Source organism: Eleutherodactylus coqui, chromosome 4 (assembly GCF_035609145.1).
Source record: "Eleutherodactylus coqui strain aEleCoq1 chromosome 4, aEleCoq1.hap1, whole genome shotgun sequence".
Lineage (NCBI taxonomy): Eukaryota > Metazoa > Chordata > Amphibia > Anura > Eleutherodactylidae > Eleutherodactylus > Eleutherodactylus coqui.
The window spans coordinates 137,332,920-137,405,008 of record NC_089840.1 but is presented as its reverse complement, the minus strand read 5'-3'; the positions used below and the strand labels follow the sequence as shown (position 1 = coordinate 137,405,008).

At 44.3% G+C, this 72,089-nt stretch overlaps 1 protein-coding gene across 3 annotated transcripts; it reads left to right on the top strand.

Moving 5' to 3' along the window:
• The first annotated feature begins 23,399 nt into the window (after positions 1–23,399).
• Positions 23,400–67,541, top strand: SLC45A3 (solute carrier family 45 member 3). Of its 3 annotated transcripts, XM_066600177.1 has the most exons (7): positions 23,400–23,473; positions 38,420–38,471; positions 42,573–42,684; positions 55,915–56,304; positions 59,661–60,479; positions 60,570–60,835; positions 66,795–67,541. In XM_066600177.1, exons 4-7 carry the CDS (start codon positions 56,133–56,135, stop codon positions 67,179–67,181), a joined length of 1,644 nt encoding a protein of 547 aa, XP_066456274.1. In that variant the 5' UTR covers positions 23,400–23,473; positions 38,420–38,471; positions 42,573–42,684; positions 55,915–56,132; the 3' UTR covers positions 67,182–67,541. The 3 variants fall into 3 exon arrangements, with proteins under 3 accessions (XP_066456274.1, XP_066456273.1, XP_066456275.1); XM_066600176.1 differs by lacking the exon at positions 42,573–42,684; XM_066600178.1 differs by lacking the exons at positions 38,420–38,471; positions 42,573–42,684 and having other exon boundaries at positions 23,411–23,473.
• The last annotated feature ends 4,548 nt before the right edge of the window (positions 67,542–72,089 follow it).

Genomic DNA, 72,089 nt, shown 5'->3' with positions numbered 1-72,089 from the left:
CAGTGTTCAGGCTGTGATGAATGTAAAATGTGTGATGCAGATATTGACTGGGGATAAAAGTCCCCCCCCCATGCATAAGACCTTACTTTGTTTCGATGTGGATGGGCAGACTGTGGAGTTTGAATGAAGGTGTGAAAATAGACGCAAGCGGCCGGTATCAAGGGGGTGGAGCTAGATGATGTAAAAGTGCGTAATGGATCATCCTTCTTTTGTCCACAAAGGAGGGGGTGAGAATCTTGAGCGGCCAGTAAAAGTTTTTTTTTTCCCCCACACATTTTATAAGACATTGCAGGCAGGATCAGATTAATAATGAATTTGCTTAAAGGATATCACATTTCAAATATTAGTAGATGTTTGTAGATTATTCTGCCCCGATGTAACTCATGTCTCTGTTATTGGTGCTAACATCTTACAGGCCTTATCTGCATCCATCAAATTTTTTTTTCCAATGTTGTACTACCCTGGTTCAAAGGGGGGGAGGAGAAGGCATAGATGATCTAGGTATTGCAAATCAGCCATTTTTAAATTTTTGCAACAAGGTTCTGATCTTTTTGAAATAGAATATCAGCCTGATTGTCAAGCAGTGATGCAACAAGAAAATTTAAGTTTTAAAAAGTTACTGAAAGCCCTTGTTAACAATGCATATTTTGAGTTGTTTTTTATAGATGGTACCAGGGGTGATTGACGACTCCACACTGGATATGCAGTGGTCACACAACAAGATGTCCTAAAAGCGGAAGCTCTGCCTCCGCATGTCTCAGCACAAGAAGCGGAACTGAAGGCCCTCACTGAGGCGTGTAGAGTGGCAGAAGGTAAGACGGCAAACATTTACACTGACTCCCGGTATGCATTTGGCATAGCTCATGATTACGGCCCAACATGGAAGGCCAGACAGTTTTTTTACCTCAGCAGGACAGCCAATTAAGAATGGTGCAGCGGTGCAGAGTCTCATGGGGGCCCTACTTCTACCTAACAAAGTGGAAAGCTCACACCAATTCCTACACCGGAGAAGCAAGAGGCAATGCCATCACAGACCACAAAGCAAAGGCAGCGGCCCTCAAACCGTGGAAGAAAAGAAGAACTGAACAATAACTTTGGGCTTTGACTAAAAACTTTGGACTTTGATAAAAAATTTGGACTTTGATATGCTAAAGACTTTACAGTTACAAGCCAGAAAGGAAGAAAAGGAAAAAGGGAATAAAAAGGGATGGCGTATGGCGAACAGTCAACAGAACTTGCCTACCACGGTTCCTGTGCCCCATGATGGCCCAGCTGATGCACGGAAAGACGCACCTCTCAAAGCAGCAATGATGTCGACGCTTGAACGAGGACGGGTGGCTCCTGGGTTTTCTGTAGCTGCTGCATCATTTGTCCAGTTTAACATGATCTATGCCATGGGTGAGACAGGGCAGAAGTAAATTTGCCACATAACACTTGCCGGGGCCACTCTACCCATTTCAAGGATTGCAAATTGGCTACACTCAGCTTCCACTTGTTGGGAAGTATGAATATGTGCTTGTTGTTGTTGTTGATGTTTTTCAGGTTGGAGACCTACTCTGCTGCCAAAGTAAATAAGCAGGTAACCACACAGAAGCTCATGAACGAGGTAATCTGCAGATATGGGGCACCGGAAGTGATTGAGTCAAACAAAGGTACACACTTCATAGGTGAAATAATGCAACACATCATGTCTGCTTGGGTATATTCCAGGCTTTTCACACACCCTACCATCCACGGAGTAGTGGGGAAGTAGATACAAAAGGCAATGGAGGAAATGGGCAAATCTTGAATTGAGTGCCTTCCATTAGTTTTTTTTTTCAGGTGGATACATACCATAGTAGCAGATCCCTGTATGTTTTTCCAATTAAAAAAAAGGAATTTATTATCCCGGATCAGAGTCTGATATCCCTAGGAGCGCGGACAGTCGTTTTTTCTTCCTCGTGGAGAGTTTGGGGAATGATTTTCTTGTTAATTTTGTCATAGGTCTCTCCAAAAAATTGTCAATAACGCATTCTGCAGTCTCTGCTTTTCTCCCAGGTCCTACAGACGAGTGTCACAATCTGAAACCAGGTGACAGGGTCTATGTGAAAAAGTTTGAGAGAGAAACACCATTTGAAGGTCCTTACCAGATGTTGCTCACCACCCCAACTACAGTCAAGCTCAAAGGAAAGCCCACTTGGATCCATACCTCGCACTGCAAAAAGGCCCTGGGTCCCAGAGCACAGAACTCATGATCCTGCATATCCTTTACATGCTATAATGTGGTACAATTCCTCTAACACACACCTTTGACTACTGTACACTAGCCCCCATTTCAGGGATCAGAACAAATTAATACAATCAAATGTGCAATATGAAGACTACACTGAGGGTAAGAATCTTACACCGCATCGTGCTAAGAGAGAAGTTCACGCTCCAGGTGGTAACTTTGATCCACATGTATATATAGATGCAATAGGAGTGCCAAGGGGGGTGCCAGATGAATTTAATTCTATAGATCAGGTTAAAGCAGGTTTTGAGTCCTTATTTGCTATTGTCACTGTTAATAATAATGTAGATTGGATGAATTATATCTATTACAATCAGCAGAGGTTTGTAAACTACACCAGGGATGCTTTGCAAGGGTTAGCTGACCAGTTAGGGCCCACTGCATCCATGGTGTTCCAAAATAGAGTGGCCCTGGATATGATTTTAGCAGAAAGAGGTAGGGTATGTAACTTCCTGTACGTGTATAATCCCTTTGATCAAAAAGAGTATGAGTAAGGGACTGGACAATGAGACACCAACGTTTCCATTATTTGAAAAAGATGAAGAGCCAGTTCCGATAATGCCAACCACGTACGTTACCAGAAGAATGGAGAAATGTACTAGTACTGCGCCTGCCGCAATCTCCTAAGATGGATTGTCAGTGGAATTCCCATTTGCCTAGGGATAGTGCAGAAGACCTTAGGTTCCGTCGAGGGCGCACCCTGTGGGGTGTTAACTTGTACAGATAGAGGGTATGGATGCCAGGAAATGAGCCCAGGGAATCCATGGCCTCCTTCTGAGGTGAGGTAGGGATCCCCCCTTTTAGGAGCAGGGACTTACGGGCAGTGGGGAAACCCTGACGCAAGGGAGAGGCGACCGAGGAAGAGTGCAAGGTCTGGTGCTTGATCTCCATATTAAGTTTTTAGGGGGGTTTGTGAGGGTATATGTATATATTGCCATATGTTTTTTATGCTTTTATACCTGTATGCAAGTTCTATTCAAAGTTAAAATGAGAAAAACTTAATCTGTCGCCTTACATCAGATAGTCCAAAGGCCTTGCAAGGCGAAGACAAAATGTATCTTAAACACTGCAAGGAAGAACCGGATACGAAGGCCGTGTGCTTGGCTGTTTTCCCAGAAGCGCCGTATCTAGATAACGACTGTTCAACTACGTATATAACTTTCACTCTCTCAGGCGGAAATCCGGACTTCACATATATGGTTATGCGGTGAATTTGAGCCAATGAGACCATTACCCATTCCTGGTGATGTGACCAAAGGGTATAAGATCCCATGTAATCTGTAATAAAGTGTGCAGTCATGTCCCCGTGTGAGGAACTATACCAGACCTCCGTGTGTGGTGTCTCTTCTTTACTGCCGGCAGCGGGGCATTGGGGTGGGCCTGATTTGTGCTGTACGCAGAAATTTCCCTGACAGCAGGACAAGCAGGCAGCTAGCTGGGTGACAGAAGGGGTAAAAGGGAAGAGCGAGGGAGGCTAGTCCTGAACTGGCATACCCCAATAAGTTTGCAAAGTTGGCAGATGAATGGAATGCCATTACAGAGCCACCATCGCTGCAGCACAACATGTCCTCTGAACGCCAGAGAGATGACTGCTCCAGTAAGCGGATCCCAGGTGTCCGGGTCCGGATTGGAGCTTGCAAGACAAGTACGTATCTTGGAGAGTACCTCTTATTACGTGGTGCTGCTGTGACTTGTGTGTATACTCACTTGCTCCAGTAAAAGGGGAGCGCAGGGCAGGCTAGACAGGTCCTAGTGGTGGGGGACTCAATTATAAGGGGGACAGACAGGGCAATCTGCCACAAAGACCGGGATCGTTGAACAGTGTGTTGTCTTCCTGGCGCTCGAGTTCGACACATCGCGGATCGTGTTGACAGATTACTACGAGGGGCTGGTGAGAATCCAGTGGTCAACAAAGTTAGTGGTCAATGGAGAACCCTCAAAAATGATTTCAGGGACCTAGGAAATAAGCTTAGGATGAGGACCAAGGTTGTTTTCTCAGAAATACTACCTGTACTATGAGCCACATCAGAAAGGCAGCGGGAGCTCAGGGAGGTAAACAAGTGGCTTCAGAGTTGATGTAAAAAGGTTTGCTCTTGGATACAGGCTCTACAGTAGGGATGGCTGCATCTCAATGGGGGAAGTGCAGCTGTGCTGGCGGAGAAGATGGATAGAAGGTTGGAGGAGTGTTTAAACTAGGGACTGGGGATGAGGGCAAAAAGAATAATAGGGGGGAGGCAACGTAGACAGTGACTTAGGACCAAGTAATGGGAATAGGGATCGAGTGGGGGAGAGGTTAGTACAGTTAGAACTGATACAACAGCTAATAGGACCATAAGTAGCATAATGAATACAAAGAATAGCAACAACTGTATAAGTTGTATGGCAACAAATGAAGAAGTCTGATAGTAAAGTGGGTGAGCTTGAAATAAGAATGTCTGAAGAAAATTACGACATAGTAGGAATAACGGAAACATGGCTCGTTAATAAGTGCAATTGGGCAGGGAATTTACAGGGTTACAATCTCTTCAGAAGAGACTGTGGTAAACAGAAAGGGGGAGGGGTATGTCTGCACATTAAATCCTTCTTAATGCCAAAGCTATGGGAGGCTATAGGTGTAGGAGATGAACACGTGGAATCTCTGTGGGTAGAAATACAGGGAGGGAAAAATAACAAAATCCTGATAGGGGTTTTCTATAGGCCACCAAAAATAACAGAAGAAACTGAAAACGTATTAATAAGGCAAATTGAAGAGGTGTCAAACCGCAATGAAGTAATTATTATGGGAGACTTTAATTATCCAGATATAATATGGCAGGACGAAACCTGTAAATCTCACAAGGGTGATAAATTCTAGACAAAAATTAAAGATAACTACCTTACCCAACTTGTATGTGAGCCAACTAGAGGGAAGGCCATCCTAGACTTTTTATTAACTAACAAACCGGACAGAATCACGGTGGTGCAGGTTGAGGGAGACGTGGGAAATAGTGACCACAATATAATTAATTTCCAGCTGCTATTCAATAAGAAACCTTATAAGGGAGCAACAAAAAAACTAGACTTTAGTAAAGCAAAATTTGATCAGCTCAGAACTACTATTGGTAACATTAATTGGAATAACATCCTCAAAAGGAATAGTACAGACAACAAATGGGAGAAGTTTAAAAAATATCCTAATTACCTCATGTGAGCTGTTCATACCCTTTAAAAACAAAAGAACTACAAATAGAAGAAAACCAATGTGGTTCGGCAAGACTGTAAAGGGGTCAATAAACGAAAAAAAGAAAGCGTTTAAACCACGAAATTTAAGGGAGCAATAAAAAAACTAAACTTTAGTAAAGCAAAATTTGATCAGCTCAGAACTATTATCGGTAACATTAATTGGGACAATGTCCTCAAAAATAACAGTAGAGGAGGCAGATAACAGGTTACCACAGGAGGTGGTGAGTTCTTCTTCAATGGAAGTGTTCAAACAAAGGCTGGACAAATATCTGTCTGGGATAATTTAGTAAATCCTGCACTGAGCAGAGGTTGGACCAGATGACCCTGGAGGCTCCTTCCAACTCTACCATTCTATGATTCAAATGGGAGAAGTTTAAAAACATCCTAATTACCTCATGTGAGCAGTTCATATCTTTTAAAATTAAAAGAACTACAAGTAAAAGGAAACCAATGTGGCTCGACAAGACTGTAAAGGGGGGCAATAAGCAAAAAAAAAAGAAAGCGTTTAAATTATTAACACAAGAGGGCAGTGAAGATGCGCTAAAAACATACAGGGAAAAAAATAATTATGTAAGGAAAAGATAAAAACTGCAAAGGAGGAGGCAGAAAGATTGATTGCCAAAGAGAGCAAAAATAACCCCAAACAATTTTTCAATTATACAAACGGTAAAAGGATTTGCAATGAGAGCACTGGCCCTTTAACAAATAATGCAGGAGAAATTATAAAAGATGATGGGGGAAGTCAAATTTATTAAATAGTTTTTCCTCAAGTGTATTCACGAAGGAAGAAAAAATGTCACACAACATGCAGGGGGATAAAATGAACCCCCTACAAAATATCACCTACCTAACTCAGCAGGAAGTGCAGAGTCGGTTCAAAAAAAGATTAAAATCGACAAATCGCCGGGCCAAGATGGAATACACCCGAGGGTTCTAAAGGAATTAAGTGATGTGGTCAACAGAGCGCTACTTCTTATATTTAGGGACACTATTGAGACCAGGGTTGAACTACTGGATTAGCGTATTGCCAATGTGGTTCCACTATACAAAAAGGGGTCAAGAAGGGAGCCTGGTAACTACAGGCGGTAAGTCTCATTTCAATAATTAGAAAATATTCAAGTGGTTTCTGATAGACGCCATCCTAGAATACCCAAAGGAAAACGACTGTATAACTCCCCATCAGCATGGGTTCATGAGGGGTCGATCATGTCAGACCAATTTGATCAGCTTCTACAATGAAGTAAGTTCTAGGCTGGACTTGGGAGAGTCTATTGATCTTGTATATCTGGAATTTTTCTAAAGAATTCTATACCGTGCCGCATAATAGGTTATATATAAAATGAGACAGCTCGGTCTGGGCGAAAACGTGTGTATCTGGCTAAAGAACTGGCTCAGGCTTCTTTCCCATGAGCGTATATCAGCCGGCCGTTTTCACAGCCAGCTGATATACGCTGTGATCTGATGCATTGTTTTTTAATGCAGCAGATCACATGGCCATATTCCTGAGACATAAAAGCGCCTGGCCAGGCCAATATAGCACAAAGCATTTTTACATTGGGCCCACAAGATGGTCCTGGAACTATCTTTTGGGCCAGAATACAACGGCCGCTGCATGGGCTCCTATGGGAGCCCATGGCAGCGGCCTCAGGTGGGAAGGAGTTTAGCAGCGTGGCTGCTAAACTACCTCCCTCTGCTCTCCTCCCCCCCGTGCAGGCTCACCTGTCCTCTCCTCCCCGCTGGCTCTTTGCAATGGGAGGGGGCGGGATGGGGTGGTGCTAAACATCAGCCTGTCCTGCCTCCTCCCATTGCTGGCTGTGGAAAGGGGGCGAGACGTGGGCAGAGCTAAGCGCCTGCCCTCTCCCCGCCCCTTGTCCATAGCCATTAATGGGAGGAGGTGGGATGGGCCGACGCTTAGCCCCGCCCCTCACATTGCAAAGAATGAGCGGGGAGAAGAGGACAGGTGAGCCTGCGATGGGGAGGGAAGGAAAAGGGGCGAAGGCATGAAAGTCTCGGCGTATATGCGCCCGGACCCATGCTGTTTGAACGGGCGCACAAATGCTTGATTTGTGCGCCGGTTCACCAGTTTTAACTCTCCCAATGTCGTGAAATCAGTAGCAGATATACGCTCGTGGGAAAGAAGCCCCCGAGATAGAAAGCAGAGGGTGGTAATAATTGGATGGTACTCTGATTGGGCCATTGTTGCTAGTGGGGTGCTGCAGGGTTCAGTATTAGGCCCCATTCTGTTCAATATATTTATTAATGACCTGATAGAAGTTCAGTGTTGATAAATGTAAGGTTATGCACATGGCCAGGAGAAATGGATGTCACCAATATACACTAAATGGGGTACTGCTAGGGAAAAGTGAGATGGAAAAAGACCTGGGAGTACCAGTTAATTGTAGACTTAACTGGAGCAATCAATGCCAGTCAGCTGCCGCAAAAGCAAATAAAGTCTTGGGGTGCATTAAAAGAGGCATAGGAGCGAGAACATTATTCTTCCACTATATGAGGCACTTGTCAGACCTTACATGGAATACTATGTACAGTTCTGGACACCGGTGCTCAGGAAGGATGTTGCAGTGCTTGAGGGGGTTCAAAGAAGGGCGACTAAATTAATAAACGGAATGAGAAGACTGGAATACTCAGAGAGGGTATGAGAATACTCATCAAAAGTGGAATTATTTACCCTGGAAAAAAAGATTAGGAGGCGACCAAATAACTATGTATAAATACATTAGGGGACAATACAAGGGTCTCTCCCATTATCTGTTTATATTCAGGACTGGGATGGTAACATGACTGCCATTATAGAGCTGGGAACGAATGAGGCTAATTGTCTTCTGCCTCATTGGTTTTTTTTAGCCGTCCTCTGGATCAACAAGAGGAGGTGGAAACAGACTGAACTAGATGGACATTGTCTCCCTTCAGAATACTATGTCTTCTTTTCTGAGCACTGGACGCAAGTAAACTCCCTCACCCTCCCTTTTTTTTCCAGCTCCCATAGGAGTCTATGGGAGCTTCCTGCGTTTTTCGCTGACACAGCAAGAAAAATAGGTGACCAAAAACGGCAATTTGACATTTTGCCATGCTATTTTTTTCATGCGCCCAAAAATCACCCATGTGAACGAATACATTGGAATCTAATGCTTCAGATGGTCGCGATTTTCGGCCAATGATTTTATGCGGCTAAACAGCCACGTAAAAACGCCTGTGTGAATGAGGCCTAACTTCTACTTCGATGGCTTTTATGAAGTCATCATTGTTTTTTTATTATAAGGGTTTTTTTAGTTAGTTTTGCTGGCAGCCTCGTTATGATTTACAACAAATTTATAACAGTGTCGTATGCTGAAGGGCTCTTTCACACGGGCATATTTTTCATCAGTATTTTGTGAGCTAAAACCAGGAGCAGAACTTAGAGAGAGAAAGTAGAATGGAAAGATTTGCATTTCTACCAGATTTAAGACCCGTTCCTGGTTTTGGCTCACAAAATACTGCTGAAAAATATGCCCATGTGAAAGAGCCCAAAGACAAATTAGTCGTATCTTTTAATTTGTCTATAGATTTTGTAGTCACTTTTTACATCACCCATCCACTGGAGTGAGATTGTGATAGATTTGGCAATGTTTAAATCTGTCTAAAAACCTTGCACAAACCACGCCTGCCATTTCTCTCCAGTTTAAAAGTGAAGCTTAAACCAGCAAAGTTAATTTTTGAACAAAACAATTTTGCAACTTTTTGGTGACAGAAAACTAAACTACTGTTCTAAAGTTTTAGAACACATTAATTTTTCATTTTTTTTAATTAACACAGTTCAAGTTCAGCAAAGAAAGTGATATGGTTCAAAAGTCAGGTAAAAACATAAAAATATTATGAAATTTTACGGCTTATTGAGACAGGCGTATATCGGTCAGGTTTTCACGGCCGGGCCGATATATGCTGCCCCTCTCTGCAAGGGGAGGAGACGGGACGGGCTAGGAGCTAGTGCACTTATATACCGCCCTCCTCTGTTGGTAGTACTTTGCCCCTTCACATGTGCCATTAGGCCGGTGTCACATGGGTGTAAGCACACATTTACATGTGCATTTGTGCCATGAAATTACACAATGGGCATTGCATTTTTGCGCACCCGCATACTTTACTGTACTTTTAGCACGCTCAAATAATTACGCAAGTATGCTCCCATTCATTGAAATGGGCTATTAAGTTAATTAGTTTATTATGTGCTATTTTCCTGCACAAATACGCTGTGCGACACAGGCCTTAGGGCTTTTACACAGAAATGCATTGGTGTATTGGGCACACAAGATTTGCACACGGAATACACATTGAATTGACCCAATTGATTTTAATGGGTTTGTTCACATGAGCGTATATTGTGTGTGCAAAAAATACGCAGCATGTTCTATTTTGCTTCACATTGCGCATATTAAACTAATTGTTCATTGAACTCAAATGGAAGAATGCTTATTTTTTTGCACGACATGCGCACACAAAAAATACAGTAAAACAAGCACAGGCGCACGCAAAAAGGCACCGCTCATCATGCAAATGCACGCATAAATGCGCTTACAGCCGTGTGAAGCCTGGCTTATTCTATTTATGGGCTCAGTATGGTTGAAGCCTGATTTGGCCACCAGATTTACACAAGGGTATTTGCGCGCAAATTTATATGTAGAAAATAGAACCCATTGATTCCAATGAGCTCATTCACATAAGTTTATTTTCTGCGCACATTTCGTTTGCAAAAAAAGTACGCACAATGCTCTATTTTCCGCATATGCGCAGGGAAAGATCAAATATTGAACTAATTACACTAATTGCACATTTCAGGGAAAGGCTGTGTTGTTTTTTTTTGCATGTACAAACAGTATAGTAAAATACGCTAATGCACTTACAAATACACCACGCCCATTTCAAAAAAATGTGTGCAAATACGCTTACCCTGGTGTGAATCCAGCCTAAACACTCCTCCAGCATTTCAGTGCGGTACTATAGAGTAACAGAATGCCACAACTTTGATGCTTTCCGTGCTGTTGGTCATATTGTTCGCGGACAGAGCGAGCTTTATCTCGTGCGCAGCTATGTGGACAGGTGTGCTGGTGAAAGAGCTCATTGAGCTAACGTGAGCGGCTTCCAAGCCGTATACCAGGAGCTCCATTGTGTGGGACGGAGCTGATGGACAATGTATGAACAATGCACAATGCAGCCATCTGTAAGAATGATAGGAATTATATATATCAAATGATGAAAGATAACGAGAAGAAAATACATGGAACATCGTAAAAACCAAGTTGTGAGGATAGAACACAAATGTCCTCTGATGTTCCTGCAGGTACATACACTTACGGGGGATAACAAGAGTATAGGTAGAAACAATATATCTAACTATATAATTATATGTTGTGTAGCTGAGAACTGGATAGCAAAACTGTGCGCAGGTTTAACGCAGTTTGAGGGTTTAAACAGATGGGAGCATGCGCTAATACACTCACCGCTACAGAGCATATTAAACAAATGAGGGCATGCGCTAATACACTCACCTCTACAGAACGTATTAAACAGATGGGGGCATGCGCTAATACACTTACCTCTACAGATGGTATTAAACAGATGGGGGCATGCGCTAATACACTCACCGCTACAGAGCGTATTAAACAAATGAGGGCATGCGCTAATACACTCACCGCTACAGAGCGTATTAAACAAATGAGGGCATGCGCTAATACACTCACCTCTACAGAACGTATTAAACAGATGGGGGCATGCGCTAATACACTTACCTCTACAGATGGTATTAAACAGATGGGGGCATGCGCTAATACACTCACCTCTACAGAGCGTATTAAACAAATGAGGGCATGCGCTAATACACTCACCTCTACAGATAGTATCAAACAGGTGGAGGCATGCACTAATACACTCACCTCTACAGATAGTATTAAACAGATAGGGGCATGCGCTAATACACTCACCTCTACAGAGTGTATTAAACAGATGGGGGCATGCGCTAATACACTTCCCGCTACAGATCGTATTAAACAGATGGGGCATGCGCTCATACACTCACCGCTACAGATCGTATTAAACAGATGGGGGCATGCGCTCATACACTTGCTGCTTAGGAGCTTATTAGCACATGGACCAGTTTTTTAATGACTATTCAAACTCTGCGTGAGTATGAAAAAAAAGGTGAGAAGTTAGGTCCGGCCCTAGAAAAACTACATGTGAGAAACCTAGGGCAAGTTTTATTTTTTTCTCACACAAAGTATTAACGTGGGAGAATAAGGCTAGTGAGAATGAAACCATTAAAATCAATGGTTTCGTTTTGTACCAGTTTGTGCAGATGCCTGAAAATTGCAGGTTTACGTGTGCGATATTGAATTTTCTTGGACCAATATCACATTCATCTGTGTAAATAAAGCCTTAGGCTAACTTCACACAGGCGAGCGCGATATGGGGTCGTGAATCCCACCCCCATATAGCGCTCGCCCTTCCATTTTATGGCATACAGCCTTGCATCACTGCAGGAATCCTCCAGCACGGCTGTCACAGCCGCGGCAGAGGTTCGCGGAGTTTCTCCCCTTGCTTTCAATGAGGCCAGTGATGCTGCCACTAGCTCCTTTAAAAAAAAGGGCGCTGCGATGCGAGATCACGCAGCCAGATAGGACATGCTGCGTTTTGTTTCCCGCATCACATCGCGGTGCCATGCAGGAAAGCATTGCTCATTTGTATGAACCCATTCAAAAGAATGGGGTTCATATTTGTGCGAGATTTGTGCATCTCGCAGCTCACAAATAAATACAAATCACACGATTGTGACTCCCGTGTGAAGCCGGCCTCAGACATGCACCAATCTACGCCATTTGAATCACAAATACATGTATAAGACACCAGTCATCACATCCCAAGAAGACCCCAGCCCTGTTAACCCCTCAGTGACTGTCCCATTGCCTTTTTACGTCCTGGCTTTGTGGGCTTTAATCCTCAGGGCTGTAAAAGCACGTTCACCATAAGGATTAAAGCCGCGGGGCCATGAACGTGACAGCTCCATGCTGTCGGCTGCCGGAGGTAGCTGACAACCTGGAGCTGTCATGGGGGCCATGGTGAGAGACCCACCGTGCTGAAATGAAAGTAAATAGAAAGTAAAATAGAGTTAACCCCTTAATGACGAGGCCCTTTTTTTCCTCTCCATTTTCGTTTTTTCCTCCCCACTTATAAAAAAATCGTAGCTCCCTTATTTATCCATCAACGTCATTGTATGGTGGCTTGTTTTTTGTGGGACGAGTTGTACTTTTCAATGGTGATATTTAATGTACCATTTAATGTACTGAAAAACGTTTTAAAAATGTGGAGTAAAATGGAAAAAAAAAAAAAGACATTCCGCCATCTTTCAGTGCGTCTTTTTTCTACGGCACGCAAACTGCACTTTATTCTTTGGGTCAGTACAGTTACTACAATACCAAACTTTTATAGTTTTTTCTTTGCTGTACTACTTTTAGTTTTTTACAAAGACATTTAATTTTTTAAAATTATTTTCTGCCGCCATTTTCTACTCGCAATAATTTTAAAATTTTTCCGTTGACTTAGTTGTGCGAGGGCTCATTTTTTGTAGTTTACGTCAGTACTAGAGATGAGCGAACGTACTCGGTGGGGCTGATTTCGCAATCGAGCACCGCGATTTTCGAGTACTTCACTACTCGGGTGAAAAGATTCGGGGGTCGCCGGGGGGCGTGGCGTGGCGGAGCGGGGGGGTAGCAGCGCGGAACAGGGGGGAGCTCTCTCTCTCTCCCTCTCCCTCCCCCCCACTCCCCTCTGCAACCCCCCGCTCACCCACGGCGCCCCCCGAATCGTTTCACCCGAGTAGTGAAGTACTCGAAAATCGCGGTGCTCGATTGTGAAATCGGCCTTACCGAGTACGTTCGCTCATCTCTAGTGGGTACCATTTTGGAATACATATGATTTTTTTTATCACTTTTATTGCATTTTTTCTGGGAGACAGGGTGACTGAATAAGTGCATTTCTAGCGTTATTTAATTTAATTTTTTTTTTCGGTCTGACTTATACCACGTCTGGTTAATAGCATGCTACTTTGGTAGAGCAGACTTTTATGGAAGCGGCGATATGAAATAAGTATTTTTGTTTTATGATTAAGATTTTTATTATTATTTATATGGCAAAAGGGGGGGGGGGGTGATTTAAACTTTTATTACTTTTTTTTTTTAACAATTAGTAAAACTTTATTGATCTGATTTTTACTTTTTCTTTTTAGTCCCCCTGGGTGACATAATTGTCAATGGTACTTTCTAATGTTAAAATCGCATCGCACAAAAATCGCAAAGTACAAACTTGCAATGCGTTTTTAACTTTAGAAAGTCCCATTGACAATCGCATTTAAAAAACGCAGCGATATCGCAGCGTTAAAAAAACGCAAGTGTGCAGGGGCCCTTAAAGTCACACATGTCAGATTTCAAAAATTTGGCTTGGTCATTAAGGCGCAAACAGGCTTGGTCACTAGTGGGTTAAAAGAATTACGTGGTGTTGAAAGAGACTCCTGCTTTAGGGCTTATTTCCACGAGCGTATATCGGCTGGCGTTTTCAAGGCCGGCCAATATACAGATAGTCCCCGACTTGCGAACGTTTAATTTACGAACTTTGCAAAATGCGAACAATCTGTCCTGCACAGTATGATGTAATGCTATGGCATTACATCATGCTGTGCAGGGACCAGAGAGGCTTCTATCAAGCCTGATAGAAGCCTGTCCGGTCAGATCGAGGGACACTGTGCGATTGCTAGGCACCCGGGGGCCTTCTGAAAGGCCCCAGGGCTGCTTATGCAGAGTGCCTATCAAGCCGTGCTGACAGCGGTATTTAAAGTGTTAACAGTTCCGACGAGCATTGCGGCTTGACGGAACTACTGCCTCCGGGTGTCCGCTGTAAGAACAGCCTGCACCAGACGTATGGAGCGAGATCCACCCGCGATCCCCTTCTTACAACCATTTGTTCGGCCTTGCGAACAGGCTCCTGGAACGGAACCTGTTCGCAAGTGGGGACTATCTGTACGCTACCATCTGGGGCGTAGAAGCTTGTGAAAGGGGGCACAAATCTAAGATTTGTGCGCCCGTTCACACGGCATGGGCCCCGGCGCATATATGCCAAGGTCACCATGCCGTCGCCCCTTTCCCCTCCCCCTTGCAGGCTCACCTCTGCTCTCCTCCCCGCTCGTTCTTTGCAATGAGAGGGGTCTGGGCGGGGGTGGAGCTAAGCACCACCCCATCCCGCCTCCTCCCATTGCTGGCTGCAAACAATGGGCAGAGAGGGGGTGGAGCCTAGCTAGCCCTGCCCCCGCCCATTGCAAAGAGCAAGCCGGGAGGAGAGCAGAGGTGAGCCTGCGGGCGGGGGGGGGGAGCAGAGGGAGGGCGTTTAGCAGCCACGCTGCTAAACTCCCTCCCACCTCCGGCCGCTGTCATTGGCTCCCATAGGAGCCCATGCAGCAGCTGACGTATTCTGGCCCAGAAGATAGTTCCAGGACTATCTTTTAGGCCCGACGTAAAAATGCCCGGCGATATATGGGCCTGACTGGGCACTTTTACGTCTCAGGAATACGGTCATGTGATCTGATGCATTGGAATCCAATGCATCAAATCACAGCGTATATCAGCCGGCCGTGAAAACAGCTGGATCATATACGCGCGTGGGAATAAAGTCTTAGAGAGCCTTTTGCTGCTTAGACTCTATTTTGCTTTATTTGTTCATAAGAGACTCCCGTTGTTGAGAGACTTTTTCATGTTTCTGGACTTTGTTTTTCCCCTTTATTGCCCAAAGGACTTTAAAGTTATTTTGTTTCCCAACAATGTTTATTTTACTTGCATAATATATTAATGTTGATAAGCATAACTTAGTATTGCTCATTAAAGTTAAGAGTAGCATTTAAATGTTTAAGGTATTGTGCAGGAGGATGTGTATAAAGTAAAACATTGCATAGCTTATGTACGATTCTTTGAGTGAGACAATAGGTCTAGACATTACACTCTACTAATCAACAAAAAGCTCCAGTGTCTGTCTGCAGTTCTTATCTGTCTCAGGAAAATGCAGACTTGTTATGATTTTTCTCTTTAGTCAGCTTGGCTGAGGGTATAGACTTCAAGTTACCGCCCTTCATGAGGTCTCTGGGAAGTGATGGTCATTCCAATTACCCTTCATTGTTCTTACCTCCCAATCACCTTCTCTCTATTTTATGTGTAGTCACAGGGATGTAGTCCTTTTGTTTGTCTTTGGGGAGAAGAATTATGTAAAGGCCCCATAGCTCATATTAGTGTATCCTAGATTCCATGCAGCCTAACAACACTAGTCTCAAAATGGTATAGCCATACCACTATTTTCATACACGCTGTCATGTACTACACTGCACATAGAAAGTGACGTCTTAGGTAGCCTGAGTACACCAGGATGGGTAAAGCTCTGAGTAGCAACCAAAAGGGGGAGTTTGTGTTTACAGGTTTTGCCTTGCACACTCCGTGATTGTGTAGATATCTCAAAATGCTAATAAGTTGAACACTGAGGTATTTCTACTCCAGAACACACACTCCGTGTTAAGAGCCGCTGGGGTCGGCTTATTCTTAAATAGGGGGGAACTGTAGTGTACAAAAGTTAGTACACAGAAGATTCTAGATGTTTCTGAGTGATCTATGTATGTTTTGTGCTTATATATTGTCAGTGTCTTCTATGTGAGTGCATTTGATGGGTATTGCATAACTGCAGCACTGTATCTTTTTGTGTGTCATGTGACCTTGTTTTATATATGTGGTTTAAAGGTGCATGAAAGAGGTCTGTCTTTTCAGTCTCTCCTTGTTGTGTGAGTTGGAGAGCCTGCCTGCACACAGACACCTTCAGTCTGTGTGTAGTGAAGATGGAAGAAGCAAAGTGATTGCTATGTGTGTGTCCTGGGCCCAATCTACCCAGGCCTCTATGCTAAAGACTTGGAAAACCGCAGGTATGCGGGAGCCCATCGTGCAGCGCTGAGTGCCTATCCTGGAGCATGAGTGTGTACTGGTAGAGAGCTAGAGAAAGAGAATAAGAGTGGCCGGGAACAGAACCCTGCAGATAACTTGGGCTGTGGATTCATCTGTCATCCCATGATTCATTCCTGTCACACCACAAGTCCTCCTGTACTAGTGCACTGCCGGTGGATGTAAATTGCTTTGGACTGTTGTTCAAGTTATTCTTCAAGTAAACAGGCTTTACCGACCGTTCTCGGTTCAACCTTGAAATGTTAACCCTGTGTGTGTGGACTCTTTATTAACCTCTTCGGGATTTCACTGCAGAGGACGGAACGATGGCGTCACCTGTGACAAAGACTGAAGGTAAACCACAGTTGGATTAGCCCATTTAATAGCCTGCCCTTGGTTCCTGGAATGGGTCCCCTCGCTACCATCAGGGTGGGAGATGGTAGAGCCCCGTGACAAGACCCAAACTCTACCCTCTGTGTCCTAGGCTGTGGGCCTGCACCTTGGACGCTGCAATGGGAGTTTAGATTTTCACGGAAGTGGGGCGTAGAAACACTAAACGTTGTAGATAGTCAGCAAAAAAAATAAATGTGGAAGTGATTCACAGTAAATACACTAAAGCTCACATTAGTACTTATCTTTGACTCCTTAAGACCACTTTTTAGTGATTTTACCCATGTGGTTGTTTTAAGTCCCTATTTTTTTTTCTTGGGCTGCCAAATTTATTTTTGCTATGTTTTTTTTCTTTTCTTTGTGACATACAGGGCTGTTTTTAATACCTTTTTTCACAGATTTTTTTTCAATTTAAAAAAAAAATTGTTTTATTAGGGGGTAATGTGTACAAACAGTAAAAAAAAAGTTTTAAAATGTATAGCTCTTTATTTTTAATTAAGTAAGCAATGCGTTTGCTATTTTGTGTCAGACATTTTGATATATCATTTTTAAAGCCTTGGATTACAGGACAAATATGGCGATGCTTTTGGTTGTCATGAGCTGCTTTCTTTTCTTTGTAAATGTATTTGTATTTTATTCTGTACCTTTTTTTATATATATCTTTGTCCCCAATGATGTCATATAAGACCTCTGGGGATCATTCGCAATGTTATTTTTTTAAATTTCACTGTTTTCCACTGTAGCTGGGAAACTGCATTCATAGGAGCCTCAGTTACAGGGGAAAACATGCCCCCGGTAGTAACAGTAGTCACTGCAAAAGCTGGACTTGAGTCTGCTAAGACCCTGCAGCTCTGACATGCCAGGGGTAGCCGCAATCACATGATCACTGGGTCCCATAAAGAAAACAGAATTTCCATTTCCACTATATTCTAAATAGCTCTCATTGAGCGCTATGTAGCCTGTAAAAGAGAAGGCAGAAGCAGTCAAAAACCGCTTCTGTCTTCTCCATTGAGTCCTTGGCTGTCTCTGACAGCTGATAACCTGACCTGCTCCAGCTTGATTGCAGTACTAGGAGCTTTAATCTCATACAATAAATTTACTATTGCGTGGAATTAATGCCCATGACCAAGCGCCGTATATATTAACGGCACTTGGTCCTTAATGGGTTATTTTTGGTTTTCCAGTTGGTTGGTAAAATTAGGTCTGCCCATGAATTTGGGTTAGGGCTCATTCACACTTGTGTATTACGGATCTCTGCTCATTGAAAAATACATTCAAATGGTTTTATTCACCTTTCAGTTTTTTTGAACAAGTGCGTTTTTTATGCTTGTGGCGTTTTTCCAATAAGCATATTCCAACTGATCTGTGTTGGTACCATTTTTATCCCAAAGACCTCAATAAATTGAATTTAAAAACGTATATTCCATTTTGGCATAATTCAATTTTGCATGCTTGCGTCAGATTTTTGTTATCATCTATACTTCAGCAATATTAGAGAAGCAGCAAAACATAAAATACGGTGCAAATACAGATGAAAAATAGCTACATCAAAACACAAAATGAAACAAAAACGGACACAACGTGGAAGCAAAAATAGAACCATTGTAAACGAAAAAGTTGTGTATTGTGTATCTGTATTTGATCCGTATTTTCAAACGTGTGAAGAAGCCCTAGAGAAATAGACAAATTCAGGCTGGCAACCTCAGCATAAATCACAGTATATGTTTTTGGTAGGGAGACTCTTTCTATGGATGAGTTAGTTATCCAGGGACCATGGAAAGTCATTTGTATAACCCATGCACATGGTTATGGCTGCCTTCTCCTCAGGACATGCCATTACTCTAAGAGCTGAATATCACACTTTGTGCCCCAGATATTTCTTGGTGACATGTAATAACATAATTAAGTCCATATTCCAATGGGAGTGTTAAAAAAAAGCATTAATTGTGGGTTACGTCACCTGTTGGTTAATTTTAGAGCATGTAAATCTGGCTGGAATGTGCAGCTTGTAGTCTGGGAGTTACACAGTTCCTCGTGTGCAAGTTCGTGTAGTAGATGCAAGAAAAGGTGCAAGCAGCAGGCAATACAAATGGAAGTCATGCGTCAAGGAGGACTCCACTTGTACAGCATTATAAATATAGGTCATTTTTTGTGGGCTCTTCTATCACACTCTCAGTGCTTTGTATAAACTATAGAACAGTCATGTATGTATTGAAAGCATGTTGTATGATGTTTAAACTACTTTTAAGAATGGACGTCCATGTGATTCCAACCCCCATTCCAGATTACAAACCACAGCACAGACCCCTTGTTCTCACAGCTCCCAGTATACAGACCCCAGAAGGTTTGGGGTTTATATAAAGATCTGGTTTGGAGTCTGTGTACAAGGAGGTTAAACTACTTAGTCTTCAAACCAGACATTCAGATACTCATCTCTCCTCATTCCAGCACTTTCCTCCTTTCTCAGTGCCACCATAGACAACGGTACTTCAGAGCAGAGGGGACAGCAGCCGGAAAGTTTTCCAACTGACTGAGAAATCTTCAGGAGAGTTCGAAATTATGCAGAAATATGACTGCAAATTGTGGAAGCAGAGGTGTAACTTGAAGCTCCTGAACCCAAATGCAAAATATGTAACAGGATCCCCAACTATAATAGTACTGGGCTCTAGAGATGAGGGAGCATACTCGCTAAGGGCAATTACTCGAGTGAGTATTGTCCTTAGCGAGTACCTGCCCGCTCGGAAGAAAAGATTCAGGTGCCGGCGCGGGTGAGCGGTGAGTTGCGGGAGTGAGCAGGGGGGAGCTGGACGGAGAGAGGGAGAGAGAAATCTCCCCTCCATTCCCCCTGCAGTCCCCCGCCACTCAATGCTCCCCGCTGGCACCTGAATCTTTTCTTCCGAGCGGGCAGGTACTCGCTAAGGGCAATGCTCGCTCGAGTAATTGCCCTTAGTGAGTATGCTCGCTCATCTCTACTGGGCTCCCTATATGGAGAGGAGAGGCCTCATGGGTCCTCTAAGGTTCCTGGGCCTGGGAGCAACGACATTCCCTGCATCCCCATTAGTTACGCCTGTGTGTGTGGAAGAATAGGATCTTAGGGTGCTTTATGTTCAATTCAGTAGAAACTAATTTTTTACAGTATTTGCCCCTGGTTTTTTTTTGGAATGTTTTACGCCTAAATAATGTGCAATCTGTGGTGGGACACATATATAATCCATTTGTGGCAGAATTTAGAACCATTTGCACTATGTCCATGAGTTTCTAAAAATGGAGTGAAAAGTGGGTGTGGGGTGCTGCTTGGCCATTATTTAGACACGTCTGTGAATGCAACTGTTTAAAAAAGTCAAAAAATAGTCACATTTCTACTCTACACAGACCCTGGTGTAGAAAAGTAGTGTCCTTTTAGCCAGTTAATATATACTGTGACAGTTTATTCAAAGAAGGAACCTTCAGCCATACACACAGTATATCAGTAAACATACAACATACATCAGTAAAGTAGTCTAGCTTTAAATGTGCTTATATGATAGCCAGTGTAAGGCCGGCTGCACACGGCCAGATTTGCATTGTGGAATCCTGAGCGTGCGTCTGCTTCCGGATTCCGCAGCAAATACCGTCCATAAAATGCTATGGAAAAGAAGGGGTTTAAAAAGAAAAATCTATACTGCGCATGTCCCAAGACAAGCCGTTCGGACCGCAGTACAGAACAGGCGCTGGACGTACACAGGGTCGGATTCCACTGTGGGCTCCCGCATGTGGAATCCGACCCGGCCATGTGCAGCCCGCTTAATAACTAGCAAAAATTATATTTACTTGGTTTGCCTAAAATGACACTTTTGTGCTGAAAAATGACTCCCAACTGCTGTCCACTATGGTTCTCTCTTCCTCCTTAAAGGTAAAGTCCCCTGGTGCAAGCACCGAGTTATGACTGACTCCTAGGGTGACATCACATCGTGATGTTTTCTTGGTAGACTGTTTTTTGCAGAGTGGTTTGCCATTGCCTTCCCCAAAACAGATCAGGTTCCACCGAGAACTCGGATGGCTGGATTCAGAGTCCAGAGTGCTAACCATTACACAATGGAACCACACAAAGCTAAAGTCCCCTGCTGCAAGCACTGAGTCATAACTGACGTCTAAGGCGATGTGATATCATGACGTTCTCTTGGCAGACTGTTTTTGCGGGGTGGTTTGCCATTGCCTTCTCCAGTCATCTTTTACCCCCAGCGAGCTAGATACTCCTTACTTGTTGTCAAATGTCTGCTCTCTAATGACTGACAGGAAATGCTAAGACAGCAGAGCAGTGTGTGTGTAGGGGGGGGGGGGGGGGGGGAAGAATCATCCTGCCTATTGAACTATATGAGAGCAGTAAGAAGGAGGAAGGAGAAACACACAAGGATATAGTGAAAGAGCCAATGATGAGTTATCTGCTGCTTATTCACATCTCCACTGCTCAGTAATGGTGCACATGCCTACATGATAATGTTGTACATCTCTGTGAGTGTTACATACAGAAAGCAGGTTCTGCAGTTTTCTGCACAGTCTATACAACACAGGACAACAGCCAGGCTCCTCCCAGCAGTCCTGAGAAGACAGAGAATCAGATGTACACCCTGCAGAGAGGGGAAATAGGGAAAAACACAGGATACAAGTCATATAATGACCAGAGTGTTATTGCTCATATACACGTTATAAACATGTTACTGTGTGTCATCAATATTATATGTCATTGTTTTTACTTTCTTCTGAGCAAATACTCATCTGAATTTGGCCAATAGAAAATAATATCAATATGGAGGCACAAATGAAAAAAAACAAAACGACCGTGAAAAACTAGTTATGTGAATAGGGAGAAATATATTGGCTGCTTATTATGGTCCCCAAAAGATGGGTCAAATATGAAGCTAAAATACGCACGTCTGAAAGTAGCCTAAATGCAGCTATACAATATGCTCTCCTGAAAGAGACCTAGCACTGTTATGTGATTACTGTATTAGCCTGGGGCCCGCATGTAGCACTGGGCATGAGTACAGGCCCACCCTAAAACTAGAAATACTTTTCTGTAGAAGAAGAAGCTACTCTTCTTCTTTTTACTACGACCCAACCACTTTATTTAAAAAGTGGGTGGAGCTTTTCAGGAGGGGGCATGGCCACCAGACTAACAGATTTATGTATAATAATAAGCCTAACAGAGGGCTTAGTCCAATTTCCCCCTGTGCACTGAATATGTGCAGAAGCACGCTCCTTTATCTATTGAGCGCATCCCAGAACCTCTGTGCGCCTTCGCAGACATGTACACCAGGTCCTGCGCAGCATACATTTCTGGTATATTTTTTGCCAGTTTCTGTCATAAATCTGTTGGTCTGGGGTGACCACGCCGTTTCCTGAAATTCCCACCCACTTTTCTTTTTTAAGTGCGGTGGCCGACACAAGAAGAAGAGTAGCAATTTTTTTTTTGTCTACTTTTAGGGTGGCCCTCTACTCATCAGCCAGTGCTGCGTGCGGACCCCCCAGGCTAAAATTATCCTGCCAGCCCTGGCTTCTATCAGTGCTATTTACTATGGTGATGGGAAGGTGTTTGCACATCTGTGCTCTCCGAACATGTCCTGCTGATGGCGCCCTGCAGCAGTTGACCGCACATATAGCTGCTCTGCGGTCTCTAAGGCTACAGCTAATAGTCAAGCAAGGCCTTGCAAGGGTTACTAACATATGTGATGTTATGTGTTATGAAAGTGTAATGGAAAGTGTTATGCATAAAGGGTTAACGGTATAAAGGATGCTTATAGGTGTCACGTATAAAGGGTTAAGGAGGACCATGTAGTAGGAATGTCTTATGGTCAGGATGTAGCCTGATGAATAATGTACATGATGCGACATATATGATGAAAGATGTGTGATGTAACAGATGTGTCTATGGCGCAATGAGTCACATGACTTACGGCTCCTGCACACTTGCGTTTTTCTAGCGCATTTTTTTCACGCAATATCACTGTTTTTTTTCATGCGATTGTCAATGGGACTTTCTAATGTTAAAAACGCATTGCACAAAATTGCCAAGCACCAACTTGCGATGTGTTTTTAACATTAGAAAGTCCCATTGACAATCGCGTTAAAAAAGGCAGTGATATCGCGTGAAAAAAAACGAGCAAGAAAAACGCAAGTGTGCAGGAGCCCTTAGAGCAGCAGGTAAAATGTGTAACACGGGAGACAAACCATTAGATGATGATGTGATGACCTCTGCAAATATGGATGACGTCCAAGGGCTTATTCACGCTAACGTACTTGCGTTGTGTATTACGCGTCCAAATTTGCACACATAATACACAGTGAATAGAATTCATTGCTTTCAATAAGTTCGTACACAAGTGTGTTTTATGTGCATATGTCAGTGATCACACGGCCTTCTGTGACCACCCTGGATGTGGCTGACCATGGAGGGCACTGCCTGTGACAGGTGACAGCTCACCTCCTCCCACAGGTCTGCAGCCTCCCCGCCCGCACTGCGCATGCGCGGCTGTCGGAGATTTAAACTGCAGTGGCCGGAGGAGCGCGGAGCTGCCGGCGGCTGTCGGGAGGTGACCGGGTGCCGGAGGTGAGACGCCACCTAGTGTGGCATTGTGTAGGGCTGCCGGTGCTCCCCGCTGGGGTCTTCTTAGTTAGGCTGTCGTACGCTGCTCCGGACGGGACCGGCTATGTACTATCGTCCCGGGCAGCCTGCTGCCCCTCCATCTACCTGTAACCCCCGGGAGGAGGGGGCGGCAGGAGCCCCCCTGATATCTAACAATCGTCCTCTGTGTGACCGTAGAGCCCTTTAACCCTTGCTGCCCCGGCGGGTGTAGCGCTCCGTTCGTCGGCAGTTTCCACCCTGTGATCTTCCAGAAGTGACTCACATCAAATGAATACTTAGGATGCGACTTTGTCATTTCTTTCCACCTCCGGGATGCTTAACTTCCCTCGCCCGGATTTAACCCTTCCCCACCTGTTTAAACGAGCTTTTCATAGTGCAGTTCTGTAATTGATATGTAGGGGATAAGGCATTTTATTTATGATATATTTACCTAAAGGGTTGGATGTAATTTAACCCTTTTAGTGATCACCGATGCACTTTTTTTTACTGACCTCACTAATGGACTTTAAACCTGCACATACATCTTTTTAAGACCATGGCTTGGCTGACTGACAGCCAGGCTCCTACTGTAACAGCCAGGAACAGAGAAACCTCGGATTCTTGTAGTTTAACCCCTTACATGTCACAGTCAATAGTAACTACAGCGTGTAAGCAGATGACGGGGAGGGAACTTGTTCTGTCACCCATCAGCACACCGCAGTATGATTGCAAGGTACCAATGGGTTCCTATCACATCTGGAAGCCTGACAAAGGTCTCCATGCGTAGTCTAAAAGGCTGCTGTAATAGGCTTAGTAGAATGAATTACATAAGTAATGTGGTGTACTGTCCTAGCAATCGAATGACCGTATCTTCAAGTGCCCTTGAAGGACTGAAAAAATGTGTATTTAAAAAAAAATGCAAACGAGTTTGCGTTTAAAGAAATAAACATCAGTTAAAAAATTAGTTTTTTTCCCCCTATAAAAAAACCTTCTTAAATTGATAAAATATTTTAAAAAAAAGCACACATTAGGTATAATCACATTCCTAACAACCCAGATAATGAAAATATCTTGTTCATCTTGCATGATGAGAATTCCATAAAATTAATTTTAAAAAGTAACACCAGAATTGCTATTTTGCTTTTTTTGCCTCCCAAAAATGCAATAAAAAGCAATCCAAATGTCACATAGAATTTTCATTGGTACCAGTTTGAGGTTCTACTCTAACAGTAAAAAAAAAACAAGCCCTCGCAGAGCTCTGCTACTGGAAAAATAATGTTTTTTCTGGGTCTTAGGGCTTATTTACACAAGCATATATCAGCCGGCGTTTTAACGGCCGGCCGCTATATGCTTTCATCTGATGTATTCCACAGACAGCGCACAGCTCTGTTATAGCACATGTGGATAGTCACATGAACAGTTTTCATACAGACCAATGACCTGTCTAACAAACAATGACTGTGTGCCCGATTGTCATCTGCTTTCATGAAAGAGCATAGGACGTGCAAAGTGCAGAATCTGTGGAGATCGGACATGACATGGATGGGTGTGCTGTCTGATGCCAGTTGCATGCCCATTTCTCAGACGCAACTTGCATACGGCTGTGTGAATCTGGCCTTACAGGTAATTAACGTCACCTTACAGGTAATGAATAACCTGTCACTATCATTCCTCCTGCCAAAACAGTCCAAGCAGGGTTTCAGTCTGTGAACAACCTTTCCAAATGTATATCTGTCCCTGCTGAGTACTACAGCGTACCTCTGGTAAAAGTAGTTTATGTAGGTACTACGCTGTATGCTAATTAGCTCTCAACAGTTTGGCCGGCGTATCTGTACCATGAGAGCTGCAAGTTGAGTTTATACTTAGCTGACCCTCTTCCTTTGAGGCCGGGCTCACATGAGCGGGCCAGAATCTGCGGGAGGCCCATAGCGGATTCCAGATGTGGGCTTGGCCGGTCCCCCTGTGTACCTCCTATAACTGTGCTGTAGATGACTGCGGAGGCTCGCAGGTGGTCATGCGAAGTACATGTTATGTTTTTGTTTTTTTAATTTGCATTTCCCATGCTATCGCTTAGCGATGACGTGGGTCCCCGCAGCCTATACACAATGTTAATTGTCCATTGACATCATTGGAGCTGTCCGTGTGGATTCCGGACCAAAATGAAGCATGCTGCAATTTTTCTTCTGTTCGCAGAATACGCAATTCGTATCCACGAATGTGAGCGGAAAAGCAAAAATGCATGCCTTTGAATGCCCATGTTATACCACGGGTTTCCCGTGCAGGCGGGATCTCTCCAGGTTTACTCTGTGCATGCACTGCTTCCAGTTTCTAGAGATGAACGGCTTACAGATGATGTGGGAATGTCATTCACGTCAGTCCTAAGTGGGTCAGTTATAGCTAGCTTTACATGGGCTTAAGCACAATTGCACGTGCCCTAGTGCAACTTCTTTGCACTATGAACGAGGTATTTTTGTGCATGTGTTGGCATATTTTCCTGCACTTTTTCTGACCATAGGGCATGGTTTTTTTTGTGAGCGGGACAGAGATGCACTTTTGATTGACATGGCTAATTCATCTAATGATGTTTACTTCCACATGTGTTCTTTTTCCTGTTCAATTATGCAGCGTTTCACGCATCTCCTTGCATATTCTGCATGCATTTGTGCATACCCATTGACTTCTATGGGAACCATAGTGCATAAATGCACAGAAACTTAGAACATGTTCTAACTTTTTTTTGCATGACAGAAATGCACGCACCAAAATACAAAAATGTGAGCAAATCCATTGACATCAATGGGTTCTATTCCCTGCGTATTGTGCACGCAAGTTTTGTGTGTGTAAGTACATCTGTATGAAGCCGGTCTTAAAGGGGTTTTGTCATTAGAAAAAAAAATCAATACTTGTCTATTCCTCCCTGTCAGTCTTCTTACCGCATCTTCTCCTCATCGATCTTCTCCTGGCTCCTCCAGTCCTCCGGGTCACCTCACCTCCAGCCGGCCAGATTCTCTTCTTCCTGTGACAAAAGGTCCATTAGCTGCATTTCACTCCCTGCATGAAATGCCAAATCCTCGGCAGCCTGCTTTAGCGCGCATGCGTGATATCTTACTGCTAGTAGTAGTTCATATAGTATATGAAACACTAGTGGTGAGACATTGGCCATGCACGCTAAAGCAGGCTGCGGAGGATTCTGCATTCCATGCAGGAAGTGAACACTATGTCACTAGTGACTGGGTACACTGACCTGCAGGAGGCAGAATGCAGAGAATGTACGCTTTGTCACAGGAAGAGGATCCAGCCGGCTGGAGGTGATTGTGACCTGGGGGACTGGAGAAGCCAGAAGATCTGGTAAGAAGACTGCCGGGGGAGGAATAGGTAAGTTTAGAATTTTTATTTATTTATTTTTGTTAATGACACAACCCCTTCTTCGCATCATTAAGGGGTTTAGGATGAATTCAACTATCCGCTCTCATGATCCAGATATGTCCAACAGACTGTTGGGGGCTAATTGGCATACGGTGCAGTAATTATATAAAATACTTAACCAGAAGTATACTCAGCAGGGGTAGATATAAATTTGCAAAGGTATTTTTACAGGCTGCAAACTTGGTGCGAATGTTTTGGCAAGGGGAAATCTGGTGACTGTTGTCCCCTAAAAGGGGAACCATCTTGAATATCATGAAATAATTATAGAGGATTCAGCTCCACTACCGTGGAAGGAAACCATTACAATGAACATTACAGGAAGACCAAGTATATTGTTGTGCTCTACTACATCACATTGTACATAGATCGAATATCCTGTAATTCTAACTATATACCAGCAGCTAATGAATACTTCACAAGTTCCCTGCATAGTACTTTCACTTATCTCAAAGGAAATCGCAATACCTGCAATGGGTGAATGAGTCAGAGGGCGCATGTTGTTTCAATGTATATATATTCTGTTTGACGTTACTTACCTGCTTGATGTATAGAAACAAATATGCTTATTGACAACTACATGTGGAATTGCTACATGCTTATAGCACAGGCTGACAAGTCGAGATGACATTGGGTGCAAGCAAACAATCGCGTATATAACGTCTAACAATACAAATATAGACATTCTGGGAAGATCAGGACATTTTAATATTTGTAAAATATTCTTCTAGGACACAAACCTGTTTTAGAATATTGGTAAGCTGACAGATTCTTAACCCCTTAAGGACCAGGCTGTTTTGTACCTTAAGGACCAGACACTTTAGGGATTTTAGCCATGTGGTAGTTTTACTACCTTTTTTTTCCCCCCTTTAGCTACCAAAATTATTTTTGCAGCGTTTTTTTGTTTGTTTTTTTTCCCGTGACATATAGGGCTATTTCTTTTTAAATACCTTTTTCACTGACTTTTTCCCAGTTTTTTAGTTTTATTTGGGGTAAAAAGCTAAAATTTGTTTTTTTTCTAACATTTATAGTTTTTTTTTTTAAACTAGTATATTTACGCTAAAAGTATGAGAACTGGTTCCTAATTTTGTTTCGGACGTTTTGATATATAATATGTATGATTTTGGATTACAGGGAGCATATAGCAACTGTTTTGGTTGGTGTCGGATTTGGATTATCTTCTTTCTTAGGGCTTATTTACACTAGCGTATATCATGCTGGATTTTCTCGGCTGGCTCATATACACTTCCATCTAAGCACCCCTCCTCCCCCCTTCCCTCCCTTTTCACCTTAGTGGCCCTCTACTTCTCTCCTCCCCTCTGAGCAGTTTGCAATGGGAGTGGGCTCCGCCCGTCCCACCCCCTCCAATTGCAAACACTGGAGTGGAGGACAGAGGCAGAGAGCCATAGGGGGGAACTGCTCAGGTGGAAGCGTATATCGGTCGGCCGTGAAAATGCCAGCCGATATACGCTCGTGTAAATAAGCCCATATGTATATATCATTTTATTCTGTAATTTTTATTTAGTTATGTATTTATGTTTTTTACTATGTCCCGCATGATGTCATATAAGACCTCTGGGGGACATGCACATGTTTTTGTTTTATTTTTATTTGACATTTTTCCACTGTAGCTGTGGCATCCATAGGAGCCCCAGTTACAGGGAAAGACTTCCCCCTTTAGTGAAAATAGTCACTGGCAGAGCTGATCAGGGTCTGCTAGGATCTTGTAGCTCTGCTGTAGCTGTAGTGGAAGAAACACCTTCACTTTAGTACACATCGCTCATTGAGTTCTGTGTACTGAAGTAAGGAGGAGGCAGAAAGGGTTAAAACCCACTTCTCCCTCCTCCTCCAGGTTATCAGCTGTGACTAACAGCTGACAACCCATTCTGCTTCTGATTAATTTCAGAACCAGGAGGCTTTAATCCCAGACGTAATTTTACATATGGCTGGGCTTTAGGGCTTATTCAGATGTGTGTATATCGGCCGGGTTTTCACACCTGCCCGATATACGCTGTCCCTCCCACTCACCGGCTCTCTGCTTCTCTCCTCCCCTTTGAGCGGTTTGCAATGGGAGTGGGCGGAGTTAAGCTCCCTCACCCTCTGTCCATAGCCAGCAATGAGAGTGGGCGGGACAGACCGGAGCTTAGCCCTGCCCCATCCCGCCCCCTCCCATTGCAAACGCAGGAGTGGAGGAGAGAGGCTGAGAGCCGATGAGTGGGAGGGAAGGGGGGGGGGGGGGGGGGACAGCTTAGATGAAAGCGTATATCAGCCGGCCGATATACGCTCGAGGGAATAAGCCCTTAAGGTCAGGACCAAGTACCATATATTTACAGCACCTGGTCCAGAACTGGTTAAATAAGTATGTGCTTTCAATTGTTGGTTGTGACAGTGACAACATTTTTCCATTTAATAATTGAGAATTGTCAAAATGCAAGAACAATTATGTTTTAACTTATCACTATATTCTATTGCTTATAATGTGTTCATTCTGATTTAGAGCTCATATTAGAGTATACTCAGATGTAGCAGATTTGGCTGCAGAAAATCTGTAGCATTAGTATTAATTTAGGATTGCTTGCCTTAATTGGCCACGTGGTAAAATAACCCTGTTTTTCATCAGATTGGGTAAATTGGACCTGATTTTTGGTGGAAATTGTGAGAGAATAAAGTTCCCCAAAATCACTGCTAGAGAGGTCAGCATACAGCCAATCAGCAGGCAGGGCACCTCAATGTCACGAACGGCTCCTGCACACTCGCGAGAGCGATATCGGGATGTGATTGACACCCCGATATCGCTCTCGCAATCTTTCTGAATCCGTGGATGCGAGGCATTTCCGCAGGGAAACAGGCTCCCATCACAGCAGGGCTGAAGGAATCTCCTACTGTGACTGTCACAGCTACAGCAGGCTATAGTAATCTTCTCCCATTGTTGGAGAGATGGGAGGGAACTCACCGTGGCGAGGATTTTCGGGGAAGGTGGGACGACTTTAAATATAAGCCCCCCATCCCCGAAAAAATCCATGAACTGTAGAGAAAAAAATATATATATATTATAATATTAATACATCACCTTGGAAGCGCTGTCATCTGCAGTGTGTCTGTGTCTTCTAGCAGGTCCCTGGCACTCTACTTCTCTTCTGGCCGGGGATTTAAAAAGCGCTGCCCTCTGATTGGCTGAGTGCCGTGACCAATCAGAGGCAGCGCTCAGCTTTTTGGCTGCATGACTTGTACAGGTAAAATGTGTTAATTCTTTATGTATCATGGGGCAGTGGCTCTTATTACCAATCTGTGGCCTCTTCACTTTTCACAGTGCTAAACATGCATGGATGAACCTGTGTTCCCTATTCTAGCGAAGGGCCTATGGCACGCCAATGTGTCGCTGCCTCTTTGTTCTACTCATCAGTGGGGATTCTACCACCAGATCTCTTCACTTTGCTCCTTGCATGAACAAATCCTTATCGTTCTACTATGTATCAAGTAGTCGTTTTAAACCAAGTTGTATTACTTTGACTTCACAACCTGATAAAAGGCAGGAAATGTAAATTCTGCCTCTTCGATTTCCTCCCTTCTATTCTACCGCCCTCTGCATTTTATATTTAAAACAGAAGGAATAAGTTCTAGTTTAGGATTCGATGCAGAATCTGCAACACAATCTGCAGAAAATGTGCGCCCATTCACATGCAGTTCTGACATAAGTTGGACTTGTTTGGCCAGGAGATTCCCCTTTCTTGCTCCCCGAACGGACCAGGAAAATAAAATCCTTGCTGTAGATGTGAAAGCAGCCTAACATCCGATGCTTCTCCTCTCTGGTGAGGCAGGCTCTCCCATACCTTTGCAACCTCAAAATGGCTATAGAACGGTTTGGATTAAATATTCTTTTAAAGTATATATGCACAAAACATTGCCCAGGGACTGCACTCATCGCTGACGTGAAAGACCGTCACTTAGGAGGCCATAAAAGGACTTGCCAAATTTTAGAAAAATTTTGGAATAGGACACAAAGGAATTTAAATATAACAAAGGCATACTCGCCCCTCCGATTTCCAGTTCACCACTCCTCACCGCCGGTCTGTTTGCTTGGCTGCAGCAGTGATGTTCCGTATACACGTGACCGCTGCAGCTGTTTACAGGTCTTATTGGTCTTAAGCCGTATATCTTTGAGGCCAGTGATTGGCTGCAGAGGTCATTTGCGTATACTTGCATGATGGCTACAGTGTTGTCTGTCACCTATGGCTCCAATGACCTCTCTACTGTACGCAGCATGTGAATCTTCCATAGTGATTTAATGATGTTGCTTCTATTTACAGCTCCATAGGACATTACAGTAAATCTATTGTACAATGTGCCATTGTGTCACAGCCGCATTGCAGGTGGATACGTGGCAATGAAATGGATTATGCCTCTCACGATAAACTAAGGAATAAACCTTTTGTTGAGAGATTTGTGACAAAGTGCAGATTCTAATTTTGTATTGTAAAGATTATTATCAGTTAAGCGGAATAAACTTGTGTTTATGAAGGATATAAACGTGGTGTATGATAAACGCCTCAGACTTATTATACAGTGTGCATTCATAACACAATGTGTGATGTAATTCAAAGGGGAAAGGGTCATATTACTGGTGGATAACTGCACCTTCCCTACCTGTCCGAGGACAAGGAGTGTCTTCTAGGGCAGGAAGTATGCGTTATATAGTGGGGTACGTGGACTGCATAGAGCTCTCATGTCAAACACAAGACCCGCTGCCCAAATCCAGCCCACCACCTCATTTTATGTGGCCTGCCGGTCGTGCAACAGACACGACAGTCTGGTGGCAGTAGTGCAGAGTCTGTGACCGCTGACCTCTTCACTCCAGAGTCTGTGTGCGCCGTCCTGTACGCAGTGCAGACGCCAAGGGAAGAAGTCAGCAGTCACAGACAGGCTGGTGTGTGTGTCAGTGTCACTGTCACTATTACCACTGGGGCGGGTCACTATTACAGCTGGGGCTGCTGGGGGGGGGTCACTATTGCTGCTGGGGGGGGGGTCACTATTACCGCTGGGGCTGCTGTGAGGGGTGGGGGGTGTCACCATTACCGCTGGGGGGGGGGGGGGTGTCACCATTATTGCTAGGGCTGCTGGGGGGGGGGGTGTCACTATTACTGATAGGGCTGCTGTGTGGTGGTGGTGGTGGGGGGGGGGGTCACCATTACCGCTGGGGGGGGGGGGTCACCATTACCGCTGGGGGGGGGGGTGTCACCATTACCGCTGGAGGGGGGGTGTCACTATTACCGCTGGAGGGGGGGTGTCACCATTACCGCTGGGGGAGGGGGGGGGGGGTCACCATTACTGCCAGGGCTGCTTGGCGGGGGGAAGGGGGTTACTGCTACCGCTGGGGTATGTTTATATGTGGCGGAAATGTTGCAGAATGTCCTCAGCGGTAATTTCCTTGGCAAATTCTGCAGCATTTCCACATCTAAGAAGTGGTCAAAATCTGCACGATGTCTATTTTAAAACCACCGTGTCCTTTTTATAACTACTGTGGTAAAATCAGCCCTGCCCCCTGACGTGTTGGCACTTTGCGATAAATAAGTGGGTTTTGGGTTACAGTTTGGACACTTGTCTCTAAAAGGTTCGTCATCACTGATCTAGGATGTTATGCTAGATCTGTTTCGGACCAGCTCAGATGTGAAAGGGGCCTTAATTCTGCATTTCCCTTTGGGGACAATATATGGCCAAACAAGTGCGTGCATCAGACCCCAAGAACCTGACGTATGCAGTATATTATACGGTTGTGTCACTCTGGGTGTCTTATGAACACTGCACTTCGTGGCCTGAAGCACGCCCTACAGCTAGTATAAACTAGGCAATTATTAACTGGTATCACCGTTGCACATACTTATCTCCATGGACGTGCTCCTCTCAGCATCTTGATGTGATATCACAAAGGATTTGGACGTCACCAGGGCCATATTTACCATGGAATATTATGCTCCATTTAAAACCTTGTTAAACTAAAATAAACAGCAGACTCCTTTTATGGATTTTAATGGCCGCAGCATTTATTTTAAACGGGGTTTACCAATAACCATAAATGTATACCAAAGTAGACCCAGTCGTACATCCTCAAGTCTACTATGAAATCGCCAAATTTTAAAACCACCTTGATGCCCACCCATGGTAGGTAGACAGCAACCCCCCATTTAAAGATACCCGCGACAAGGATGCACAAAGCAATAAAAAAGGGGCGGGAGGGCAGGACAATCTTGCAGGGCTGTAGAAAACGGAGGGCCCCCTTTCTCCCCCAGCTGCCACCTCTTTATAACATTCACCACACTCCAGCACGACACTCCCACCAATCAGCTCCTTGTTGCTATGTCAGTGGGTACTGTTGTATCTTGACACCACTGGAAGTGGTGGGTGTAGTCAAGTATTAGGCTGTTTAACAGCCAGGTGATGCCCCCAGTACCTGATTGGCTGCAAAGCTCCTGATTGCCTGTCTGCTACAAGGCCGTAGGAGGGTGGAAGGAGTTTGTGCTGAGATGGAGGGTTAGGGGTCATTTTAACAGTTAGGCTTACATTATTATCTGTAAATGTTTCCATGTTAATTTACAGCTAATAATGTAAGCCTAAGGGCTCACACCCACTTTTGTTTTTGTTTTTTTTTACCGCCGCAATATCGCTGCAATATTGTCAATGGGACTTTCTAATGTTAAAAACGCATTGCAAGTTGGTGCTTTGCAATTTTAGTGTGATGCGTTTTTAACATTAGAAAGTCCCATGGACATTCATGTGAAAAAAAAAAAATCAGCGATATCGCGTGAAAAAAAAGCGCAAGGAAAAACGCAAGTGTGCAAGAGCCCTTACTGTTAAAAGACCCCCCGCCCCTTTCCCCAGCTGCCGCCAGAACCTTGCCGCCCGTGTGAGGTACTCTCCCCTGCAGTGTGAACACCCGCTGCTGCAGATGCCAACCCGGGAGCCCACACTCCACAGCGTTACTCACGGCAGCACTCTACGCATCTGAGAGGAAGATTTGACGGCAAGCCACAGTGCCGGGATCACTCACCGCAGCTGGCGGACACCATTCTCCATACCCCAGCACAATACACAGCAGTGTGGCAGTGAGTGCAGCCAATCCGCCCCAAAGTGGTGAGTGCAGCCAATCAGGTACTGGGGGCGTCAACTGGCTGTCAAGCAGCGTAACACTTTGCTACACCGACCACTTCCGGTGGTGTCAAGGTACAACAGCACCATGTCAGTGACCATCAGGAAGGTTCTTCAGGCTTCTTCCCAACATTTTCTCCTGTCTAATCTGCTGTCGTCACCAGGGCTGTAAACTCTCCCCAGCACCTTCCAGCCTGCCCACAGCTGACTCTTCAAGGAACTTGATAGACATTGATTAAGCAGCACTATAACCTCCATTAACTTCATATTAAAATGACTTTAGCAATTCCCGCTCAGATTCAATGAGGCCTTAGTTCCTTGGCGTCCTTTGGCCGTACATGATGCACCCAATGGTGGCTGTGTAGAGTGGATCATCACAGACCTATATTTTATCAAACATTATAGCTATCTGGAGCCTGTATGGTTATACCTGATTATGATTAATGATTCCATAGCAATATAAGGACGCATTAGAAGGTTTCTTGAATATTTTTGATTGGCAAACATGGCAATTATTTACAGTATGATAGGCAGTTTTCATATGAGCTGCAGTGATATTTATTCTGAGCAGGTATTAAGTTGAGATATGGAATACACACATGATATTCTGATATCATGAGGAGATATAAGGTGCTTTTCATAGGCTAATTGTAGCTATTGTCCCCTAGTGGACACTATGCAGGGATTCTGCACCGATGTTAATAACAGATTGCACATGCGCAGAGGTGCATCGGCACGAGACATCGGCACTGTTCACACACACCTGGATGTCAGATGGAGACATAGATCATTACGGATGTGGTACTAATTGCATTGTGCACACATGTTTGTGGGTTGTTCTGCAATCCTGCTAGTGGTGGGTGGTGTCTAATGGTTTTAGTATTCAAGTGATGTACGAGACTCGTATTTGACTCTGTATGCTATGCTTGAAAAAGACCGTATGGCAGTCGAAACATTGCATTTTACCATGGAAGAATAAAGATCCTTGTATATTTTTTGGACTATACTACTGCCGCTGAAGTTTGTTGTCTTGGATTGCTGGATTTATTGTCCATGATCCCTGCAGTGGCTTTGCAGATATACTGCCTCCCCTGGTAAGGGTGCTGGAACTGAGTGCTGCTGATGCTTGTGATACTTATTTAGAAAACCGTCCACAGCTAAGAGTTTGCGTTAGGTCTGTGTCGCATGCGTGTAAGCACATTTACGTGCATATTAGCGCTATGAGCATTGGGTATTTGCATGTGTGTTTTTACTGTACTTTTGCACAAGCAAATTGTACGCATTTGCCCAAGCAAAAAGGACATGCAATCATGCTCCCATTTACTGAAATGGCCAATTAGTGTAATTAGTTCAGTGTGGGATCTTTCCCTGTGCAAATATGCAGGAAAATGGAGCATGCTGGTTTTTTTTGCGCAAACAAAATGAAATCAGTACGTTCTATTCACTGCATTTTACGTGCGCAAATTCTTCATGCATAATATACTGCACAAATATGCTTGTGTGGATTCGGCCGTAGGCGGAGTCAGCATGCAGGATCACAGACTATGGGCTCATTCACACAAGCGTGTTTACGTGCATACATACGTTACACAAAACGTGAGACCAAATGCCCTTCAGCCAAGCACCTGGAAATGGTTCCGACAGACACAGGGGTGTAATAATGGCGCCACCTGTCTCTGGATTGTGGTCAGTAAAACAGTTGGAGCTGCTTGCGCTTGTCAGATGATCAGATGATTGTTAGGGGCAGCCTGAGCCCAGTCACCTTGTGTGCCCTCAGACATCCACTGGTGCCAACATCTCCTAACAGTCTGGTCAGAACGGCCGGTGGGGGACAATTCATCCATACGACCATCCAGTTTCTCACATCCCAATAATGCGCCCCTCTCAGACTCTGGTAACGGGGTGAAATCTCTTCCCTGCGTCGTAGAGGCGTCTAGTGGTCAACAAGCTCTACACAAGCGGAAGAAGAGGTCCCTGCACACAAGGAGCCTCCGAAAGCCTTTTATAGGCCAAGGGGGGGAGCCACTTTTAGGGTCTCAGGTGACAAGACTGTTCATCTAATCACACCACAACTCTTATCATTTACATATCTGCCTGAGATGGAACTGCAGTTTTACAGCCAAACAACGTCCTCTGGGGGATTTTTAATTTTTTTTGAAAGTGTGTAGTATTTAATTGTAGTCGAAAATATCTTATCATGCAAATGCATGAGTCAGTAGCTTTGTATTAAGAGACGAAAGCTAAAAGGAAGTGAAAAACAAAACTGTGTGTATAAGCATACTCTTATGAGTCCTAGGTAGAGAAGAATATCTTATTTTAGTGCAGGATGGATAGATAGAACTTTAGTGAACACCATTTCTCAATAATTTCTGCGTGTATTTACAGGGGTTGTCCAGTTACTACACAACATACATCCTTTAGTGCCCCCTCTACTAAAATAAGAAAAGTAACTGTACTTACCTGCTCCCTGCTGCCACGATCCAGTGCTGCAGCCTTGCTGTGATCCCGACGCTTCTAATCACAGATGGTGTAACGGGAAGATAGACTGGTGCTACAGCCAACCAGCATTTGCAGTGTCACTTTCCCGAATTCCTGGCATCGTGGCGCTTAGGATATAACTGATGATAGCAGGAGAACAATCTGTGACGTTGCAACCTGACTGGCTGGAGTGGTTACCTAACTTCTAGTTCAGGGGTCCCCAACTCCAGTCCTCAGGGACCACCAACAGGTCATGTTTTCAGGATATCCTCTAGTAAGAACATCTGAGGCACCGACAATAATAACATCACCTGTGCAACACTGAGGAAATCCAGAAAACATGACCTGTTGCCGGTCCCTGAGGACTGGAGTTGGGGAATCCTGTTCTAGTTAAATCAGCCCTCACAACAAATATCGGGGCCACAGCACTGGACCATAGTAGCAGGGAACTGGTAGAGTACACCTCCTTTTCTTTAGTACATTTCCCGACCTTCTTGGACATTCTGTCCTTAGGAACATGCAGCCATTGGATTCTTCCTACCCTCTTTCTGAGGTGCAAAAAAGACCTATCTATTCCGAAACGTCTTCTAATGTGTGGGGTTTTTTTGGTTTGTTTTTTTTTGGTTTGTTTGTTTTTTCTTAGATCTTCTAAAGTAGCGTTTAGGCCACTCTCACACAGACCTTTTTGGCCACTATTTGCTCACGTTTCTGATGCAGTTTTCAAACGCAGCATTAAGCCTCCATTTATTTCAAGGGGGCCTCTCATACGAGCGTTTTAGCGTACACTAAATTGAATGATACATGTTCTATTTTTCAGCGTTGTAGCACGTTTTTTGCGCACATCACCCGTTGAAACTAATGGGATGCGTGAAAAACAGTAAAAACGTGATATAACGCAGTGTACTGCGTTTTTAAAGCAGGTCACTATGCTACCAGGAAGGGGGGGGAAAAGTCGTGACCTCATCTGCTTGCTTGCCTGCATTGTTACTGCACAAAAATGCAGCGTTTTACATGCGCTTGTGTGAGAGTGGCCTTTTTGTGGGGGTTTCTCATGGGGGGCAGGACCAAGACAGTTTGAATACATTAGTTGTGGAATACAGGTAACATACATTGCTGGGTAGGAGATGTTGCGTAGGAAAGGGCAGTAAAGGTAAAATTATGCAGCATATTTCACCACTAGAGCCGTAAATGCAAATATGGAAGTTGTGCATGCAGAGTGCTAAGCTGTGTGTGACGTGGCCTTGGGATGAATCTCACATAGAAGTTTTGTACGCCAGAATCACTACACAAAGTATATTGTTTAATAAGCCACTTCTCTTATTAGAATATTTTGGCTCTTTTTCAAGAAGGCAGGTGACGCTCTTTTAATTTTGTAGCACAAATACTCATTAAGTTGAGTAATATAAAGAGGAAGAGAAGGAAAGTGGGAAAAAGCTGGCTTTGTTGTACTGCACTCCCTCTGTCAATACCCGGCACATCCAGGATGTGGTTTCCTTATTGTTTGTCCGGACACAGATTTCTTTTCTGACCGTTCTCACTTATTACTCCAAGTATATCCTCTTGTAATCTGTATTACTAACGTGTGTTCTGTGTATCAGGCCTCTTTCGCATGGTCTACAAAATCATCGCTACAAAACACATGTATGTGAAGCCCGTGGTGTCTGATGGGTTCTTTCGCATGAGATCTTTTGTAGCCTGAAAGAACCCATTGGAAACTATGGGCTTCACATACATGTGTCTTACAGCAAGATTTTGTAACCCATGTGAAGGAGGCCTTAGTAGCATACCTGTGGTTCACACGGCCGTATGAGGCCTGGTTTTGCGTGGCTAACTGGATTTCTTTTCCTTTGGGTACAATGTATTCTAAAACCTTTTTTATGAATTTTGCAGGGAGAAAGTTTCAGCTGTATGTGAACTGGTTGTGGAAGCTCCATCCTGTATGGTAGGTGGATTGAGGGCAGATTTGGTACAGATTTTGGCGTGGTTATGTTGATGCAATATTCGCTAGTTGGTATGGTTTTCCGGTGGCCAAATTCAAAGAGTTAGGTTAATTTCTTACAGTCGAGTGCAGTATTTGGCCATGAATCTCGTCCCAATATTGCGCTTGACAACATGCAATGTCACCGCGGATGCAAGGCGTTTTTGTGTTTAAAAACCGCCTCTCATCTCTAGTTGTGCACCTTGGCACAACCCCATTTAATGGTGGAGTGGCTCTGCAGGTAAACCATACTTTTATCAGCAAAACTACTCAGCCGTTAACAATCACTTTGACCACCATGGCAAATTTGCGCAACGACTGCACATTGGCACAGACTTCGGCTACATTGTGTGTTGTGGCTGCTATGTGTGCACTCATCCTAAAGAAATCCTATTCGCTTCTCTTCACACGGCTGTTCGTAGGAAGCTTTTGTATCTCGCAGCAATGAACTTTGTTTCAGCAAACAAACCAATGATAAGACATGAGAAAATGGCGCTGAGCAGAGAAACGGAGAAAGCGCTAATCTAATTATTAATTTTAAAAAGGGTGCAGTGAGGATTAACCATCCAGAGCGCTTACTGACATACCAACATGTAGATGTATAGTGTGCCTATGAATGAAGGAGAGACGACTCGCTCGCTGGTAGCTTTGCTGAGCCAAAACAACATGAATATAATGGGGGCCCGTTAGATTTTCGGTGAGCAGTCCAGCATTCTGCCAGAATTTCCAGGACGAAATAAAGCCCTTTATTCGAGCTAAACCTCCGACGCTGATGTGAACGCACCCTTAATTAATATAGACAGCAGGGCGGGAAGTGGATGCGCAGGCTCACTTTATTACGAAGGATGGTGTGGCGGGACGGGTGAGTCCAGCCTTAGGGTATGTGCGCTACGGATTTTCTGTAGGGGAAAATTCATTGCAATATCTGCAGCATTTCCGCATCAAAAACTGAGTCAAAATCCTCACCAATGGTGAGGATTTTGAAATCCATTGCAGATCCACAGCTGATTTTGTCTTGCAGCCCCTCAATGCAGCAAACAGAGTCCTCGCATGACTCACCAGGCAGCCGCTACTAAGCGCTGCAGCCGCCAGACAGGTGATGCACAAGTGGGCATTTCCACTACGGGTCAATCTACCCTCAAGGACCCTTCACACAGGACGGAATTAATCCACCAGGACATTTCTGTGACACAATGTTATCCCTATGGGGCTTGAAATCCGCAGCTGATAAAATCCGCTGTTCTTTACTTCAAAACTTAGCAAATTCTGCTAGAGAAAAGCTTTCTATTGCGAAGTTAAGGATGTCTTGCGGATTTGTTGCGGATTTGTAACCTACAGGAGATGTAATTCCATGATTAAAGTCTGGGGAAAAAAACAAGACGTTCTACATAACGCATTCTGTAGTTAAAAAGCACAACTAAATCCGCACTAATTGACAAAATTCACATCTGTGCTGCGTCCCATGTGAAAGGTCCCTAAAAGGTGCTGTCAAAGCTTTGTTTTGTCTCTTGTTTTTCATTAGTCCTTTTATTCAATAGAGCTTTCCAATGACCCCCCCCCCCCCCCTATGCACCAACTAACCATGATTACCCCCCACCCCCCACTGTCTGCAATCTACAGGACAGACTGAGAGGGACATTTATGAAGGCCCAATGTCCACATGCAGAATTGAATTGCAGGCAACCCACAATTCAAGCTGCCAATAGGGATGCATGGGCGTCTGTGCTGGAATTAAAGCATGCTGATTTGATTTGTGGACCTTTTGGTCTGGAAAACAAATCGCAACATGCTCCATTTTAGTCCAGATCCCACACGAACGGCTTTCATTGAAGTCAATGGAAGTTGTGTAATCTGCGGCCCTTCCCAGATTCTGCAGAAAACAGGAGTTCAAAAAAAAAAAAAATGGAAAGGTCCACACACATCCGCACACCAGAAAAGAGTAGACCCCGACAGGTAACGCAGGGTCCTCAGCCATGGGCAGGGTCTGATTCTGTTGTGGGTTCCCGCATGTGGAGTCTGATCTGCCCGTGGACATGAAGCCTGTGGGTGAGTTCACATGTAGCGTATTTTGCTGAGATTTCTTCTCCCTTCTTCGTTTGTGCAGCCTGTTGATACCAGCAGATACATCATTGGCTTGCTCCAGCGAGAAATCGTACAGTCGTTCAGTTGCTACGTAAAAGAATGAGAACGACTGAGCGATCAGTATTTAACCCCTTAGTGACAGAGCTTTTTTCCATTTTTGTTTTTTCCTACTCCCTTTTAAAAAATCGTAGCTCCTTTATTTATCCATCGACGACGCTCGTTTTTTGCAGGATGAATTGTGTTTTTCAATGGCACTATTTATTGTACCATATAATTCACTAAAAAAACCTTTTAAAAATTCTAAGCGGAGAGAAATGGGAAAAAAAACGACATTCCACCATCTTTCGGTGCGTCCTGTTTCTACAGCGCACAAACTGCAACAAAAACGACCGGATATTTTTATTCTATCGGTCAGTACGATTACTACGATACCAAACCTATATAGTATTTTTTTTGCTGTAGTACTTGCATTTTTTTAAAAGATATTTAATTTTTTTCAATTATTTTCTGCGGTCATTTTGTACGCGCAATAACTTTTTTATTTTTTCATCGACTTAGTTGAGCAAGGGCAAATTTTTTGCGGGATGTCCTGTAGTTTCTGATAGTATTAATTTGGAATACATACGACTTTTTGATCGCCTTTTTTTATTGCGTTTTTTCTGGGAGATAAGGTAACTAAAAAAGTGTATTTCTGGCGTTCTTTCTTTTTTTTCCGGACGATGTTCACTGTGTTATAACTTTTATTTTATTTTTTTTTACAATTAAAAAAACTTTATTTTTATTTATTTTTTTTTACTTTACTTTGAAGTCTTTAACATGCGATGCTTTAATCGCTCCTGCAGTATGACGTAATGCTATAGCATTACGTCATACTGCTATGGCACAGGCAGTCTATGAAGCCACCCAACGGAGATGGCTTGATAGGCAGTCTGCTAAGGCAGCCCTGGGGCCTTTCATTAGGCCCCTGGCTGCCATGACACCTGTACGGCTCCCACAATCTTACCGCGGGGGGGGGGGGGGGGGTGTGCAGATTAAAATGCCGCTGTCAGAATTGATAGCGGCATTTAAAGGGTTAATAGCCGCGAAGGGCCAAGCTCGGCTATTGCCAGCGGGTGTCAGCTGTAATAAACAGCTGAAGCCCGCGCTGTATGGAGGGAGATAGCGGCGCTATCTCCCTCCATACATGTCCTGCGACAGCAGGACGTAGTTTTACTATAGCGCCGTCACTATGGGGTTAAACCAAACTATTAGTGAACGAGTCAACAATGATTTTTATGCCTGAATGAAATGAATGAAAAGCAAATGATTTATAATTTGTCATTCAATTATTGGCTGCATTTACACTGAATTATCATTCATTTTCACTTGTTTGATTTTTGGAACGACAATTGCCCTTAGGGCTTATTCAGATGAGTCTATATAGGTTGGATTATCACGCCCGGCTGATATATGCTGCCCCTCTCTGCAAGGAGAGCTTAGCTCCGCCCCTGTCCCGAAACCTTTTGGTGTGCAAATATGCACAAAATAGAGCATGTTCTATTTTCTTTTTTCTTTACATCAATGGAGGCTATCCGTGTGTATTCTGCTGCGATTTTTATTTTTTTTATTTATTTATTTTCCCGCAATCGAAATCCGCCTGTACGATCCCGGCCTTATTTAAAAACAATGAGCAGATATCATAAACGTTGAACCTTCCTCTCAAGTGATGTGAGGATTGTGGACCTCTCTTTTGTAGTTTGTAACTGAATCCCCAAATCTGCTCCTTCTTGAATACGCCTGTATATAATGCATCCAGCTGTCTGTATTTCTCACTGCACTATACATGTCTTATAGACCATAATGGAGACACAAGTCACATCCCGGCACCTGCTTAATTTCACTTGGCTGTGCAAGAGTGCCCACATTTAGTATAGTGCACACATTTGATATAGAATGCACATTGTGTTCTCCTCATTTCCTGATCTGTTTGCTTGTCCTAATTAGTTGGGTGTGTGACTTGCTGAGAGTCCTTGTATAAAGGGCCGGATGAACAGGGCTGCAGGTATTCTACTGCAAGGAGCAGCGGTGAAGTCCTTCTGCCTGTCGGGGATGCGGGGTAAGTTGTACTACAAATGCTGCATTTCAGCTCTGACTGGGTGACAGTGACTACAAGAAGTGCGCAAAGCAGAGGAATGCAGAAATACCTGCTGCTCTCCGACAGAATGGGCTAATCCTCCCTCCCTCCACGCTGTCAGGTGCATCGTCATCTACACCGTGTAGAACTGGCAGCTGATCTGCCCTGGAACATGCATCCAAAGGGATCAACTAGTCATTGTTTCCTGAGAACAATGTGAACAGGAGCGACGAATGCCAGGTCGTTGCAAACATTTATTATCCTGTCATTGTGGAAACTAGAAGCTCTGATCGCACAGAAGAAGACGTGACCGTAGAACAGATACTTGTCCCTAAATTCTGGTGGTTTCTAACAGATCTGCTGACAATCTGTGTAGGGACCACTGCTGTCTCCCCCGGCTGCTCTCATCAGGAATTCCTTTGTTGTCCTCTAAGGCCAACTTCTTGCAGGCGTATTTGCATGCAATATGCAGTGAATAGAACCTTGTGATTTTTAATGCATGCATTTGTACAGCAAAGATCCCCATAGAAGTCACTGGGGAGGCGCAAATGCATACAGAAGATGCAGGAAAGAAAACGCATCTGGATTTCATTCGAGTAATTGGCCAATTCAATCGGTGCGTATTGTGTTTTTTTTTGTTTTTTTTAACCCTCACACACGAATAAACATGCCCTTGCAGACTTAAAAGTACAGTAAAATACGACGATGCATTTGCAAAAAAGCTTAGTTTATTCCACAAATACGCTGTACTCATGCGAATGCATGTACGCTCATGTGATGCCGGCCTAAGACAAGAGCTTCTTACTTATACGGTAGCTCATTGCTGCCATCTGTACATGAGCGCAGAATACCCATGTGTAGATATAAAAGGCATGTTAGGGATGGGGTGAACTGAATAAATTGCCTCATAAGGGCAGTATCACATAAGCCTAATTTGCTATGTGCCCCCTGCATGAGACAGTAACGTGGCACACAGTAAGTACACAATGACCTTGCGTACTTGCTGCACACCGCGAATCGCCACGCACTATCTTGGCATGTATGTGTTTGTAACGCACGCCAAGATAGAACATGCTGCGATCTTTATTGCGCAAAATCCGTGTGCAATAATGTGTGAGCAGCAACACAGGAGCCTATGGCAGATTGGTACAGTGTATTAGGCATATAATATACGGTGACCGTGCCTTTGTGTGAAGGAGCCTTAATAAAGAGACTTGGATTTAATTGATCCTTATGTACAATGTCAAATTACTTTGTGCTAAGGAGTACTGTATTTCCAATTAAATGGGCACTAAAGTTACAAACAACTTGTGCTCATATCATAGTAGCTTTTCTAGTTATCATACTGGCTTTTTTATTTACCTAAAATATTGATTTCATGCTGAAAAATACCTCTAAAGTGCCGTTTCTCTTTATTCCCCCTGCCCACATGATTGACAAGGGGACACTAGAATGGAAGAGCTCTGAGTGAGTCATCCTGCTCAGTGAAATGTTTTTCAGTGAGGTGGGGAAAGGACAGACTCACAAATGTGATATCTTCTGTTTATACACACGTACAGTCCTACATAATCATGTTATGTGTGTGTGTAACAGACAGTAAGAGCAGAATTTGCAGTTCTCTGTGCCTGAATATGTAGAACACAGCACAGCAGCCAGGCTCTTTCCACCAGTTCTGGGAGGACTTAGATATGCAGCCTGCAGAGGGGAAATGGGGGGGGGGGGGGGGGGGGCGAATAATACAGGATAAAAGTCCTTAATGGTCAGAAATGGTGGTGTTCCTCGTGTGCACACACAGCAGCTTATTCTGAAAGGTTAAAGGGGTTTTCCAGGGATATACTATGGCTGGCCTATCCACAGGATCGTTCATTAATAGTTGATTAGCTGGGCTCCGTCATTTGGGACCCCGACCGATCAGCTGAGCGAGCACATGCTGTCAGTGGCGCAATACACAGAGGTGTAGTGGGTGGCACTTGTAACTACCGGCTGTGGTCTCATTGAAATCAACGGAAGCCATGCCTACAGTTACAAGCTCCGGCCAATACAGAGGTTGATGGGGAGACTTCTACTGCTTCTGCTCTGACCTCTGTGTATTTGTGGCTCTGATAGCATGCGCCCGCTCAGTTGATCGGTCGGAGTCCCAAGCGATGGAAATCAGTCGATCAACTATTGATGACCTACCTTGAGGATAGGTCATCAGTAGTATTCTCCCCAGAAAACCCCTTTAAGTACACTTTAAAATTAAATTACAATACGGGGTTTATATCAATAGGTGGAAAGGCTGGAAACTGCAGTATCGTTCCCCTGGGTGACTAATAGGTACTTGAACAAGAGAACCAGCTGCTAAGTAGAGATGAGCGAACGTGTTCGGCTCCGCCCCTTTTCGCCCGGACACCGAACTTCGCGAGGAATTCCGTGTTCGGGCGAAAAAAGTTCGGGGGTCGCCGTGGCAGCGCGGGGGGTTGCGGCGGGGAGTGGGGGGGAGAGGGAGAGAGAGAGGGCTCCCCCATGTTCCCCGCTGCTGCCGCCCGCGCCGCCGCGCCTCGCCCCGCCCCCCGGCGCCCCCCGAATACTTACGCGCGAACACGGAAGTCCTCGGAAAAGCCGGTGTTCGGGTGCGTAAGTGTTCGTTAAGAACACGTTCGCTCATCTCTACTGCTAACCTAGTGCATTGTGGCTCAAAATTACTGGAGTATATAAAGGGCATTTAGTGTGTTTTACTTGTCACTTTACCACTGATGCTGGTTGCATTCACGTCAAGGAGCCCCTCAGTCCTACAATAACTTCACTTTACACTGGGCTGTAGTACCTGCAAAATGACTTTCAGATTACAGTGCCATAAATGTGTTTGAATGGATCTTCCAGCCAACTGGTGTGGGGACTTCACTGGTAAATTACCTATGAATCAGCACATCACGTTGGGGGCGATTAGAGCCCATTTGCAAGTGCTATATTACCGGGATGCCTGCACAGACTGGCTGTATAGCAGGGGCGTAACTATAGGGGATGCTGTTGCACCCAGGCCCAGGACCCTTAGGGGGCACATAAGGCCTCTTTTCCATAGAGGCAGTCCAGTACTATGAATAAAGCATTATAGTTGGGGGGCCCTGTTACAGATTTTGCATCGGGGCCCGGGAGCTTCAGGTTATGCTGTATAGTATTGCCTCCTTGAGCGACGGTAGAGAGCTATATAATTGTCTACTTGTGCTGGGAAGAGCTGAACCTTTGGACACCCCAGATTTTTATATTACTTGACACTGTGTAGGCTGCAGAGTATCCTGAAGAAGAGACTACACATAGAAAGTGATTCGGCAACTCTTTCTGACATTTATTTCTAATGACTTGCTTTATCCGTGCCATGATCCCTCAGGTTGCAATACTTTGAGTATACAATGGTCTCTCCCAGACCGCTAACATGAAACTACAACCCCAACTCCAAAAAAAGTAAAAGTTAGGGTGCTGTATAAAATGTAAAGGAAACTAGAATGCAGTGACCTGGACATCTCGTATAACCATATTTTCTTCACAATAGAACGCGTATCAGAGGGTGCGGGACTTTTTCCATTTTATTTGAAAAAATAACTTGGCAGCATCATCTCACAAAAGTTGGGACAGGGGGTAACAAAAGGCTGTAAAAGTAAGTGGTGCCAATGAAAAACAGCTGGAGGGTCAATTTCTACTAAGTCACATGACTGTATAAAAAGAGCATGTTAGAGAGGCAGAGTCTCTCAGAAGGAAAGATGGTCACCAATCTATTATAAACTGCATCTAAAAATTGTGCAATTTCAGAAAAAATGTTCTTTAATTTAATTTAAAATTGTGAAGACTTTAACACTTGATGGATCTTATGTTCTGTAGTTGGTGGGATATTCAGCGAATCTGAAGAAATTCATGTGCACAAGGGACAAGGTCACAAGGGGTCACTGCATAAAAAATGGGTATGATTGTGTAATACAGATCGCTGCATGGGCTCAAGAATACTTCAAGAATTTATTGTCGGTGAAAACAGATAATTGTGCAATCAACAAATGTAAGTTAAAGCTGCATCATGCAAAGAAGAAGCCGTATATCAACACAATCCAGAAATGCCAACGTCTTCCCTGGGCCAGAGTGCATTTAAAATGAACTGCTGCAAAATGGAAAACTGTTCTGTGGTCAGATGAATTGAAATGTGAATTTTTTTTAAAAATTTTTTTCTGGAAACCACGGATTCCATTTTCTGTAGGCTCAAGAGCAGAGAGACCTTGTTGGTGCACAGTTCATAAACCTGTGTCTCTTATGGTATCTGACCATGCCATAGGCACTAATGCAGCTCCATTACATAACATGAGAGGCCCTATCAATGCTGAGCAGTATATAGAGGTTGTGGAACAACATATGCTCCCATCCAGACAACGTCTTTAAGGGAAGGCCTTGCAAATCTTAGTGAGGCTCCCACACACTTGTGTTTTGTAACATGAATGTCAATGGCACTGTCAAATTACACAAACTTGTGATGCGTTTTTAACATTAGAAAGTTCCATTGACATTCGTGTTAAAAAACAAACCAAAACCCTGCATTAAAAAAAATGTAAGTGTGTGGGAGCCTTATGTCCACGAGCAGATTTTAATTATAAAATCTGCGCATGTCTCCTGTGTGGGAAATCCGTAGAGTTCGAATCCCATAGGGATGCATTAGCATCTGCAGGGCAATTTAATGCGTGCCGATGTGATAAATTTTTTTTTCTCTCTCAGCATGCCCCATTTTTCTGCGGATCTTGCATGGACTGCTTCCATTGAAGTCAATGGAAGCCATCATATCTGCAGCACAGCCACAGCTGTCATTGTGGCTGTGCTGCGGATCTACGGGAGAGCATTAGATTAAAAAAAGAAAGGGAAGTGGGACGCATGCGCGCCGAGCGCATTTCTTTGGCAAAGGAAAGAACATCCAGCCGCGAAAGAGGAGAGCTCCGCAGTGTCTGGACAGGTGAGTAAACATCATTTCTAGCCTCCTGGCTGCTGGATTCCACACTTGGAAACCGCTATGGGATTCCACACTTGGAAATCGTGGACATGAGGGCTAAGGCAATGCTAAACCACATACTGCCCCCATCACAACAGCATGGCTTCACAGAAGAGGAGTACGGGTGCTGAACTGGCCGCTTGCAGTCAAGACCTTCTACCAATAGAAAACATTTGGTGCATTATGAAATAAAAAATCTGGCAAAGATGACCCAGGACTGATGAGCACCTAGAATCCTACATCATTCAAGAATGGGACAACCTTCAGTATTATTGTATCTTGTCACTACCCGGAAGCTGGGGGTTTGATAGGGCTAGCATGAAGGAACGCCCCTGGCACAGCCCTAGCTCCCGATTGGCGGAATAGCTCAAGGTCATAGAAGGTCCTACAATGGATCAGGGAGCAGAAGCGGTGTGGCATGTGAGTGAGCCGCACTCCCTGTGTCATACCCACAGCTGTACTCTACCCCCTGTTACCCGGCTGTGTCCCAGTCCCACGGCGCTGTTGCCTCCCTGCTAGAGGAAGCTGTGCTCCCTGTGTCTTACCCGCAGCTGTGCTGCAGCGCTGTTACGCGTCTGTGTGTCACAGTCCCCCGGCGGTGTTGCCTCCTTGCTGTCCTCATCCACGCAGCGGACTGTCCCGCGATGCTGTGGGATCCCTGCTGTGGCGCAGCAGTCTGCTGCCGCTGGCTGTCATTGTCCCTCCCCCCCCCCCCCCCCCCCAGCGCTGTGGCCTCCTTGCTGCCGGCCGTGATGTGAAACAGACATCTGGAAGGGTCAGCTTGTGGGCCGCCGCCGGGAAATTTGCTTCACGCACTGTGGGCTCCCTAATGCCAACCACGATCTGCGCTTCAACATGGGGGTCCCGCCTTCTGGGGCGCCGGTAGGAAAGCGGGGGTCTGTGTATGCATTTACAAAAAAAGCCTTAGTGGGCTGCCAGGACCTGCAACCAAGCCAGCTCTGCAGCCAATCACTTACAGTGCTTCCTGGTGGTGTCATTATACAATAATACCCAACATTCCTCCAGCAATTGGTCTGCTTATTTCCCAGATGTTTGCAGACTGTTGTAAAAAGAGGGGATGCTACACAATGGTAGACATGGGCCCAGCCTAACTTGCGTGAGATGTGTTGCTGCCATCAATTTTTAGATGAGTTAATTATTCCAATTGAAATGGAAAAAATTTCCTCCCCCCCCCCCCCCCCTTCTGATATGTGTGCTATGCTCTATTGTGGTTAGATGAGATTTCCAAATCATTGCATTCTGCTGGTTCTGTCCCCTTTTTGCCAAACACATTGACTTTGCCTTGTACTGTACCGTAAATGCTCCGTGTTTTTTTTTTTTTTTTTTTGTTTGTTTTGTTTTGCAGCTGCAGATATGCAACGGCAAACCGCTGCAAATCCGCCCCGTGTGAACCCAGCTTACCAGAATCTTTAGATAGGTACTGGTGTATCTTGTCTCCACCAGAACGGGGGGTGTTTCCTGTCACTGTGGCCATCCAACCCCTAGTTCTGGTGGAGATAAGATACACCAGTACCCTTTGGATATAGATAATGAGGGTCCCATGCTATTTTTCTGCTACATTATATGTGCTGTACAGAACCCTGAAGAAACTCTTCTCAGCATAGAAAGTAATTTACAGCTTCCAGCAGCAATTTCTGACATTTAAATCTAAGGACCTGCTTCATCTGTATGCGTTACCTGCTGAATTTTCTTCATCTTTATTTTGTAGTATTTTTGATTGACATTTTTGGAGGTTTCAGAATATTTTTAACATCTAAATGTCGTCCCAGAACCAATTAATATTATATGTTGCGGGGCTGCTGTACCAGTTATTTACTTATTTTCCTTCAGTGTTTAGTTTGGATGGCATTCTCGGAGCTACAGAACTGATTACTAGTTTACGGAGTTAAATGGTCTCAAGTTACAATGTATCCAAGTTGGTCATCCCGGAACTAATTAGCGTTGTAAGTGTACTTTATGTGAAGAGTAACATCAGTCACTTCCTCGTAGCTTTCTCTATAAAGCGGTGACTCAGGGCACCATGTGAAAACAACTCAAGGGAGGCAACTTTTTGAAGCATAATCTCATTTTTCTCACCCATATGTTGTAATATACATGGAAATGTCCTTTTGTAACTCTGAGAATAGTGAATTACAGTTTGGTTTGTTTAGAGTACACACCCAGGGAGTGAATGGGAGGATTGCTGTGAGCGTGTAACACTAATAACCCCTTCATCAAGTAATCAAGCGGAAAATTCCTAATAAAACGACCAAACAGCAGACACGAACATTTTCACACGGGGTAACTAATCTGATTCCAGTTTTTAAATTATGCAATTTGGAATATGGTAGATTTTCTGCCCAATTAGCAGAGAACTTATTTATGTGGTCATGCTTTAATTGGTGCATCTGGCCAACACAACCGCTTGTGTTTGCACTTGTTTTAAAGTCGGCAAGGGTATCACTCCTTAAGGAGAGCATCTAGCAGGTGAGTGAGAAGACTTTAGGCTGGGTTCACACTGGGCGCATTTGCCGCGGAAAATGTCCCATAGGAATGCATTGACCACTCGCGGGTAGATAAATAGCCGCGGATGGTATTTTAAAGTGACTTAAAAATTTCATGTGCGGGAAAAAAAAACGCGACATGCTCCTTAAGTGTGGATCACGCTCAGGATGGCCTCCATTGGATCTCTTTGGGTGTGGGAGATCCGCTGCGCATCTTAAATGTGAATTAAATAGGTGCGGAACATCCACTGCGGATTTCAAGGCTGGGAGGTGGGCAAAGTACTAGGAGGGGGGGTAAAGTGGGCAAAACACCTCCAGCGTGAAAAAAAACGCATCCATGTGTCGCCCGCATGCAATAAAATGCAATTTTTAGCTGATCCGCACTGCATCCATAGCAGAAATCCGTGTTGCATATCCGCAGCCGGCCTGATTTTTCCACGTGGACATGAGGCCGTATAAGGCCATGCATGCATGGTAAACCTATGCAAATAAGGCCTCATGTCCACGGGAAAAATCAGGCCGGCCGCTGATTCTTCATCCAGAATCCCGCAGCGGGTCCCTCCTTTCCCACGGACATGAGGCCTTTAAAAGAATAATTGCTTACCTGTCCGGATGCTGCAGATCTCCCCTCTGTCGCGGCCTGATCTTTCTTTGGCCCGGCGGATGTGCACGGCACGCCGGCAGCGTGCCACGAGCATGCGCTGTGCACTCTATTTTTTATTGAACTCCTGCTCTCCCGCGCCAGAGAGTAGAAATTAGCAGCAGGTGTGCCGCGGATACGGGCCGCCTCCATAGGCTTCAATAGAAGCCTGCGGGAGACCCGCAGTAAAATAGAGCATGCTGCGGGTGTTTTCCCACACACACAATCCGCACCTCAAGGGAAAATGACATCTGCAGGTATTTACTTACCTGCGGGTGTCCTACGGGGCGCAGATCATGCATGCGAGTAATTCACTCTGGATTTTAAATGTTATTTTAGCCGTGGACATGAGGCCTTAGGAAGATGGAACAATACCTCTGCAGCACCACCTATTGGAGGGAAGATGATACCCCTTCCGACTCATGTCATAGGCTTTTCACTAGCCAAGCCAGAATCCTGCTACGTGCTGAGGGGCAACAACCCTGAAGCAGCTGTCTGTGTATGGATTCTGGTTGGTTTTCAATTCCCAATCAGTGTTCTAAAGACTTGTATAAAGGGTCGGACATTGATTTGTAGGAATGCTGCCATCCAATAGGTGGCGCTGCAGAGGTGGTATTCCATTTTTTTCATTCCATTGCCGGAATGGACTGCAAGGGAGGAGACACAGATTAGATATTAGACAATGAGGGGAACCAATGAGTGGACCAGATTGCCATGGCAGGTGGTGAGTTCTCCTTCAGTGGAAGCCTTCAAACAGAGGCTGAACAGACATCTGTCTAGGACGATTTAGTGATCCTGCATTGAACAGGGGGTTGGACCGATGACACTGGGGATCCCTTCTAACTCTACTGTTCTATGATCTTCCTTAGGGCTCAAACCCACTTGCGTGTTTGTTTTTTTTTTTTTTTTTGTTGTTTTTTAACACGAATGTCAATGGGACTGTCTCTTGTTAAAAACGCATCGCGCAAAAATCGCAAAGCACAAACTTGCCATGCGGTTTTAACATAAGAAAGTTCCATTGACATTCGCGTTAAAAAAACACAAGTGGGTAGGAGCCCTTATTTGCACTTAGATTTAATGCATGATGATGCATAGTGATTCAGAGATGAACAGTGATGTTGTTCACAGCAAGAACCTGAACTACAACTGGCTTCTACCTGCCTCGTCATTTTCTACCTCCAGATTTTCTGTATAACTTCCCATGTGTTCTCAGGCGCTATGAAAATTACTAGATTTCCATATATCATTTGCGGCCTCCTGAGCTCTGTCCTTTTTACCTTCCCTTATCTCTCTCTTAGCTGATCACATTAATTCCCCACACCCCCATTCCAAGCCACCTAGTTATGGTACAAACCACAATGTCTTCTGACTTGAATGTGTTCCAGTAATGCCATGGCTCATGCACACAGCCGTATTACGGCTCTATGTAGGCACAGAGTTGTACAGAACAGTGATGCATCTATAGAAGTGTATGAGGCCATGCTGCACCTCTGGACGCCGGAGGCGGACAAAAGAGGGTAGACTGCGCAAGCGCGTCTAATCTAGGCAGATGAAGACTTCGGTTGGCGCCATGGAGATGGGGACACCAGCATCGGAGCAGGTAAGTGTATAACTTCTGTATGGCTCATATTTAATGCACGATGTATATTACAAAGTGCATTAATATGGCCATACAGAAGTGCTTAACCCCACTTGCTATCGCGGGACAACCCCTTTAAGGCCTGTGGGCTAAAGCTGGCCCACCACCTCATTTTATGTGGCCCATCGGTCGTGCAGCTCCCTAACAGATATTCCACTCGCCCAGCCTGCAGTTCCGGTATGTGAGGGGTTAATTCTAGTTTATGCTTTTAAATAGAGAAAGATAAGTGTATTTCACAGAATAATTATGTGTATATAATCTGCATCTTCTTCTGTTAAAGGTTGAAGCTTAACCACAAATACGTGTAAGGGCTGACGCTTTAAAAATGGACTACAAAGACTCCATTTTGTCTCTTTGCTTGTCTGCTACAATACATATATATATATTTGTATGGTTTTCAACTTTCACTTAAGAAATATGTTAGATTTCAGTTAGAATGATCCACCTGGAAATATTAATTGGATTACCACAAGGTTTCTGTCCTGTTCTTATCTTTAGATAATTCTTGTTGAAACTTACTAACAACCTTACAGGAATGTACCTCCCGATAACACCTGCACAGAGGTGGACATACTGATAAGAGGCTGAGCTTATTAATTTTAATTGTATCTGGCATAAAGCCACTCGCTTTGTAGAACCGTATAAAGATTGAATACATTGTATAATAAACAGGCATTTCTTTGGTTAACACATACGGTGTGGTGTCCATTGAACTCCTCCGTTTATACTCGCATGATTCAAACTGATTGGGAAGCAGACAGCATCAGCTGAGACCCCCCCCCACAGGTACAACAGCGGCAGTCACTGCGGCGTCTATGACCATTGCACCCTCCACAGTGTCTGACTGCACCGTCCTGAACACAGCACAGATGCCGAGGGGACAAGTCAAAGTTCACAGAATCAGCAGTGGCTGCCGCCACCAGACTGGTGCTGCAGGCTGGGTGAGTGGAAAGGCTGTAGAGATGCTGCCCATTCTTACTGCCATTATAGAGCCGGGAAGGAATTTATTTTTTTCTCCCAAAATAGGGTGAAGTGACTCTTATTACAATTACAAATGGCCCTTATTGAAGGCAACCATAAGGCTGGCTGATGTGGCCCTTGGTGAAAATGAGTTTGACACTCCTGATCTAAATACTTTTTCTTTTGATAGCAGTAACTTAGTATATAGGGCTGAAAAAAGCTATATGTCCATCCGGTTTAGCCTATATTCTATTCCCTTCCCCCCCCCAATGTTGATCCAGCTACTCATACTAGTAGGGAGTTCTTACATTTCCCGGCCCTCGGTGCATGCGTGTGACATAACGCCAGAGGACAAGAGGACAGTGTCCTGGAGGACAGGAACACTGTGGAACATTGCGGAGGATGAGGGTGAATATCCTCAACTCCACTTACGGATCCAAGTGGAGTCTTTTTTTTAACTTTGCATTGACTTTAGTATACTCACCAGTATTCGGTGGATACTGGCGATCGCATGACTGGGGGAGGGTGGGGTCTTCCCGTGGCCCTCCACCCCCGCCCCCATGACAGCTCCAGATTGTCAGCTACCTCCAGGAGTCGGCAGCTGGGAGCTGTTCCGTCCAGAGCCCGCAGGGCTTTATTCCCCAAAGGGATGCATATTTTTACATCGTCGTGGATTAGAGTTCACTTAGGCAGGACGTAAAAACATTATAGGGTGGTCACTAAGGGGTTAAGCCTGAAACAGAACCCTGTGTAGGTTCAATAGCTCGCTATAACATCATGTATTTTTGTTAGCCATTAAAAGGTATCATATCTACAAGATTACTTCCTTTCTTTTGCTGGGAACAACTACACTTTTCTCTGCAGCAAGAACACTTAAAAAAAATAAAAATTACAGCAATTTTGGCATTATTTTTGCTTTTTTTATTTTATGGAGCTCACTGTGCGGTATAAGGGTGCCTACCCACTTGCGATTATTATTTTTTTTTTCCTGTGAGGTTTTGCGTTTTTTCTCAAGAGCAATTAGTATAGAATGTGTTCTTGTCCATCTGGGTTTTTTTTTTTTTTTACCGTTTCGTGGGGTTTTTTCACATAGGAACTGTCAGTTGCATATGTCTCCTTATTTTTCTCTTAATGCACCCATGATTATCAATGGAGGGCTGCAAAAAACGTGCGAAAATGGCGCGTTTATCACGCGCGAAAATCGGCAACGCAAGTGGGTAGGCGCCCTTAGGAACGGGGAAATCTGGGCCCTCTCCTTTCCCGCAGACATGAGACCAGAAAATCGATTATACTTGCCTCTCCGGACGCTGTGGGTCTCCCATCTGTCATGGCCGTATCTTCTTTCTTAGGCTCGGCAGATGTGTTTGACATGCCAGCAGCGTGCTGCGTGCATGTGCTGTGCACATCTTCTTCTTTTTTTATTTATTTATTTTTTTTAAACTGCTGCTGTCCCGCGGCACAGCACAAACAGCTGCGGGTGTGTTGCGAGACCAGACTGCTTCAATGGGAGCCGTCCGCGCGGGAAAACCTGCATGAAATAGAGCATGCAGATGCTTTCCCGCACGTGCGGTGTTTAATTATCTGCGGGACCAATGATTCCCTATGGGCGCGGATTACGCGTGCAGGACACCCACACGGATTTCCTGTGGATATTGGGTCTAAAGGGTGGTTTCACACCTGCACTCGGGGCTCCGCTTTCTCGCTCCGTTTGAGGAACAGGAAAGGAGAATCCCCATGGCCAAATATCTCCATCTTCTGATGGAACTGAATGAAACCCATTGAGCCTTAGTGAAAATCGAACGGACCCCATTATAGTCAAACACAGATGTGAAACCGGCCTAAGGGCACGGTCACACGAGCGTAGGCGTATTTACGTTCGCACGTGCGCAGCGTTTAATCGCTGGAAAGAACGTTTTTCGGCCATCATGACCAGAGCTAGAAAGCGTATTATCGTTTGTTCCTACTTTGCAAACTATCTTTTCGGCCATCGAATATGCGTTGGAGCGTATTTCGGTCGCATATGTTCCGTTTTTTTTTTTCGTGTTGCCGTTTTTACGCGCCGTAAAATCGCCCGTGCGAACGAATACATTGGAAACCAATGCCTCAGATGGTCACGTTTATACGATTGGGCGCTAAAACGCGCCGTTTATGCGCTCGTGTTAACGCACCCTAAAGCTGATTTTGTACGGACACTTCTTGTCTGAAGCCTGATACAGTGTGTGAATACTTGGTCAGACCATGGAGTGGTGGTGGAGCTCTTGGCCACTTATGTACAGCTGTTCCCACTGATTGTGCGGGAAGATTTTTGTACAGTTTGGTTTTCACTTGACTAAACTCCTTAATAGTGAAGACTTTATTGAAGTGCGGCATCATGGCCTCATCATCTCAGAATGTATCATAGATGTGGCTTCAATAATACAATTCACTTCATATATGTATTGTGTGTTAACATTTCATTTGTCTTTCACAGGAATTGATATCGCGTTATCATGTAATCACAAGTCTGATACTTCTGGTCATCACTTTTCGTAGCACGTGGAAATTACACAATTAGAGCCGCCACTTATCACCTGGAATCTCTCCAGTAGAAATGGGCTTCTGTCAGCCCAAACAGAGTCACAGTCCTAAACTCAACCCCATGTTTATCAGTGGATCTTAGAAGATCAAGGTGAAGAAACTTCAGTTTTCATGATGCAGAAGGTGGGGATCAGCAGACACCTTCAGCGCCCTCTTGCACAGCTGCTGCTGGTTAATTCTCTGACATGTGGCCTAGAAGTGTGTCTAGCAGCGGGCGTCACCTTTGTTCCGCCTTTGCTTCTTGAAGCTGGAGTGGAGGAAATCTACATGACGATGGTACTAGGTAGGTGAATGTGAATGTAATTGAACACTCATAAACTTTTCAGTGTATCAGACTATGATAACAATTAACTTTTACATTATGGCTGTAGATGTCTGTTATGGTTGTACATGTCTGCGATGGGTGATAAAAGTACAATTATTGGGGTCTTGCCTCTGAGATACCTACCGAGCCTGAGCACGGGCGACTGTTTCCCCTTCTCTAATGACTGTAGGATTCATTTCAATGGAGCTGATGGAAATAGCTGACCGTTTGTATATGCACAGGTACCACTCCATTCTAGCGTACCCTCACTGCAGGGGTGCAGTCAGTAGTAGATGGGGACATGGGACCTCTATTCCCAGGCTCAGAGGTGAGACCTCATCAATCATACTTTAATCACCTATCCTATGGCTTTTGGTACAACCTCTTTGAGTCCGGTTAACACTGGCCAATTCTCGCCATGAGTCTCTTGTTTCCAAGTGACCGTAGCAATAATTGCCCACTGTAAATATTTCCTATTAATAAATTACGCTGCCATAAAATATAATTGTAAATGGTGGCACAATGTGCAAAATGCTAGGACACTTACAACCGCTATTACTGCTTAGCATGCGGCCCTCGCAAAAGTCAGTGCTCAGCAATGCTGATGCTTTCCATCATTAGCCATAAATAGCTGAATGGAATTGTTAACATCTTGACATTTTTTTTCTTTAACCCTTTCCAATCCACTGTCTGACGTCTTCCTACATTCTGTTTCAATGCCAGAAGACGTCCGACAGGGTATTCTTACCGTCTATTGCCAGCCATTCCGCTGTTGGAGCCTCTCTGACGCATACACACTGCAGATGGCACTGTTGTATAACAGCAAAAAGAGAAAGCCTTTTAGGAAACACTGAATCCAGGATTGTAGAAAATGAGAAAAAGATCCTCCTGCGCTCTTTTTTCGGGGCTTTTTGCAATCCAAATAAGGAACTTCCAGGATTGGAAAGGGTTAATCTGTGATTATCTTCAAATGTTACTCAAGAATTTAAAACCTTAATCATACATCTGAACACTTTTATATAATAGCAATATGCTGTATTTCACAGCTATACTCGATGATATCTTGTTTCTGTTGCGTTCATGCTGGACTTCTCCACCTTGCCTGCACAAACAAACTAAGGAGTTCACATAAGACCTAACTGTCCAAGATGGACCGCACCAACCAACATGAAAGGGAAACAACTTTTGGGGAAGCAGACCCTGCTTGCGAGCGGGGTGATCGTCCTGCTAAGAACGACCCTTCATCTCATACCTAAGAGCCCAGCCTGTCCTTAGATGGAAAGTAGGAAAGCGGATAGAACTAGTCTGATGTAAGCTAAACCCCATAGATAATCAAGACACAGATGTCACATGCTCACTCAACACTCCAAACAAGACATGGAATCAGGCGTTCACACACCTATGGATGAAGGGAGATTCAGGCGTCTGCACACCTATGGACGGAGGGGAACAAACACCAAACACAAATTCTAATCTGGATCCAGGCAAACGCCAACGGATCATAGTCTATACCCAAACGCCAACAAGCAGACTAACCACCATCTGACACAACATAGAGCCCGACTCTGACACCAAACTGGATCCAGACAGAGCTGCACTGCACACATCCTTACACCAACAGCAAGACAGTATTAGTGTATCTTGACGCCACCAGGCACTGCTGGTGGAGTCCAGATTGAACGTGATTGGCTGCACGGCTGCTTGCCCCGTAGGTCCCGGAAGGACACTAAAGGATTGGCAGCAGTGGAGCGCAGAGCGGGGGGTGCCGACATAATGGAGCCCCGAGCCTGTGGCAGACAGCACAAAGGTGTTAAAATGGCTAGCGGGACGCAGCACAGACCGTCCAGCCACCCGCCTGGATAGGTGGTGAAGCGCGTCCTACGGCCGCAGAAATTCTGACCAGAGAGTGCTGACGTTATGGAGCCCTGAGCCGGTGGTCCGCACGAAAGTGACAGGCAGATGCCGGGGACACAGCGGACAGGTGGCAGACGGCTGTTTTGGCGGTGTAACACATGCACTGACTGCTGCGGAAACAATAGGGAGCGGTGAGCGGGGGTGCAACGGGCGTCGGGGAGCACAGAGGCGGCAAGCACGGCATGGACCTGACAGACTGAATCCCTGCGGCTTCTGTGTGTATATTGATTAGTGCCTGGGCTGCAGCCTCAGCCCGAGGGTTACTTTCCTTCGGAGCCTTACATTATTAGATGTTAATGCAGGCAAAAAATGGCAACATTAACATATAATAATGTATGCCTGCGAAGACAAGTAACCCTCAGGCTAAGGCTGCAGCTCAGGCGCTAATCAATGCACACTGTGCAGTTAGGACCTTCCTGTCTTGAACCAATTGGGAGCTAGGGGTGTTCTCCCTGTCAAACTCCTAGCTTCTGGTGGCGTCAAGATACACTACACTAATACCTAGCCAGACTACAGAATGACCCACAACCAGGAATGAGTGGGGTCAGGTTAAATTATACTCACAATATGGCTAATGGGCCAACCAGGGGACACATCTCCCAGACCACCAGTTGTTCATACACTGTAGGAGATGTTACAGTAGAGTGGTGAGGAAGACCCCAGTGAGGTATTTCCAACAGACAATGTCACGGACCTTTTTGCAGAGAGACAAGTAAAAGGCAAATTGCAGAGTTGAAGCCATAAGCTAGCCATGGACTAGGCTGACTTAATAGGCTGACCCTGGTTCCACTACCTGTTACGGATGGCACACCATAACCGTTTTATGGTTATATAGTCATGCATGTGAAAACAATTACTATCATATAATCTGCATAGGATGTTTCTGGGGCTGAGTGTATAAATGTTCATTTAAATACTACATTTTCTTGTACAAGTGGGGTTTGTGTTTTATTTATTTATTTTTTTTGTGCAAGTAAAGTGTATATTCGATTAAGACTCAATAGACACAGGCAGATTTTTGCTGCGGAATCCAGAGCAGGCATCTGCTTCTAGATTCTGCATCAATAACCCTCCATAGCATGCTGTGGAAAAAAGGATTTTTCATGCACACGAGCGGAAACAAACTGCGGTTTCCGCTCGCGGATTAAAAATCGTAGTATGCTCCATTTTCCTGCAATTCCCAGTCAATGGAAAGTCAATGGAAACCGGACTGGCCACAGATTCCGCAGGAAAAGCAGGAGTTTAAAATAAAAACTGTACTGTGCATGTACACATGAAGATCAAGAACGGCAGGTATGTGCGGACGCCTGGCGGATTCCGTGCGGGATTCTCCATGCAGAATCTATGCATGCCCACGTACATTTGGCCCAAGTCTTGTTTGCTTAATGTCTACAGTAATTAAAATGTTCCTTCGCTTCTAGGTCTCGGTCCCATTCTTGGTCTCTTGGTCGTACACCTAATAGGCTCTGCAAGTGACCGCTGGAGCAGCAGATTTGGCCGTCGGCGGCCCTTCATCTGGCTACTATCTTTTGGAGTATTGCTCAGCCTCCTTATCATTCCTTCTGCCAAACATCTAGCCACTTTATTTGGACACCACCGTGCCGGCCTGGAGGTGTTCTTTCTCATATTTGGTATTGGTTTGCTAGACTCCTGTGGACAAGTGTGCTTCACCGTTGTGGAAGCTCTACTCTCCGATCTCTTCCCAGAAGGAGACGCCTGCAGAAGAGCTTTCTCTGTGTATGCCTTAACTGTTGGCATAGGAGCATGTGTTGGATACTTATTGCCTTCTGTGGACTGGCGGGACAGCTGGTTGGCACAACAATTAGGTGGCCAAGAAGAGTGCCTTTTCACACTCCTACTTATTATATTTTCGGGATGTATCTTTGCCACATTTTTTGTTACAGAAGAGGTCAAAATGAATGCTGGACAGCCAGATCTATGTTCAGAACCAGCAGGCAAGACATGGACTTGCATAAGAACATGTCAACTTTGGTCTCTACCACACAAGGTTTGCCGAACGGCCTTGGCACTGAGAAATATGTGTGCTTTGGTATCGCGACTCAGGATGTTTTGTTGCAGAGTTCCTGTTGCTCTGTGGCGCCTGTTTGTAGCCCAACTGTGTTCGTGGATGGGCCTTATGACTTTTATTCTCTTTTACACTGACTTCATTGGAGAAGGACTTTATAATGGTGTGCCAGCAGCAGAGCCGGGGACTGAGGCTAGGCTTCGATATGATGAAGGTCAGTTACAGTAGAGAAGTCTGATTCTACCTTAGTATCCAGTATGATGTGTTTTCCCTGCTTACTTCTTCTTTTTGAATTCTTGACTAGGCGTGCGGGTGGGAAGCCTGGGCCTCTTCCTTCAGTCTGTGACATCAATAGTGTTTTCGTTCTCCATGGATTACTTGGTGAAGACTTTTGGAACGCGATTTGTCTACCTGTTTGCAGTTTCCTGCCTCCCTATTGCTGCAGTAATCACATGCTTTTCCCATAGTATTACAATGGTAACGGCATCAGCCGCTATGACAGGCATCCCGTTTTCTGTACTGCAAATCCTGCCGTACACGCTTACCTCACTTTACCATCACAACCGACATGTAAGTTATCTCCTTTTAGTATTTTAGAATGCAAAATGTAATTTTATTATATAACAATGACTTAAAAATAGTGTGAAAAAATGCAAGGTCATTTATATCAACCCAAAAAAGACATTTTGGGGAAAATTCATTAAAAATGCTGTTTCAAATGCCAGTCTTAATATTCTTCCCACCGGCGCTTAAGGGGCTTTAACCCCTTCAGTGGCAGGTTTATTATTACCAGCCACTGAAGGGGTTAATCTCCGGGGCTTGCTGTGCTGAGTATGCAGTAAAAACCCTGGAAGATTTCAGATGATAGCTCAGTGCTCTGCACATTTCAGCAGTAGAGCTATCCACGGAAATCTTCTGGGGTTTAACAGAATGGTCAGTGCAGCAAGCCCTGGAAATTTTCTGGGCGTGCCACTGAATGGGTTAATGTATGAGGAGGTGCACAGAAACACATGCCAACTAGGAGCTACACTAGATTGCTTGTATGATTTACACCAGTTTCTGACGTAAATTTATGCATAAATGTGGCGGCCCAGATTAGCCACACCTACGTCTGACAAAGCCACCCCCCTCGCTTTCCTGAAAATTGCTGAGAGCTGGCATATGTTGCTTAATTTTTTGCACAAGTTAAGCTTGCGCCAAAATTTGCAACTTCTCTACACTAAGTTTTACCCTCATGCATTTCCTCTTTAAAACTTTCCGAATGAAAATTGGGGTTCAGTGTTTTCTATAAAGACAACGTATTATTTATCAGTATGATTTGGAAATTGGAGTTTCTTTATTGCAGGGAACAATGTAACCTATCGCTGGAATTTTTGTTTTGTGTTTTATCTACTTTTTACCTAAAGCCCCCCCCAAAATAAGTATTTTTCTAAATTTTCATTATTGCAAAAGTTGGTTGCGAAATTCTGAGTTTTGACTTCCTGGCATCTATAGCGCCTCCCCCACCAGCCCCAACACACTACCTGGATACAGCATAAGATCTCTCTGTTAGTATAATTCATAAGATCTCCTAATAAGAGAAGTGTTTAACTCATCAGTTACCAGTAACATTAAAGCTGCATTCCCACGAACGTATATCGGCTCAGTTTTCACGCCGAGCCGATATACGTCGTCCTCATCTGCAGGGGGGGAGGATGGAAGAGCCAAGAGCAAGCACTGAGCTCCAGCCCCTCTGCACTATTTGCAATGAAAGGAGGTGGAATGGGGGTGGGGCTAAGTCCCGACAATTAGCCCCACCCCGTTCCGCCTCTCCCCGTTGCAAATAGTGCAGAGGGGCAGAGAGGAGGTAGAGAGGGGGCGGGAGCTCAGTTCCTGCTCCTGGCTCTTCCATTTCCCCCCCCCCCCCCCCTGCAGATGAGGACGACGTATATCGGCTCGGCGTGAAAACCGAGCCGATATCCGTACGTGGGAATGCACCCTAATACAGCATTAACCTATCCATAAACACAGCCAGTCCTAGTTTAATTAAACCCTTAGCGGAAAACCTTCTGCGAGCAGAGAGAACCGTTGTGGGGAGACTCCTTATGTGAAATTATGTTTGTTTTGTTGGTTTTTACAGAAAACTTTTAATGATGATAAATTGCAAAAAGACATATTTGGGGGGTCTGTAAGGAGATAAAAACGCATACAGAAATTCCAGTGACAGCTCTTTTTTTAGGAAGCTGCGGAATAAGTTGGCGCTATACAAATAAAGAGGATATTATGAAAATCTGTCCCGTCAATGTACTGCATTTATTAATGAGGTTATGTGCCTATGATTCTTCTCTCTTGCTTCATCTGTCAATGACTTCCATGGACCTGCATATTTAAAGAGGTTGTCTTATCAAGAGACGTTCTCTCTTCCTGATTGGGGATTACTAGGTGATCGGAGGGTTTTGACCGATCGCTAGGCACTGAAATGAATGGAGTGGTGGTCAGGTGTGCCTACTGCCAATCCATTCACTTCGGGGGGGTTGCCATTATGTAGATTACCTTCGGGAATGGTGGGGGCTCTGAGGATGGGGAATAACTTCTGTTCATTGAATAACCCCATTAACACTTTTTTTTTTTACTGGTCCTTTGCTTAACTGAATATGCCTACAAGCTCTCACAAAATGAAACAAATGGTTTATGACAGGACCAGTATAGGAGGTCGGTTCCTGGAAAATGCCCACAGTTTGAATCTTCACACCCTAAATTTGTGCTCCTCATTAGCCAGTACAGTCTTTAAAGGGGTTGTCCCGCGCCGAAACGGGTTTTTTTTTTTTTTTTTTTTAAACCCCCCCCCCCCCCCCCCCCCCCCCATTCGGCGCGAGACAACCCCGATGCAGGGGTTAAAAATACCACCCGCACAGCGCTTACCTGAATCCCGGCGGTCCGGCGTCTTCATACTCACCTGCTGAAGATGGCCGCCGGGATCCTCTGTCTTCATGGACCGCAGGGCTTCTGTGCGGTCCATTGCCGATTCCAGCCTCCTGATTGGCTGGAATCGGCACGTGACGGGGCGGAGCTACACGGAGCTACACGGAGCCCCATAGAGAACAGGAGAAGACCCGGACTGCGCAAGCGCGGCTAATTTGGCCATCGGAGGGCGAAAATTAGTCGGCACCATGGAGACGAGGACGCCAGCAACGGAGCAGGTAAGTATAAAACTTTTTATAACTTCTGCATGGCTCATAATTAATGCACAATGTACATTACAAAGTGCATTATTATGGCCATGCAGAAGTGTATAGACCCACTTGCTGCCTCGGGACAACCCCTTTAATGACTTTCGTCATTAAAAAAAATACTTTGGTTATGGTTGCATTTCAACAGTGAGACTAATTTATGGATTTTGTCTTTAAGAAAGAATTGCAAAGCAAGGCCTTATGTACACAGGCGTATTGTAGAAAACTATATAATTTCCCCTTTAAACTGTATGGGGCCTTTCTATAGACTCCTGTTTCATACATGTGCCTTTATTTATTTATATATTTATATATTTATATATATAATTTTATCTAAAAAATTTAAAGGGGTTGTCTCGCGAAAGCAAGTGGGGTTAAGCACTTCTGTATGGCCATATTAATGCACTTTGTAATATACATCGTGCATTAAATATGAGCCATACAAAAGTTATTCACTTACCTGCTCCGTTGCTGGCGTCCCCGTTGCCATGGCTCTGTCTAACTTCGGTGTCTTCTTGCTTTTTTAGACGCGCTTGCGCAGATCTATCTTCTCCGCTCGGCTCGGCATCACCGGCATTTTGGCTCCGCCCCTTGTACGCATCATCGCGAAGCTCCGCCCCCGTCACATGTGCCGATTCCAGCCAATCAGAGGCTGGAATCGGCACATGTGACGGGGGCGGAGCTTCGCGATGACTCGTACAAGGGGCGGAGCCAAAATGCCGGTGATGCCGAGCCGAGCCGAATGGAGAAGATAGATCTGCGCAAGCGCGTCTAAAAAAGCAAGAAGACACCGAAGTTAGACAGAGCCATGGCAACGGGGATGCCAGCAACGGAGCAGGTAAGTGAATAACTTCTGTATGGCTCATATTTAATGCACGATGTATATTACAAAGTGCATTAATATGGCCATACAGAAGTGCTTAACCCCACTTGCTTTCGCGAGACAACCCCTTTAAGTTGGATATGGCACATACAGTATCTGACAAAAATGCTGCATTATTGAGATGTTAGAGTAATCTTACCAGTGGGTGCAGAGAGGGGGGCACTGTTAGTGTGGGACCACTGAAGATGTTACTTTTACTAGTAGTGGGCCACAGAGGGGGCACTGTAACTTTGTGGGGCCACAGAGGGTAGAGTATTACTATGGGGGTTACTAAGCATGGCAACAGAGGTAGCAAAAGGAGAGAAGAGTGTGCAGAGACAAGTTATAGAAAAGATATTGGATGTCAGTATATCCTCACCGCAAGTTTTTTAGTTGCAGAAAATACATCCAGAGATTTTTTTTTGGCTTTAAAAGAGCCTTCCTCAAACCTTCTCAAGAGCTGGTATTTATTATATGATGACTGCATTATTTAGTGGTACACTAGCTCTGAGCTGTGTGTTTTTGGGAGAGGTACGTACATTCTTTGCACAGGGACCCTCTGCACTCCCTGTCTCCCCCGAACAGTAGCACATATAAGGCCAGCCTTATGGTCCTTTTTTTTTTCATGGGCCGATTACTGGGCCTGAGCGTTTTTCAGAAGGTTCGTTGGTCTAACATTCGGGCTGTGTAAACACTTGTTAATGAGCTGACTAACTCATTTATGCAGGCATAAAATAGCTGTTCAGATCGTATTAACAGCGAGATGTGCTGCAGGCCTATAGAGATGAATGATTGCATCAGTGATCATTCGACCCCCATAAGCTAAATACTTAACCCGTGTAAGTAAAAAAACAAACAAACAAACAAACAAACGCTTGCTACTCCAGCCCGAAAATACAATCCATATGAAACAACCATTAGGTGAAATGGCACCCTGCCTTGTGCAGAATTTTCTTTTGTCGTACTGTAACTATTGTAAGGAGAGAAAATTCTATGAGCCAAAATTATTATAGTAAAAAATTAAGTGCATTTAAAGTTTTTATTCAGGAATACAATTTCAACAATGTACACAGCCCTTTGGGTGTACGTCACCACCTGATGCAGTGAGACACAGACCATACAATGGGACCGCCAGGAAGTGGGCGGTGTGAATGAGAGTAGCCGTCCGCAGCACAGAACAGCTTCTCCATACAGCATATACTGTCGGGGAAAAGAGCAGTGGAGGCAGAAGAGAACTACTAATCACAGCGCCGTGGGCAGATGTGGGGTGCAGAAGAAAGTAGTATGTTTGTGAGAATTAATAAAATCTAGAAAGTGGGCTTCACTAATAGAGTTTTATAATGGAAACAGCCGTGTCAGCACTTCTTCATCTTCTTATCTCTACATCTGTTTTCTACTTTCTGAATGTTTATTCTTTTCTCCTACCTTGCTTACCTTGGATGGCCATCTGCTCATGGACAACAGAAAAGTTTTCCTCTGTTCTGTAAGTTGTTCTGTTTTTTTTTTCTTCTTCTTCTTCACCTCTTGCACAGGAAGCTCTTCTTGCTTTCAGTCATACCTTTTCTTACATGTCAGCCTATAGAGTGTATATTTCTCTGTAATACAATATTACTATTGTGGTATTTTCATTTGGCTATTAATATATGCTCTCTGGCAATGTCTTACTGCTTCTTGCTGCAGCGCAAAATCATTTCAATACAGGGTGTAGTCACATAACCTGATCCAGTGCTATTTCTCAATATGGGTGTCTTATATTGGAACAGCGCACTTGAATAGGAAGGCATGGATACAAGATGGTATGGCGAATGCAGACCCTAGGGCCCCAGAGTATGGAATTCAATTTTTTGCTGTAACCCCTGTAAATGAGAGAGTTAAACCCAATTGCAGAGCTGAAGAGGAGCACGTGAGAAGCAGAAATCTGCTTTCCATGTCGAAGTCCCGTGTTATAGCGCTGCTAAGACTGATTTAAGGAAGGTGTACTTGCAGTGGCCTCCTGCTTCTACGTTAGGGGCTGATCATTCAGGTAGTTATCCATCTTTCAGTACCGATCTGCATTGAGAGTCCCTAGAATGAACACCGGTCCAATGACTGCTCCATATATGTATTGAGGAGAACACTCCCAGTATGCTTTCCTTACATCAGCTATAGCAGCGGTCCCACAGGACTTTGAGACAGGAAAAGAGGACTTCTGATTCTCACGTGCTACTCTTCAACTTTGAAATTGGTTTTTACTCTTTCTCTCTTACAGGGACCACAACACAATTGCAATCCATGTTTTGGGCCTCTAGGGGCCTGTGCATCATAGCATCATGCAGCATATCCAGGTCTTCCTATTCAAGTACACTATTATTCCCTCAATATAGGACCCCAGTATTGAGATGTAGCGCTGGATTAATCTTTCCGACTACACCTTGTATAATGACCTTCCAGAAACTGAATTTGTCTATCTGTCCAACAGGTTTTTCTCCCAAAGTACAAGGACAAGGCTGAGCATGAAAAAAATGAAGAAGAGCGAAAGCCTGGATTCCCCAAAGAGGCCTTAAATAACAATAGTGTCCCACTGTTTCCCTCGTCTTTGTGTACTGCTTCTCCTCCTAACCACCCTGCTGTGGTTGGAGAACCTCCTACGGCACCCAACGGGATCTGCTTGGACATGGCCATACTAGACAGTGCCTTCCTCTTGTCTCAGGTGGTTCCGTCCCTCGTTATGGGTTTCATTGTACAGATGACGCAGACAGTTACGGCCTACGTTGCATCAGCGGCTGCTTTTGGTTTGATCGCTATATATTTTTCCAACAAAATAGTCTTTGATAAGAGTGACGCAGTGAAGCTGTTCCCTCCGTAGCGCCACCAACTTCTTCGTGTTTGATAGCTGGTAAATTATTGTATAAATGAAGCCACTGTGTTTTTTGCTGTACACTTACATTTGACCAATTGCAGTAGATTATTCCAAAGACATGACACGGTTTTTGTGTCCAGAAATGATTACGGGGTTAACATGGCCTTATGATTTACTTAATTGCTTGAATTAGAAATGTGCAGTCAGGTGATTCCTTCTTTCTATTTATTTCTGATTTTCCATTTGTTCCACTTTCGTGCTTCAAGTAACAATGTAGTGTGACCGTATGGACCTTATGTTGCTCCACTGGCTGTGATTATGTGTGCTAATAAAGACGACCTGCAAGGGCAAAAAGAACCACATTTAGGGCGGCTTGACACGGGCATGTGCGCGATTGCACGGGATCTCTTCGAAACGTATTTGTACCGTGAACAAAGGTGTGTGTGTGTGGTTGTGTGTGTGGTGTTTTTTTTTTTTTTTTCCTTCTATTTTTTTTTTGTGCACGTATCAGCCTGGTTTACTGTACTTTTATTGCATGTTCATTTGCGCATGGCAGACAAATATACCTTGATTTACATGGCTATTTAGTCTGAGTTCCAGATGTTTTTCCAGCCAAATTGCGCAGTGTCTTGCACGTGTTTTCATATTACGGCTGGGATAAGGCAAATTTGCTGGACATTTTGCACCAAAAATATACTATAACCTACGGAAAAATACATGTGAATGGAGGGTTTCACACACAGGAGAAAGTGCAGCATGGATTTAACCCTTTCCAATCTAGAGTCTTACCTCGTCCAACATTGACATGTCCCTGCATAGCTCAGCTGTTGGATAAGATCCACCACGTTTCTAACACTATGCAGAAGAGAGCTGCGATGTCTGATCTCTTCTGTATATTACAGTATGCAGAAGATAAATCAGACATCGCAGCTCTCTTCTGCATAGTGTAGTGTACATATACAGGAGGGAACTCCGATGGCAGACCGCTCTCCTGCATACTGTAATATATGTACATAATAAATATATACATATTAACTTCATTTTTAAAAAAATGGTAATTACAATTTTATAACACTTTTTTTTAAATGTGTTTCTGTTGAGTAATTCCAAGTAATCCACAAAGCACTTAACCACCCAAAATAGTGAGTGGGTGCAGGGAAGTTGGATTGGAAGGGGTTAAGGGTGCATGTACACAGGGGAGCGTGATAGAAACTTGGACCAATATTGTGCTTATAAAATTGCGACTCAATGCGAGCAAGGACCTTTTTTGCTTAAAAACATTGCATCTATAGAAGGCTACATTCACACGGAAGTGAATCTCTCGTGAGTTATGTGCGTTGCGAGATGCACAAAACTCGCATTAATATGAACTCCATTCTTCTGAATAGACTTATTCTCATGGGCGATTTATTTATTTTTTTTTTCCGCATAGCGATACTGCAAGATAAAAAAAAATTGCATGTCCCTCATTTATTTATTTTTTTCCCCATGTACCTCAGAATGCATTGTCCATGGTTTTCATTGGGCCCTTAAGGACATCACATGGCACTCGCATTCTGTGTGAGGTGCACGCGAGTGCAATGTGATCTTTCCCATTGAAATCAATGGGAAACCCTTGTTATCCTCTGTCAAGCGTGAAATACGACTGATGATTGGAGTTTCACAGAAACCATGCATTTTTGAATAAAACACACGTTGACAAGCGCTAGATCACGCAGAGTTTCTTGACCCAATATCTCGCTCACCTGTGTGAATGTAGTATCTTATTGTGGTTTTCTTGTGTGCGGAAAAAAGTGCCAATAGTAAAAATGGCATCGCACTCTAATGAAAATTGCGCAACATGTAAGTGTAGTGTAATTTTTTTAAAATTCCCATAGGAAATAATCGGGGACTCCTTATGAGAAATCATCCAAAATAGTACATGCAATGATTTTTCTATCTCGCAGCACCGCTGGGAAACAAAGATCGCTCATGTGAATAAACCCATTGCAATCAGTGTGTTAACACAAGGGGCTTCTGTCCTTATCGTTATCAGAAAGAGGTATGTGTGAAACCCTCCCGGATGAATACACCCTGAGGCTAGTATCACACGCGCAAGTGTGATATCTGGCTGTGAATCACAGATTGATATTGCGCTCGCCAACGTGCAATTTCCCGCGGATGCGAGGTGTTTGTTTATCACTACCGCCTCTCGTCACTTCTGGGAAGTAGCGATCCCCCGGTTCTGCTGTGGCGAAGGATCGTGGAGTGTCTCCCATCGTTTTCAATGGGGAGACCTCTCATCACACTTGCGTGCACCTAGCGTGCAGGTTGATGTTGCCTCCGGCCCCATTGAAAAAAACGGGTGATGCAAGGGTACACCAAAAGACAGGACATACCACGATTCCTTTTCCCACATTGCGGTATCAAAATTGTTCGTTCTTAGTCGTGCATCTCGCAGCGCAAGAATGTTACCCGTCTGAAGCCGGGCTTAGAGCATGCTGCTGACTTTTATATCCCCAACCTATGCTGTAGCAGACATGCAGCACATTTTACGCATCCAGATTTGTAGCCAAGTTGCGCTTTAAGAAATCCGTCCTGGCGCTACAAGTCTTTACGGTCACTGCACATTGTATGCCTGATTCTTGTCCATGGAAACGGATGACTATAGGACACACCATGATTTCTCTTCACATTCACTGTTCTATGTGAAAAATCACGCATGTAAATGGCTTTATATGCTTTAAATGAGCCGTGTGCTGTCCGTGGAGTACACAGACAGTGTGCCTTTGGGCTGAAGCTCACCTTCACATTTGTTCTCAGTCAACATATTTGATACTTTTGTATTTATTTTACTATTGAGTAATTGCCACCAAGAGTTTTACTCCTACAGTCGCACCGCCGTCCGTCTCCTCGCCAGGATGTCCCTGTCATTTGCTGTAGCATCAGTTTGTCGAGGCCTGCACTCTGCCTTGTATTTCCTAGAACAGAGAAGGTATAATGACTGGTCCGTGTATGCAATGTATCCACCCGAGCAGACCCCAGCCTTCCTTCAGTATGATTCTGCATTGGACCATCAAGGTCTATGGTCATGTAAATAGCAGTTGTTGGTGATACTGCGGTACTTTTAATAATTTTATGGGTATAGAGTTTTTCTAGTTTACCTCAAAAAGAAGCCTCACCGAAACTGTCACTATTTATTGCGATAACATACCGTGTTTCCCTGAAAATAAGTCCCTGTCTTATGATATTTTTTGCCCCAAAAGAGGCGTTGGGTCTCATTTTCAAGGTTGTCTTATTAAAAATACTTAGCAGGCTTGGTCAAGGTCCCTCCCACTGCTCTCTGGAGCTCCGACGTGTGGTGCTGCAGCATTGATTGGCCAATTCATAAATACCACCTCCACAACGCAATGGCGCTGATTGGCTGAGCAGCGTTCGAAGAACCAATCAATGTAGCACATTGGTAATTGAGGGCTGAATTGATTCTGAAATGCTGCTCAGCCAATAAATCAGAGCCATCGCTTCCTGGAGGTGGGATTTATGAATCCCGTAACCAGAAAGCAAACTTCTGTGTGTGGCCGAGGACTGCAGGAAGCTGCCGAAGCTCAAGAGAGTAGCGGGAGAGACCTGAACCAAGCTTGCTAGGTAATGTATTCCTTTTTTTTTTCTTTTTTAATGCAAATAGGGCTTATGTTTGGAATAGGGCTTATATTTCAAGCCTCCACGAAAATCTTGAAAAATAGGGATAAGGCTTATTTTCAATGTAGACCTTTTTTTTTGGGAAACGGGGTATATATTAAGGCCGAAGTCACATGCATGCAGGCGCATTTCCGTGCACATTCGTGCTGCGTATCTGCACATTGCGTATTTGCTCATGCAAGTGGGTTGTTTTGCTTTACTTTTTTTTATGTGCAAATCGTGTGCATTTGCACATGCAAACAAATACCTGAGCATGCTCTCATTCATTGGAATGAGCAAGCGTTTGGAAGTTCAATATGTGCTATTTTCATGCACAAATGTAAATGAAAATAGTGTAGAAAAAATTTAAAACAATATGCAGCACAAACTAAATGTGCATGCAAAGTACGCGCCTGTAAACTAACCCATTGAACCCAAATACGGTCACGTGACACAGGCGTAGGCTGGACTCGCATGAGCATATTTGTGTTTGCAATGTGCAGAAAACAGAACTCATTGATTTCGATAGGTTTGTTCGCATCTGCGTATTTTGCATGCACACATCGGCCACACAAAGAAATACACAGCAGGCTCTACTTTCCAGTGCATTTGCGCAGGAAAAGGGAACACTTTGAAGTCCTAAAATTAATTAGACATTTTATTGCTGAGAACATCGCTGCGTTTTTTGGGGGTTTTTTTGCCGCATGATTTGCACGTTAAATGCAGTTGCGCACGCCACTGCACAACACCAATTCCACAAAAACTCAGCGCAAATGCACACTCCAAATCATAGATATTAATAACAAATTAGTTGTGTGAATCCGGCCTTGGGCTCTGTTCACATTGGCGTTAGAGGGTCCGTTCAGAGCCTCCGGCGCAGATCTTGTGTCGATTGAAAAAAAGTTGTGCATGCAGGAGTTTGTTGTCCGGTAAAAATGCTGGACAGGTACAGGAACTGAGCGGGGCCCCTCATAGTCAACGGAGTCTGTTCGGTACAGTTTGGTTCCTTTTTATGAGACTGATCTGTTCATCCAGGGGATTACGTTTTCCTGCTCCCATAACAAAATCCTCAACGCAGATGTGAACTTCCATGATATTAACCCTTTCCAATCCACTGTCTGATGTGTAAAGACATTCTGATTGAAGGATATACAGCGCCGATGTTGGAAGACTTCCGCCACGGTATTCTTAATGTAGATTACTGGCCATTCTGTTGTCTGGGGCCTCTCCAGCATGTTACATACTGCAGTACGGTCT

Excerpts from the sequence above, each read along its gene's own strand:
- SLC45A3 (XM_066600176.1), top strand. The coding sequence starts at position 56,133 with ATGATGCAGAAGGTGGGGATCAGCAGACACCTTCAGCGCCCTCTTGCA. Across the intron at positions 56,305-59,660 it reads CTACATGACGATGGTACTAG|GTCTCGGTCCCATTCTTGGT; the intron begins GTAGGTGAATGT and ends CTTCGCTTCTAG. Across the intron at positions 60,480-60,569 it reads TAGGCTTCGATATGATGAAG|GCGTGCGGGTGGGAAGCCTG; the intron begins GTCAGTTACAGT and ends ATTCTTGACTAG.